At 40.2% G+C, this 72089-nt stretch overlaps 1 protein-coding gene across 1 annotated transcript; it reads left to right on the top strand.

Moving 5' to 3' along the window:
- The first annotated feature begins 34510 nt into the window (after positions 1-34510).
- On the top strand, positions 34511-62399 carry ccdc71 (coiled-coil domain containing 71). The gene is made up of 2 exons (XM_079242491.1): positions 34511-34556; positions 59308-62399. Exon 2 carries the CDS (start codon positions 59318-59320, stop codon positions 60386-60388), a length of 1071 nt encoding a protein of 356 aa, XP_079098617.1. The 5' UTR covers positions 34511-34556; positions 59308-59317; the 3' UTR covers positions 60389-62399.
- Positions 62400-72089: the final 9690 nt, after the last annotated feature.

Here is a 72089-nt window from a genome sequence, read left to right as displayed (position 1 = left end):
AGACAAGTTGAATGACCCAGAAGTTATCTCTGCTCTGTGAACAATGTGTTGATTACATACAGTGCTTAGTCATCAAATGGCTGCTGTTGCTATGGGAAAAAGGCAGTTACAAGATGGCTTCCATTACCATGTGACTAATGAACATGTGGTTCTTTGTCTGCGTGGCCACATGTTGAAGCATGTGTGAGCAACATGACTAAAACTGACCTTATTAATTCAGCGAGATCCACAATATAAACATATGGAAAAAAATCAGTGTAAATCACACTAAAAGCTAATGCTATTAAGTGACAGCAATGGTCAGATCATAAAAATGATCATAAACAATGTTGTTGCTATAAAGAAGATGGCTGGTCGCAAAATGTGCAAATCAAAGCAGCCGCTGGCAGGCCAACCTGGAGGTTTTGAAGAGTAAGCTGAAGTTGTTTTGATGTCAGAGAAGGCCAGGAGAACAGGAGAGCTGCTGTGCTTCTTTAGATGTAGGGGGGTGGGAGGGTCTACCTTCTCCAGGGTGAAGACGAGAGATGTGACCTCCCAGGTCTGGTCAGAAGGAGGGAGAGTGAGTGGGGCACATTCTTGAGGGGAGTGTCTACCTCAAAAGGAAGGTGGTTCCCTTTCACAGTAACCAATTGAAAAATCACTGTATTGGCTCCTGTGTGTTTCAGGATTGATTTTAAGGTTCTTTTAGTCATTTATAAATGTCTTAATGGTCTTGGGCCTTTTTATTTATCTGGCCTCCTTTTATCATATGAGCCCTCGCATGCTCTTGTACTGGCATTTGGTACAGGCCTTTTACTTCTTCCAACAGTGAGAACCAAAACTTGCAACCTCTTTACATCACTATGACCACCGTGTGTGGAACCGCCTGCCAGCAAACCTCTGAGATGCAAAGACTATTTATGTTTTTAAAAAGAGGCTCAAGACCCACCTTTTTAGTTTAACTTTTAGAAGATCTTATCTGGTTTTAGTTCCATTCTTAACACAAATTGTAAAAAAGGTAACATCACAATTTTATATTTTTACTTTGGTAAACGAAATGTTTTCCTTTCTTTTTATTTAAAAAAAATAAATAAATAAATAAATTTATCATAGAATGAAATTGGTTAAAAACCATTTTAATTAACCCAATCACAACTGAATGAGTAAAAGTACACATAATAATGCAATACTGAATAAATTTAAGTCCAAGTCAGGTGATTCTAAAAAAAATGCTTATCTCTAAATAACTTTATTGATAGTTCAGGAACTGGACTGTGTATTTATTCAGGTGTTCCTGCTGTTGACAGGCTGAAATAATTTCTGTTTATTGCGTTTCTTGTGACTGTTCCTGCTGTTTGCCTTGTACTCAGATGGGGGAGCCAGTTTCTCTAAATGTGGGTGGCTGCGTGTACAGCACATCTCTGTCCACACTGCAGCGCTACCCAGACTCCATGCTTGGGGCCATGTTCAGAGGAGACCTCCCCACTGTCAGGGATGTGCATGGAAACTACTTCATTGATCGTGACGGCCCACTGTTTCGGTGAGTCTTTTGAATATTTTATTAGTAAGTTCTGTAGGTGGCTGTTCAGACACATAATCTGATGCAGCATTTCTCTGAGGGTTTAATAACCATGCCACTCTCGTCTGTTGCCTCCACTATCTGTGAAAACTCAGACAGAAACCGCTGTTAAACTTTACTACTTCCAGACCAAACACTGTGTATAAAAGATGGACGGCACCTCTGTGACAACACCCATAGGTTTCTGAAGAGATGAAATAATGCTCATTGGGCGGTTCACACTTTTACTATCTTGTCAGCATCACATGTACGGTCTCTCCCGGACAATACAAAAAGGGGCAAATAGGAAGAGCTGAGAGGGGGGCAGTGAGCGCAAGGGTGGATGATTGACATCTATCAAACTCCCCCTGCCTGTAGCTAAGAGCTAACCTGGAGCTAACAGTAGCTAGCCTGCTAATTGAGATAGGTGGACTAAGGCTAAATAACGCTGTTAGCAGCTAAAAACCTTGGTTGTACTACACTCTGGGTTTTTGCAGTGGGATATCAAGTATCTGTCAATCAAAAGGACACTCCCCTAATCATGCCAAACTTTAAAGTACAGCCCCCCCCCCCCCCCCCCCCCCCCCCCCCCCCCCCCCTACTCATCGAAGTTGTCATGAAGGTGAACCTGACCTAATAAACCTAAAATGTTTTTTGTACCAGCTTGTAAACATGTTTATTTCTGTTGTGAAGTTGGTCTTTTTAACATGGGACTCTACGGGGATTTGCTCCGTTTTGGAGCTGCCAGCAGATGAGGGGTGAATTCCAATTCTTGGTACTTCAGCATAGACATCACTTTTGACCCCCTCTTTCTCTGCTCTCAAGCTAAACCTTAAAAGAGCCTTTTTAACACAGCTCTGCAACCAGAACCTTGTCTGTTTTTTCTGTTTTTTTGTTTTTTGTTTTAAATCAGTATAATTGATCAGATCAGGTGTTATTGGCTGTGGATCAGTTTTTGCCTGTGGGCTGCCACTACCATAGAGCATTATTTAAAAATGGTGGAACAGGAGAGTTTCATCATGGTTGTGTGATCCTAACATGTCAATTTGGAGCTAAATCTCTTTTTAGTCCTTGGGCTGTGGAATCCTTGTATCTAAAAATTGATCAAATTGTCCTTTACACACCCCTGTAGTGTGCAAGCATATGTAGCTGGGTTGCATTCAGTTGACTGATAAAAAGAAAAAAAAAGACTTATCTAATCCTTATCTTTGGCAATCCGGCAGAAAGTCATGCTTCTCCTCCTAAAGCAACCAAGCAATCAAAACATCCTTATTTAGAACATGAATATGCTGAAATAGTGTGCAAATTAAGTATTATTTCTCTGAATAATTGCGTTGTGCCACGGGTTACCTGCATTTACAGAGATTTTTCTTCCAATACTGTTCCAGCGTTGGTTAGAACCAGAGCTTAGAACTTAGTAAGAACCCAGAACCAATACATCCTGTTTACTGGTTTCTTGGCGTGAAGACTAGCATACTTAAATAGCAAGAGCTAGTACCATTATTTCTCTATATAAAGATGGTGAGAGTGGTGATTCCTCCATTTTTGGGTTGTCTAATGATTTGTTCATGCACCATAAAAAGCTGAATTCACAACCACATTTATGAACCTAGTTGGATGTTTTGCCGAGGAGAGCTGGCATTTTTTAATCTGCTCAAAATAGCTTGTATGAATCACCAGTTTTAATATAAGAAAAAATCTCAGCATTGTCTGATTTCAGGAGCTATCAGAATATCAGTTTTACTCTGCTATTATATGATTTTGAAAAATCAGATTAACACGTAGATTTCACTGTAGTAACTCAATGTTTTTGTGCATTCAGACCTTTATAAATCTGATTTTCTTTTACTTTTGCTTGCGTGCATGTGCAAAAAGTCTGTCCATTCTGTCTTTTTAATGGCTTCTGTTAAAAAAGCAGGATCAATGCAGTCACACAAGCAGAATGCAAAAGAAAAGCACAATGGTGCAGCAACTAGTTTATGGCATGTTAAGTCTAGGTATAAGCTAAGTAAAGTGTTTTTTTTTTTGCAGCTTATTAGCTTCCACTTTAGCAGCTAATGCTAACACCATGGGTGCAGGCAGCCATGTTCTATTAAGACTTGATGTTTTGAAAATAACAGAACGTGACTCCCCTACACAATTGCTACATTTACATGGGAGATCTAATTCCTGTTTAATTCCGAATAAAAGTTAATTCCGCTTTAAACTGATGAAAAATGACCATGTAAACACTAATTGATAATGCAAATTTCTATTTCTATTTGGAATTAAACTTAATTCTGATGTAAATGACTGGTTTATTCGCATTTTAATTCCGAACTATTTAATTCCTCTGTCATGTAAACCTTAATTCCGCTCCAAGTTAATTCCGGTCGTTCTGCGCATGCTCTTACCTAGTCCTGTCCCAATGATGCGCATTGTTTTGCCTCCCATGTTCGGTGGTCTATCCTTCTCCTTCTCAGTTGCCGCAAAAAGTGAAGTAGTATGCTCACGCTGAGCTGGTCCTTCAAATTTATAATAAAAGTAACGGCGAAACTGGTACTTATATTATGTAGTTTTTACAAGTTACGACTGAAAAGATGAGAAACAGGGAGCCAACTTTGTTTATTTCTGGCATACGTCATACATCACATGCACCTTTTGTCCAATTACAACCCTTCCCAACACGCCGCTCTAAAGAGAAATTAAGTAAAGACGTGTTTCATGTAAACCTCCATTCAGAATTATTATTTTCATGTTAACTCTTAAGAGAATACGTTAGTTACAAATTATTTAATTCTAAATAATTAATTCCGAATTAAAAAACATCATGTAACCGTAGCCAATGAAATAAGTCCAATGATGGATTGGAAAATAACAAATACTTGACCTAGATTCTCCTCATGTACACCTGTATATCTATAGGCCTGTCGCAATAAGTCAATTAATTGAAAAAAAAAAAAAAAAAAAAAAAACGGAACAAGAACCAGATATTTTAAAAATTACAGGACAACAGGACAAGTGTTACATCACTGCATATGTAAGTACTCCAAAAGAAACCTGATAATACACTGTGAAATGTCGATCAGTGTCCTTTATAGAGGTTCAGAACACACTGGAGAGTAAAATATGAAAGAAGAAATGTTTAAAATTACATTATGATGTGGCGCAGTGGTGATTCTCTGGCTGTGGAAAACAAAATCAGCTAAGCGGGGTGAAGAAAAAAATCTAAAGTTGGATTCTTCAGTCAATACCCTTGAGTTCAGTTTTCCTCTAAAAGCAGCTTTATTTTATTGTTCAGGTTGAAAATTAGCTCAAGTTACACCTTCAAACAGTTCTTTCAATGCGTCATTTTCAGGTAGTAACCATGTATTTGGTGTTTTGTACAACTTTTAAAAAATTTTCTCATCCCTTTCTGCCGGTAATCATGAGCTCAGCAGTCTCCACTGATCCGCCATCTTTCTGCTGTTTCAGCTACATCCTCAACTTCCTGCGTACGTCAGAGCTGACACTGCCATGTGACTTCAAGGAGATGGAGCTGCTGAGGAAGGAGGCGGACTTTTATCAGATTGAGCCCCTGATTCAGTGCCTGGGAGACCCCAAACCACTGCTGCCCTATCCCACCGACACATACGAGGAGGTGGTGGAGCTGTCCAGCACCAGAAAGCTGTCTAAGTACTCCAACCCTGTCGCAGTCATCATCACTCAGCTCACCATCACCACCAAGGTCAGTGTAGACAGACACGTCTTCTTGCTTTGTCTTTGCAGATCTCTAATGTCAACTTCTGTCCTGTGTCTCTGTAATTTTCATGATCTTTCTTTTGTTTTCTAAATAAAAAGAACAATTATTTCACAAAATGAAATTCTCCTTTTAGTGTGCTCTTCTTCTTGCACAGACATTTGTTGCATAGTTGTTTTGGTTGGAATCTTCCAAGTAGAATGAAGATATTTTATAAAATTAGATAAAAGTACAACTGTTTTAACCCTAGGATCTACAGTCATTGTTAACTTTTAAATCAGGCAAATAAAAACTTTTTGTTGTTAAATCATTTATTGTTTTGTTTTGTTTTTTGTTTTTTTAATTGGAAATCACATATATAAAACACACAATTACATTAAAAAGGTATCTGCAACAAAGTGATTTTTTTTCTAATACAGTATAATTTTTCCCATAGAATGTAGACGTAAACACAGAACCTGAGGTGCACTTTCATAATCCAAAAGGTATAGTGGGGTTCAAAGACCTAAATTAAGTAAAAACAAGGATATGTATACTATGAAGTAGCCAATTGGTAAATCAGGGTTAGATAAAGGAAGGTCGTCCTCCAGTGATATAAGATTTCCACAAGTGCCTGTTTTCTTCAAATCTTGTTTTCTGTAGCCTTTTGGAGAAGGTGATTCTTTCCATCTCAGATACATTATAAACGACATCATACCAGTCCTCAAGGGATGAGTTGTGTGGTTTGAGCCATTTTTTGGAGATGGCTTTCCTGGCTGCTACACTCAGTATTCCAAATAAATATTTAGACTTTGTGTTTAACAGTGCTGAGTGGGATATTCCGAAAAGGAGCTCATCCCAGTTGAAGTCAATGTTTGATCCAAATATAGCTCTCACATCTGTGCATATGTTTTGCCAGAATATGGCTCAAACTGGGCACTCCCATAACAGATGAAAGTGGTTGGCTTCCTCCGAGCTACATTTCCTCCAGCAATCAGGTGAGCCTGAGTGGTGGGGGTATGGACTGGTGTAATAAAGTATCTGCAAAGATTCTTCCAAGCAAAGGTCCTCCATTAATTTGAGTTTGATATCCTCCTCTGAAATTCACAGTATTTAAGGCAAGTTTGTTCAGGGATGCACTTGGTTGACTCTCTGTCCTACTTATGTTTTATGTACACGGTGCTCGTCGTTTTAGCCTCCTGAAGACTAAAGTAAAGCTTTGAAATTACTTTGAATCCAGAATCTCTAATATATAGATATCAATAAACACTTTCAATATTTTATTGTCAAACACCTCCTGAACATCAGGGATTAGATTTATTTATATAATGTTGCATCTGTAGAAATCCCTTTTGCTTAATTTGTCCTGTGCTTTCAAAGACTGGAAGTTGCTCAGGTTTCCCTGTGAAAAAAAGGTGCAGTAAGATGTGAGGCCTTGTTCGACCAATGTTTTAAAACTCACATCTAACTTGTTTGCAGTAAAATCTGGGTCATGTGAGCACCATCTTAAAATAATGTTCTTGAGTCAGACACCCTTAAAAGCTATATTTCACAATATTTTAAGAGATAGAGTAACCCATCTGTTACCAACTTTAATTCTTTTTGATTATATTTTGTCCCCCAAACATGCTTGAAGTAGAGTCTCATCCAGTATGTTATCTTCTATTTCTTTCCACCTAGCTCGATAGTCAGGTTTACATCAGGTTTTATCAGGGTTATTAGCTGGGCAGCTATGTAATAATCTTTTAAACAGGGCAAACCAAAACCTCCCTTGGTTTTTGCTAATTGAAGAGTCTGGTATTTGATTCTTGGCTTTTTTCCTTGCCACACCAATCTTAATATCAGTTTGTCCCAATCTTTAAATTGGGCATCAGGTACTTCAATTTGAAGGGTCTGAAACAAATATAATGACTTTGGTAGGATATTCATTTTTACTTACTCTATCCATGATTCAAGATATAAGAAAGATATCAAGTTACACCTATTTATGTCTTCCTTTAACTTTTTGTCAAAAATGGTAAAATGTATATTATATAATTTGGTTAGATACTAATTTGTTCTAGGTTCCAATTCAACTGAGATGTGGAACTTCTGTGACTTGGTCGGTAATTAAAACTCAAGATTTGACTTTTTGTCATATTTATAACCTGAGACAGCACTGAATGAATGTAGAACTGACCACAGTTCTGAGATTGAGAAATCTGGGTTTGACATATAAATGAAGATGTCATCAGCAAATAGTGAAATTTTGTGCTCTTGACACAGTATTCTGATACCTGTTATGTTGGCATTCTGGATAGTCCCCTGGCTTAATGCTTTCATGAATTTTGCTATTTATTGGTTTAATGTTGACTGAGTCTTCCATCTCCTCTATAAAGGCCCATTTTCAGGTCTTTATTAAGATGATAATTTAACAACAGACTAATTAGCATTTTTAGACTTTTATTTTGGAAATAAAACTTACAAGGTAATGTCTCACATTTTATACTGAAAATATATTGGCATTACAAACCTTTGTTCGATAAATGAAATAGGTAAAAGCAGTTAGTCAGGGGAATGATCAGGGTTTAAAAGTAGTGTTTCCACTTCTTTCTTTACTGCCCATTACATAATTTCCAGTTGGTGTAAATGCTTTTATGCCTTTGAAATACAACCCCAATTCCAAGTAATTGCGACACTCTAAAATACTTTGATCATAAACCTCACAAACACATATTTTATTCCCAATAGAAGATAAACAACATGTCCAATACTGAAACTGAAACTTTTCAACATTTCATAGAAAATATCAGCTCATGTTGACTGATGGCAGCAACAAATCTCTAAAAAGTTGGAACAGTGTGATGTTTGCCATTATGCAGCATCCTCTCTCCTTTTAATAACTGTAAACATCTTGGAAGTGCGAAGAACAGTTGCTGGAGGAGAGGAATGCTTTCCATTCTGGTCCGATGCCGGATTCTAGCTGCTCAATCGTTTTGGACCTTTGTTGCTGGATTTTCAGTGTTATGATACTCCAAATGTTTTCTGTTTGTGAAAGGTATGGACTGCAGGCAGGCCAGTTCAGCACCCACGTCCTTAATGCAACCCAATCCATTCTGTTGTGATGGAGGCAGTTTTTGGTTTAGCATTGTGTTGCTGAATTCTGAAAGACCTTCCTGAATTGGAGGAGATGTGAAAGTTGCTCACACCATGGACAGTAATGCAGCCCTGTACCAGTACAGTGTACTGGTACTGAACTGCCAACTGATAGCAAGTTGCATGGTCCCTCTCTTTCTGCTGACACAGTGTCCATTGCTTCAGAAAAAATGGATTTATCTGACAACAGAACAGTTTTCCACATAGCCTCAGACCGTTGCACCCTTAAATTGGCTTTGCACTAGAGAACACAGCGGATTTCAGGATAAAATGTCTTCTCAGACAGTGATTTCTGGAAGTGTTCTAAGCCCATGCAGTGATTTCCAGCAGAGAATCATGTCTGTTTTTCATGCAATGCTACATAAAGGGCCCAGGACCACTAGCATCTATTTAAAACCTTCAGCCTTATCCCTCCGTGCGTGTAGATTCACTTGACTCTCTGAATCTTTTGATATTATAAACAATGTAGATGGTGTGATCTTCAAAGTCTACAAAGTCTCAATTTTGCATTGAGGAACATTTTTATGAAATTGGTTTGGATACAGATGAGAGAACCTCTGTCCATCTTTATATCTGGAAGGCCTTCTTTCTGCCTTCCTAAAATGCTCCTTTTATACCTGTCATGACATGTTGCCAATTAACCTAAATAATCTATTTAAAAAGTAAATTAAGTGAAAAATCTGTTATTAATACTTTATTTATTCCATCAGGAAATTGCAATGTAGTTTTTTTTTTGGGATGAAAAACAATAATGATAAATAATTAGATAATAAATCCTTCTTCGGGAGGGACATGACTGCTGGAAGGCTGGGATATTTGGTACCTTTGTGTCCTTTCTGTTTTGCATTGGACTTATATGCCTTCACTGTGTGGGATGCTCCAGCTTGTACAGCATTTTTTTCAAGACAATGAGCTCCGGCCGATTCCAGAGTTATCCCCAGTTATCTGGCTCTGATGTTGTGTCCGCAACAGATGCTGCAAAACTGACTGCACTTTCAAAGCAGATACCGTATATAGAAGATTTGCAACATTTTGGTGCAGACATTGAATGATTGCTTGCATAAGAAGTAGAGTCTAGAACTGAACTTTGGGGTATTTGATATCCTCCACCTCCCAGCATGTAAACAATGTTTTGTTTACTCCTGTTCCTCCTGAAGTCAACAATCCTTGTATTTTTGTCTTCAAGATGAGGTAATTGTTTACACACGTTCTCACAAATGGACTAACTAGTTCTTTGCTCACATCGTCTTTTCCATCACTGATACATCCCACAACTCTCATCTGTTATATCTGCAGATGACAGGTCTCGGAATTGTACTGGAAGTCTGAGATGTGCAATGTGAATAGAAATATGTGAGCGTCCAGCCCCTCGTGGTTCTCCAGTGTTACTGACCACCATTTCAGACACACATCAGTCTCACAAATTGCGGTCTGTTTGTTAGGGAATCATGAAGCCAGGTGATTGTGCAGGTATCCACCTGGTTTTTATGGAGCTTCTCATATATTGGAGTAGTTCGGCTGGATGATATGGGAAAAAATATTATCACGATCAGCTCCAGCTCCAAGGTCCACGTCTCCGGTGTCGCTGCCAGCTCCATGGCCCACATTTCCAGTGTCGCTGCCTGTGTCCCTGCCCTGGTCCACGCTGCCTGCGTCCCAGCCCTGGTCCACGCCGCCTGAATCCCAGCCCTGGTCCCGTCCGGCACTGCAGGCTCCCACACCAGCGCGTCCCATGCCAGCCCCTTCCACGCCAACGCCCAGATCTCGTCCAGTGCTGTAGGCCCCCATGCCAGCGCCCAGATCCCGTCCGGCACTGCAGGCTCCCACGCCATGGACGATCCTCCTCTTACCGTTGTTCCAAAGGGGTTTGAGGAAATGGACGTTCCTCCTCTGACCGTTGTTCCACAGGGGTTGAGGAAATGGACGTTTTCCGTTTTCATTGGCACATCTGGGGAAAGCTGCCTCGTTGGCCCTTGTTCTCTCAGCCTCCCGGCCGTCCTCGTGAGCCAAGCCTGGTGTCCATGCGGCCTCCCGGCCGCTAGTACTAGTAGTAGTATCTAATACTGCCATGTAGTAGTAGGTACTACACTCCAAAATGAAGAACGCTGGGCAACAGTTGCTGGATTTACTGTGGGTGTTCCCCGTTCTTTCATGCTCTCAGTTTCTCGGCTCTCTGAGATGCCACTTTGTCAAATGATGAAAAACTTTTGTTGTCTCTCCAGTCCTGGTCGGCACAAGCCACCAACATATTTTGCGGGCTGGCTTTGTCTGCGCGTCATCGTTTTTCAAGTAGCCAAACCACTTCCTAATTATTCATGTCATGTTTTCTTTTTTCTCCCACAATTTCATCTGTTTATAAAGTGGCTCTATTATGCACATTTCAGTCTAATTTATTTTAATATGCAAGTCCAGAAGGGCAAGAAATAATCAAACATTTTTCACAAACCCTTTCTTTCATTTTGTGTTTATGCTCTCAGATCAGCTTCTGCCAGAAACAAGCAAACAGAGAAAGCTCTGCCCTATGTCCTGGCTGCAGGCTGCATCTAATTGGTCAACTGTTAGGAGTAGTTATACCTGGCGGTAATGACCAGTCACTTAGTCCCTCCCCCAGGATGTCACTAAAATTTTGAAGTGGAAAAAACTCTAAAAGAAATTGTTTCTGTCGCATGAACGTAAATGAAACCAAACATAGAGAGTGCTGGAAAACTCAAACATGCGTTTAGGTGATTAAAAAAAACAGTGCCACTCATAAGTCTGATGAGTATTTAACAATATTACAATGTAGAAAGCTTAGAAAACTAGCAATACCATAACAGAGCCCCTTCAATGTTAACTTGAGGTCTCCTTCATCACCGCTGCTTCTCACGTCGCTCATTTTTTTTTTCAGCACGCTCCTCTGCCCTCCTCACCACAACAAAGTCACCTCTGCACAAAGTAGGATAACCTTGCTGGGGAAAACAGGTGGGCATGGATATGCGTTTCACCCATAGACTATATAAAAGATAGATGGAACCTCTGTGAACTTAAATTCCATTCAGCTTTATTTGTACAGCACCACTTCACAACAATGTTGTCACCGAGCCCTTTACATACACATCATTTCAAGCCAATTCATACATAGCCAAAAATAGAAACCAACTGATTGCAATGAATTATGACTTCGATCCAGTCCCCCACCCTGAACATGCACAAGGTGGCAGTGGGAAGGAAAAAACTCCCCTTTAACGGGAAGAAAACTTTCTGCAGAACCCGGCTCAGGGAGGGCAACCATCTGCCTCGACTGGTTGGAGTGGAGACGACAGGAAAGACATAACAACATGTACAACTGCACTTATTCAGGAAGACCTGCGGAAAAAAGAAGAAATAAGTTAGGGACGGCAATATTGTCATATATTTATACATTAATACATTAGAGAAATAGAGTGAGGTACTTCTCAGTGCATCAGGTAACATCCCGATTGCTACATAAGTAAAGGTTGGCTAGATTACCCATAACTATAAGAGCAAAGAGCATAACCTGGATAGTTGGGTCCCGTATATGCAGGCTCCAACTCAGGAGATGCTCATATCCTAACTATAAGAATCATGAAAAAGGAAGGTTTTCGGCTCGATCTTAAAGGTGTGGAGGGGGTCTGCCTCCCGAACCTACAGTGGGAGCTGGTTCCATAAGAGAGGAGCCTGATAGCTAAAGGCCCTTCCTCCCATAGTACTCTTTGAGCCTCTAGGAACCACCAGTAAAGCTGCAGTCTGAGAGCAAAGTGCTCTGTTTGGAATACATGGAACTATAAGATCTTTTAATAAACAATGGAGCTTGGTCATGGAGAGCTTTATATGTGAGAAGAATTTTAAACTTTATCCTGCATTTAACAGGGAGCCAGTGTAGAGAGGCTAAAACTGGTGAAATATGATCTCTCCTGCTAGTCCTCATCAGAACTCTCGCTACAGCATTTTGGATCAGCTGTAGACTTTTCAGGGCATATTTGGGACAACCCATAAATAAGGAATTGCAGTAATCCAGTCTGGACGAAACAAAGGCATGGACTAATTTTTCTGCATCTTTTTGAGACAAGATGCTCCTAATTTTTGCAATATTACGCAGGTGGAAGAAGGCGGTTCTAGAAACCTGTTTTAAATGTGAGCTAAAAGACAAATCCTGGTCAATAATGACTCCAAGATTTCTCACAGTGGTACTGGAGGTCAGATTAATGCCATCCAGATTAATTACATAACTGGATAATTTTTGTCCTAAGTTTTTCAGGCCCGAAAAACGACCTCTGTCTTGTCTGAGTTTAAAAGTAGAAAAATCAGAGTCAGGTCTTCATATCTGTAAGACATCTTTGTAATCTAAGAAACTGATTGGTTTCATTTGGCTTCATGGAAAGGTAGATCTGAGTGTCATCTGCATAACAATGACAATTTATACCATGCTGCCTGATGATATTTCCTAAGGGAAGCATGTATAATGTAAAAAGTGTTGGTCCAAGTACAGACTCCTGAGGAACTCCATGACATACCCTGGTGTGTGAGGAAGACTCATCATTTACATTTACAAACTAAAATCTATCAGGTAAATATGACTGGGACCATAGTTCATTGGGTCGGTGCCCACCGTCTTGACAGCGTCCCTTGTAACATCTCAGATTGTATTCTCATAACACATAACGAAAATAAAAAAAATGTGCAAAGAGGTGGAACTTAGAGGAGGGCTGTGAGCGTGGGGGTGGATGATTGACATATAGCTCATTTGCTCTCTCCAGACTTCCATCAGTCCAGTCCCCCTTTAAGATGAAGCCCGGGATCTTTTTCATTTCCGACCACTCATCCCTCATGTTGTTCTGCATTTCACCACAACTGATGAAATGTTCCGCCAGTTAGTTGTGCCAGATTCTTTTTCAGTCTTTCAGTGTCCCTGCTCTTACCTTTTGCAGATTTGCTGCCGTGGTAAAATGTCTGAGTTTCAACAAGATATTTTTGTTCATATTCTATTAAAAAAGAAATATGTGGTTGTAAGCTTTCCAATTCAGTGCATTCTGCTTTTAGTCCTATTTTACAGTGTCCCAAAATTTTGGAATAAGGGTTTGCTCCTTTAATAAGGTATCTGTCTCTGAAAAATATATTTGTCAACTTTCTTACAAACAATGGGATGTATAATTTCAGAATTAAAGTGACATATTATATATTATTTGTTTTAAAATTCATTCTGCTTACTTAACCAAAAACTGACCTTTGTTTTTCTTAAGTATTTTATTTGTGGATTTCTTTTTCCCCAGAAGTTTTTTTGTGAATTGATAAATAACCCTGTGAAAATGTATCGCTACATTGGTGTATAACCCCTCCAAAGAACAAGCTGTCATAAATTTCTTTAAATATTCACAAAATATTTTACAGCAATTGGCATATCACCTTATAAAATCATAAAAGTTCAAGTTTAAGTCAAGACCTGAGGTGAAAATCAGTCTTGTTAAGATGTTCAGAAAATAATTATTTTACTGTAAGAAATAAGAATCTCAATGTAAAATTTTAATGAACACAGATTCATTTTAAGGGCTTTGATAAATGCCTGGAAAAAGACTTAATCATGGCTTGTCAGTTGCAGAGCCTGATGCATATGCAGCTCATCAAATCTTTTGGTAACTGAGCAAAAGCAAGCAACCAGTGAGCTGAAAGTGAAGTTAATTACTATGACAAAATAAAAGTCAGCTCTCTGCTGTTCTGAATGTCATTAAGCAATGTTGATTAAGAGGATTTGTGGAAATTAAGTTTAAATATTAAGGACCAAAAAAAATCTAAAAAATTGAACGTGATCAGATAGGAAGCAGGATAAAGGATGTGGTTCATGACTGTCACATTTTAAATGGATACTGTGTAACTTTTGACCCAGACATTAGCCTAGTCTGAATGAACCCCTCAGAGTGTCTGAGGGGTTCATAAAAAGAAAACTGGAAAAGGGAGTGCTATAGAGGAAAGACACAAGTCGACTTTGGCAAAGAATTTACTGGTTGGAATCTGATGAAAGAAGAGTGTGGATGAAAACCCACTCTTTTTACCTCAGTATTATGAGACTGCAAAGTTAACTCTTTGCCTGTTGTGCAAACATACCAAAATGTGATGTACTTTTTCACATCTTTCAGCCAGTGTTTATTCAAATCAGTGGAAGTAAGTGCTTGATGACCTGCAAAATGTTGCATCTATCTTAATTTAGCTGTTTAGTAGAAGCTAAATGCAGCTAGTTGAAGCTATTCAGCTACACACCAAAGTAAACGTAATATTTTGCGCACATTAGGCTGGTTTGCATGCAATAATTGCATTTCCCATAATTCATGTAAATATCAAAGAAGTAACAGAACACTTGGCCTGTTTTAGTTTTATGGTTTTCTTATGCTGTTCAATTGGAAGCAGTACTATGGTAATGTCACATAAGCTGCTGTTTTTTTTATAACAGTAACATATTGTCACGAGTTGAACCAAAGTTACTGCTTCATTTGATTCTTAAAACTATAATTTATAGTAATAATTTTGGGGCAGTTTTTGTTTTGTGTGTGAGTGTTGTACTGTTTAATTTTGCAAGAGTGTTATGGAACCTGTGGGAAGTTACAGGTTTAGGGCCTGTAGTAGCCAAACGTTACACAGTATCCCTTTAAGACAAAATATATTAGGTCTTAAACTGACCTGGAATTGGTCAGGAAACTTAAAAGGGGGAAAAAGGAGAAAATATTAGTTTAATTTTGATGTAAAAAACATTTAACCAGTATATACGCTATTGATAAATCTAGTGTTGTTTATTCACAAGTTTTTGCTCAATTCCAGTGGGGTTGGTGAGAGGTTTAAGAAAAAAAAAAGCCAATCCAAAAGAAATATCATGCAAGACTGTGGAACTTCCTGTGTCTGTGTGTCGTGGGGTTGGACAGGAAGAGTTATGATTCTGTTTATGTGATATGTTGAGTGTTGAGACAGAAATACTCACCAGTCCCCCTTTCTTTTGGCAGGATTAGCGAGTGTTTCCAATGCTAATATTTGTATCGCCCCATTGCTATTTTATTGTAACTGTAAAAATGTACTACCGAGTCCAAAATGACTCCTAAATTTCTAGCTTGATGCATTGTTTTCAACACTGCTGATTGAAGCTGGGCACTTGTCTTTTGACACTCTTTCTTGTTTGCAAACACAATATATTCAGTTTTATTTTTATTTAGCTGGAGAAAATTTGCACATACATGTATTGATTTGACCAAGGGTCACTTAAGTTTTGTATGGGACCAGGGTCCCCAGGTGAGACAGTAATGTAGAGCTGAGCGTAATCAGCATACTTATGATAACTTAGTATGTGTGAGATTTGATTAAAAATATATCTAATTAATATCAAACTTAATTAATTAATCACATGACAATATTTGCCCAAAACAGAACCATTTTTTTTTTATTTATATGAATTTTAGTGGATATATGAGTCAAATAATAGACTCAGTCAACTAGAAATGTAAATGTTGATGTGACAGGCTTAAAGCTTTTTAAAGCTCCAAGTAAACTCAGCACAAATGATTTTGTACATTACGCTGGAACAATTTGATCAACTTTTTTGCGTAAAAACAAACCCACCAGCCCCACAATATCTCTAAGCCTATATCTTCCTAGTCTCTTTCAGTCAGTTGCTTTGACAAACCGGCCTGTTTCCGTTTGCAGAGCTCAGGGCAACCCTCAGCTGTCTTTCAGGGCTAGGGCCAGGAAAGACAGCTGAGGGTGAGTCCCTGCTCCGCTGGACCACTACAGCAGTGGGTAGTGTCTCGCTAATGATGGATTCTGCTCTGTGAAATTCAAAACCTCCTCTCAATTTCTCCTTGCAAGACTCCTGAAAGCGTTGATCGAGTACAATAGCCGTCTTGACCCAATCATGGTTGAGTGTAGCTACATGCTAGGAGAAGTCCTTTATGAAGGCAGTCTTGAATTCTACCTTGTGGATTGAGTCTTCATCTTCAACCTTTGTGGTGTGAAGGTTGGGCAAGTAAAACCTCACAGCATGAGACATGTCTCATGGTGGAAGAAACCCAGCGAACAACCCACACATACACAGGGAGAACATGCTAACATGCTAACCACTATGCCACCGTGCAGCCCTAGAAAGTAATTATTAATCTAAAAATGGTAACCACAAATCCCGTTTACCTGCATGGCTAAAGGACAGTTGCCAGGTGTTTGAGTTTTATGGAGGTACACGACTAGCTTGTGCTTCTGTTTGTCTAAAGCAGCAAAAACAGCCTCTTGAATATTCTGTTGACAAACAAACTTATCTAGCACTGAAGTCCATCTTGTGGAAACATCCGTCTGTTTACTTCCCCTAGGGTTGTTTGTTCGTCATGTACTTCCTCTGTATTAGCTGGGCTGTGTTTAAAGTGATCAAATATCATGCAACATTTTGCTATTACATTGTTTATCCCGCTTTAGAAAAGCTAGGAGTTGTTTTTTTGCAAGATGAGAGCAGCACGAGGAATGTGTTGGACTGAGACATGTCTTGCTGCAACTGTCATGGTACGTGCATGGTCTGTTCAATTGTGGTGACCTTTTGTTGACTTCCCATTCCTCTGCCACAGAGACAAACTGCTCAGAGCAGTTTTCAGCATTGTGTCTGGTGTTTGTCTTCTGCACAATCAGGGCAACAGACTGTCATATCTGTGGCGTTAACAATGTGAACAGTAATAGTTAGAATTAGTTAGAATCACTAACAGAAGTTTAATGATCTCCAGTCAGAGGTGCAAATTGAGATGTCAGTCATTTTGGTCAAGTTTGGGCTGCCGACACTTCTTGTTCATACTCATAATGGGACTGCAAGTGCTAATAGGTCTGGTGGCTTCTGTGCTTGCTGAAACGTCATTGCATTTAGATGGGTTGAAATGCTTCGGTGGTATGCAAATTCTTTGCTCAATTTACTTAAAACCACTTTCTTATCAAGGCATCCATAAGGTCTTTTTTTTTTTTTAAGGAATTTGCCTTTCTTCAGTCCTAGCAATGCACTTTGATTGAATTCCTCTGTTGTTGTAGCTGCACTCCGACATGTGCATGCACGTAATTGGTGTGCCAGAAAATAATTCCTTGAAAATGTTCTGCATTGTTTAGAAAACACACTGCAATTAAATGCTTTAATTTTTTAACGCATTAATTGTAATTAGTGGCCCTGCGATGGACTGGTGAGCTGTCCAGGGTGTACCCTGCCTTTCGCCCTAAGACTACTGGGATAGGCTCCAGCTTCCCCGCGACCCTAAATTGGATTAAGCGGTTAGGAAAATGAATGAATGAATAATTGTAATTAATTAAGTGAGGTTAAACAACAAGGAGCCGTGCATTAGACGGTTATAATGCACAACGCGGACACGCAGCAGAGTTTCCGCAAAGTGTATTATAACTGTAATGCACGGATCCCAGGTGTTTAAATTGCTTATACATTGGTCCCACACAGTAAAGATTTTATAACAAATTTGTATTTTTTTTTACAACACTTGCGAAATATGATAAAGTCTAGGAACTATTTTATGTTGACCTCAATATACTTTTTATGCCAAACGACCGCTGTCAAGTTACAGTGCATTTCTCTCATTCACCTGTTAAAAGACAGCTGATCTGAACCAGCTGATTAATGCGTTGCTACGGTGACACCCCGCAACAGAGGGATATTACAGTGATAAAACTTGCCGAACTAAGTGTGTGTTTACACGAAAATAATGCAGCCAGTTGTCATTCGAATTCTCACTGACCATGCTATAATCATAAGTAATATTTGTAGATGCTGATCAATAGGGAGCCCAAGATGGAGTCTTGGAGGACTCTGCAGTTCATCTTCATTAAAGTGAATCTGTAGTTGTTAATTGATCTGAAGTGATCCCGGTTTTTAAAAATAGGATTCAAATCATAAACTTTAACTCAAAGGACCCTCCGTGACGTCACCGTAGATGTCTGAAGAGCTGATTTGAATATCATTGGGCAGTTCCCACCGTTGCCATCTTGGCAGCGTCATGTGTGCAGTCTTTCTCAGAAAATACAAAAATGGGCTAAGAGGTAGAGTTGAGAGGTGGGTTGTGAGCGTGGGGGTGGATGATTGACCTCTAGTGAACTCTAAACTGCCTGTAGCTAAGAGCTAACCAAGCTAAACCTGACCTAACCAGCTAACGGAGACAGCTGTTGAGCAAAACTCTGCCTCTTGCAGTGGGATGTCGGGTACCTGTCAGTCAAAAGGACACACCCCTGATTATGCCAAATTATGGCGGGGGGTAGGGGGAGGGCCGTTCGCCCTTAGGGGGCCCTCGGTGCCGTGTGTGGGGGCTGGCAGGACTTGTAGTTGGAAGCGTGTGGGTGTGTGAATGTGGAGAAGGCTGGGTCTGGGGCCTGCATTCTACTGGCCTGTTCAGTTGTGTTCCTGTTTCCTTTAACGAAACTTAGAATTCTTCTGCATGCTTATTTATTCATAATAAAATGGAATATTAGATCTGAATAAAGAATAAAATGGAAACTTAATAAAATAAATTACGAATAGAAGAACTATTGACAATAAACTCAGGCTGTTTGGACGGCGTGGCTCCGTCTCCACCTCATATGGCTATAGCTGTTAATGGCCAACATGAAGAAACTGTTTATTTCTAGTCAGGGACTACTTTTGACTCAAACATGTGATACAGCTGTACTCTGAGCTTTTATCCAGTCACAGCAGAATGCAGCAAATTTTCTTATACTCAGACATTGAAGCTCCCATATTATAAATTTGGTGCAGATACCAGGCATGGAGAACCAGAACCCTGCATGCTCAAAACCTAACCATATTCCTGGCAGAGAATCAGTGCACCAGCCCAGAAAAAACAAAACACCTTGAGTCAGTACTTACCTCAGTACTAAGGCTGGGTTCCCTAGAGACAAAGACATGTCCGCTGTGCCACAAAAAAAAGTCAGGCAATCACAGGGGGCCACAGTAGGGACCTCATGCAAGGCCCTCATCTGCCAAATGCTGTTTTGTTAAAACAAAATATTTCAGCAGAAACATCTTAAGGCAACTGTCAAACATGGAGGTGGAGTGCTGATGATCTGGTCTTGTTCTACAGCTGCAAGACCTAGAGACCTTGCAAGTCACTAAGCGGACCATGAACACCTCTGTATATCAAAGTATTCTAGAGTCAAATGTGACGTCGTCTTTCTGACTGCTATATCTTGGCTGAAGCAGGTTCATGCAACAGGACAAATATCCTAAACACAACAGATCTACAACAGCATGACTGAAAAATAAAATCAGAATGTTGCAGTCATCCAGTCAAAGTCCAGAACGTCAGATGAATGAATTGCCAAAAATCCCTCCACTAGTATGAGAGAGTCCAGAAAATCATTATTTCAACTTATTCCTGCTAAAGCTAGTTTACAGAGGGAATGATTTGTAGATTTCTTCACAGTGTTAAACAGTGTTTCTCTGTCTTTCTTTAGGTCCACGCAGTGTTGGAGTCCATCTCCAGCAGTTTCACAAAGTGGAACAAGCATATGATGGACACCAGAGATTACCAGGTGTCCTTCACCTTTGGACCATGTGACCATCAACAGGAAGTCAGCTTGCGGGTTCACCTGCTAGACTTCATCTCCAAAGCTGTATGTAAATTTTATCTCATCTTTATCATAGTGAGAAATCATTTTAAAAACATCAGATCATAGCCAAAGCAGGTTTCCTGTGGTGAATGAGTGCTTGTGCATTTAATCATGTTTCAGGGTTTCACGATACGCAACACACGAGTTCACCACATGAGTGAACGGGCCAATGAGAACACAGTGGAGCATCACTGGACGTTCTGTCGACGAGCACGAAAAGTGAACAACTGATGGATCAGCTGAGGAATGATGTGTCTGGAGACGAAGACGGACGTCATTGTGGTGTATTTGTTGTTGTGTTTCTTTTGTGTGATGTTGTTTTAAAATGTTTTGTTAAATCTATTCAGAGAAAAAGTAAAAGATGAGGTCACCAAGGCTGGATGTATTAGATGCTCAGAATACAGTATGAAGAAATATTCTCTTTATTATCGGAAGTTTTTGGCCTTCGGTTGGGGATGTTTTACACAAGTGGTTCCCAGCCATTTTTCTTTCCTTATTATTACCCTTTTCCATAGCAGTCAGTGACACTTTGCTAGCAGGTGTTCAAAACCTAGCAGACATGTTGAGCTTACATTCCTCTGTCCAGTTTGTGGCAAACCATTACTAGCCTCTGTTTTCATTCTTACAAGGTGAGGATGTCTTCATAGGTATGTAGAGCTGTATAATAAAATATCCTGTACCGACATGTTCAGCCAATGTAGATGCGGCAGCATGTTATTGTATTATTCAAAGCACTTTGTTGGCGTTTTTGGCACTCTTTTTGTTTTTTTGCTATTATTTATTTGATGTTTAATCAGTAGTGCATCATCATATCTGTGATATTCAACATTTTTTTATAGGCTGGAAATCTTTTGTGTAACTCATGATTTGTTTAGTAAGTAGCTTATGCATTGACATAACCAAAACCAGACACAAGTTTCATCCATAGCATGCTCACATGCTAAAAAAAGTGCACAAATCAGTGATGACTAGGTATGTATAGATGTACACTTTGTCAACAGACTGTTTCATTTGCTATGGAAATTGTTTTTGCGCAATTTCTTATCTCAGTACTTCACTTGTCCTTTTGCTCATACAATCTTTTAACAATTCAATTTGGTAAGCTACTGTACATCCACAATACTACGTAATACTACAACCTCTGTATATTGGAAAAGTCTTGAACCCCATGTGATATTTGGCACTCCAGGCTGCTGTTTTAGACCATAACATGTCTCCAACATTGTTCAGCAGCTGCTTACAACTACCAATCACTGTTTTTTCCAAGTTGCTGTACAAGACCTCAAAGTCTTGGCCTTAACTGCATTCACCACCTCCTAGCTCTGAGAGCTGAGTGTGACCAACATTGCTCTCATGTCAGCAGGACAATGAACATGTTGTTAATGTTATCTGTGAATTCATGTCCAAATAAATTATAAAGGATCTTTTTTTGTAACCCCTGAAATCTATAGGTGTAACTGGATTTGTTGACTCCAAAGGTCTTCTTGTATCTCTAAGACACACCTTTTTGATTTAAGAAAATTACTCCAAGAACTTAACTCCGCATAATCTGGATCCCAGATACTTCTGAAACTGTTTGGTATCGCCTCAAAGTCTGCAGCTTTATGAACTTGTATGTTTACCTTGTCTATCCTCCCTGTCTGGAAGCATCTGGGGATTGAGGAGACCATAACATCTACTTTAATCAGCCAAATACTTGACAGCACCTCTGTGCATTTAGCCATGTAGACATGGTCAAGACTCCCTGCTGAAATTCAAACTGAGCATCCGAATCAAATCAAATCAAAGATATTTTATTCATCCCCGAGGGGAAATTCAAGGTTCAAGCCAGCTCGTCCAAGGTTTGACATACAGACATGTAACATTTATGACAAATTTACAGAACCAAACTGAAGCTTAGGCCCCGCAGCCAGTTTTACCGGCGCCGCCTTATAACAGATAAGAACAGAGATACATCAGGATCATAGGGGGGTGGAAGAAAAAAAACATGTAACTCCGGACCGTGGCACTACATGACACAGTCTGGAGAGACAGGGAAAAAACCTCATACACTTAAGCACAAACTCAGATAAGACACACACACAGTCCAGGGAGGCGGTGACTCAGGTGGGAAGGGGCCGGGGGTGGTTGAGGAGGGGGACAGCAAACATTTCTTCTTCCGTTCTCGGTGGGGTTACACCGGCCCAAGGCCACTGGGAAGCCGAATTCAGATATGATTGTTGTTTGGGTTCCAGGCAAGGAAAACAATTTGCCCTCGGGCTTGAATCCATAGCAGGTCTCAGGCTGGCAGCTCCAAACAGCTGAATGGGGAGGGTCAATTTCCACCGATTCTAGCAGACATCCTCTCCATGTTAATTTCGATTCTGCATACTAGCTCTGGGACCGACGAAAGATGACCAGTCTGGGCTAAACTGACATCCTGCTTACGATTGAGTCTGGGCAGTGCAAGAGTCTGTGCACTGCTAGCTTGGCACATTCTGTTGCAGAATTCAGGAAACCTGCCAGTTGTTGCCAGAATCTCACGAATGAGGAGGAAAGAAGATTTAAGTGATTCTGAAGGTCTTTGAATGGTCTGAAAAAAAAAAAAAAATCCAATATATTATAGTTGTCTGGACAGTATTTTTTATGTCAGAAGTCTGAAGAGAATGTGTAGACTGGTTGGAGATGATGGAAAGGTAACAGCAAGTCGAAGCAAATACTGATTCCAACCAAGACAATACTTTCTTTTGACATGTGACACATCCAACCTAGCATATGGGCTACAACAGCAGAGGACCACAGAGGTGTCAATCCTGTCTGCTAAGAACAGGAAACAGACTACAGTTCACAGAGATTTGCTAAAACTGGACATAGAAGATAGAAAAATATTGTCTGATCTGATGAATCTCCATTTCAGCTCCACATTCAGATGCTAAGGTCAGAATTTGGAGGAAACAACATGAAAACATTGGGTCCCTGCTTTTTGCAGATGACGTGGTCCTGTTGGCTTCATCTGGTCGTGATCTCCAGCTCTCGCTTGAGCGATTCGCGGCTGAGTGTGAAGCGGCTGGGATGAGAATCAGCACCTCCAAATCTGAGACCATGGTCCTCAGCTGGAATAGGGTGGATTGCCCTCTCCGGGTCGGGAGTCAGGTCCTGCCTCAAGTGGAGGAGTTTAAATATCTCGGGGTCTTGTTCACCAGTGAGGGAAGGATGGAGCGCGAGATCGACAGACGGATCGGTGAGGTGTCTGCAGTAATGCGGGCTCTGCGCCGGTCTGTCGTGGTGAAGAAGGAGCTGAGCCAGAAGGCAAAGCTCTCGATTTATCAGTCGATCTACGTTCTTACCCTCACCTATGGTCATGAGCTGTGAGTCATGACCGAAAGAACGAGATCTCGTATACAGGCGGCTGAAATGGGTTTCCTCCGCAGGGTGGCCGGGCTCTCCCTTAGAGATAGGGTGAGGAGCTCGGTCATCCGGGAGGGGCTCAGAGTAGAGCCGCTGCTCCTTCGCATCGAGAGGAACCAGTTGAGGTGGCTCGGGCATCTGGTTAGGATGCCTCCTGGACGCCTCCCTGGTGAGGTGTTCCAGGCACGTCCCTCTGGGAGGAGACCCCGGGGAAGACCCAGGACACGCTGGAGGGATTATATCTCTCGGCTGGCTTGGGAACACCTCGGGATCCCCCTGCAGAGTTGGCAAATGTGGCTGGGGAGAGGGAAGTCTGGGCTTCCCTGCTTAGGCTGCTGCCCCCGCGACCCGACCCCGGATAAGTGGCAGAAGATGAAGATGAACATGAACATGAACATGAAAACATAAATTCATCAAGCTTTGTATTAACAGCTGCTGCTGTTGGTGTAATGATGTTGGAGAATTTTTTTTGCACACACACTTGACCTCTAAGTAGCAGCCTCCCTGAGTATTGTTGCTGACCATGTCCATCCCTTTATGACCAACAGTGCATCTTCTAATGGATACTTCTAGCAGGATAATGCGCCATGTCACAAAGCTCAAATCATCAGCTGTCTTCATGAACATGACAATCTCCTCATGGATGTTCAGCCAACAAATCTGAAGCAACTGTGTGATCCTGTCATGCCAATATCAAGCAAACATCTCCCCCCTAACTGGAAATAAAAATGGCCTGTGACTGCGTGTCTTGATTTAAATTCGAAGAATCACATTCAAAATCCTTCTGTGCATATTCAAGGGCATCCACAACCCCCTCCTTATCTGTCAGATTTCCTGCACATCGCCACCTCCTCCTGTTCCATCAGATCATCCTTCTCCATCGACTCACTGTGCCTTGCAGCCACCTCAGCATCATGGGGAGGAGAGCATTCAGCCTCTCTGGAATTCACTCACATCAGACATTCTCAACACTGACTCCCTCCCTCTGTTTCCATCCAGATTTAAAACCCACCAGCTCAAGATGGCGTATGCTCTGTTTATCTCGTCTTTTTTATACATGTATCATTTTTATGCTCTGCTGTTGTGTTTATTCACTGTTTATTTTTCTTTTACTGCACAGCATCCACGAGTGACCTGAGAGGTGCTCCTAAATAAAATGTGTGATTATTATTCAGTCATTCATTCATTCATTATCCAAACCACTTAGTTCAATGAAGGGTCACGGGAGAGTTGGAGCCTATCCCAGCAGTCTTTGGGCGAGAGGCAGGGTACACCCTGGACAGGTCGCCAGTCAATCGCAGGGTGTCTTATTATTATGAATAGCGTAATTAATGTTCTTTATTTTCCATATACGGGTCAAATTGACTGTGCAGTGTCTTAACACCCCACTCAGGATTATACCACATCAGGCATTGCTAGCTAAGTTAGGAGGTGAAGATCGGTCCTTGTTCGGCATCTCGTCTGGATTCAAACCAAGTTCATTCTCTAAACACCATCCCTGGTTTTCCCCCAAAAACTTGTCACAATAAATCTTCCCAATCTTTCTCACGTTTTCATCGATTTGTTCAAAGTGGATTTACCCAGGTTTTTCCTCTCGTCACCTGTTTACTTCTACTTTGTGACTGAGTTGTGAGGGAAAATAAATACTTTTTATCCCCAGTGGGAAATTCAACATTGTAGCAGATAATTAATTTGAGGAGGTCTTGTTCCGGAGGCTGATGGCTGCTGGCAGGAATGATCTTCTGTATCTTTCAGTCTTACAGCGGACCTGAAGAAGCCTCTCACTGAACACACTTTGTTGTTTCTTCACGGTGTTGTGGAGAGGGTGTGAAGAATCCTCCATCATCTTCATCAGCTTGTGCAACATTCTTCTTTGAACAATCAGCTCCAGCGGCTCCAGAGTTACTCCAAGCACAGAACCAGCTTTCTTGATCAGTTTGTTGATTCTCTTCAAGTCTCTGGTTCTGATGCTACTACCCCAGCAGATGCTGCAAAGCTGGCTGCACTCTCCACAACAGACTTATAGAAGATATGAAACATCTTGGTGCAGATGTTAAACGATCTCCGCTTCCTTAAGAAGTAGAGTCTGCTCTGCCATTTCTTATAGATGTATTCAGTGTTGCATTTCCAGTCCAGTTTGTTGTCCAGCTGAACTCCAAGATACTTGTATTCCTCCACCACCTCCACCTCCTCTCCCAGGATGGAAACAGTGCTTTGTTTATTCTTGTTCCTGCTGAACTTAACAATCGTCTCTTTTGTTTTGTTGGTATTTGAGATGAGATGATTGTCACCGCACCATATAACAAACTGACTGACCAATTCTCTGTACTCTGCTTCTTGTCCATCCCTGACACACCCCACAACAGCAGAGTCATCAGAGTATTTCTGCAGATGACAGGACTCAGAGTTGTACTGGAAGTCTGAGGTGTACAGAGTGAAGAGGAATGGCAAGAGTACAGTTCCTTGTGGCGCACCAGTGCTGCTGACCTCCATCTCAGACACACAACCTTTCAGTCTTACAAACTGGGGTCTGTTTATGAGGTAGTCATAGATCCAGGTGGTTCCATAAATCCACATAACAAAGCAGGCTGAAAGGTATCAAAAGCACTTGAGAAATCAAAGAACATGACCCTCAGAGTGCTGCCTGGATGGTCCAGATGAGAGTGTGCTCTCTGGAGCAGGTACATGATGGCATCTTCAACCCCAAGTCCATTACAATATGCAAACTGTAATGGGTCCTGAAAGGTGTTTACTTGCTTGTAGAGGTGAGTCAGTAAGAGTCTCTCCAGGACTTTCATGATGTGAGATGTCAGGACAACTGGTCTGTAGTCACATGGTTCAGCTGGTTGTGTTTTTTTAGGCACTGGAACAAGGCAGGAAGTTTTCCACAGCACTGGGATTCTATTTTGTGTCAGACTGGTGTTGAAAAGGTGCTGGAGAATCGGACATAGTTGTTTTGAGCAGTTCTTGAGAACTCTGGGATTGACCCCATCTGGACCTGCAGCCTTGTTCTGGTTCAGTTTCTCAAGTTGCTTCTTGACCTGATTGCAGGAGACAAACAAGGTGGAGGTCTCAGGATGTCTTGATGTGGAGGAAGATGAAGATGTGTTCTGCTCCATGACTGAGCTACAGGGTGACAGGTGTGACAGGAAAGCAGTGGGCATATGGGGAGTGTGTGGTCTGTTGGGCTGGAGGTAGGGGGTAAACTGAACCTGTTGAATAATATGTTCAGCTCATTAACTCTGTCCAGACCTGCTTCTTCATTCCAGACCACACATCCCTCACGTCATTCTGCTGGAGCTGACTTTCTAACTTCTTCCTGTAGTCCTCCTTGCACTTCTTAGTTTGTGTTTTAAGTTGTTTTTGTGTTGCCCTCAATAACTCCATGTCTCCATCCCTGAAGGCTTTCTTTTTGATGTTCAGCAGCTTTTTCAGGTCACTGGTGAGCCATGGCTTGTTATTGGGGAAGCACCTCACTGTTCTTGTTGACGATGCTGTCCACACACACACACACACACACACACACACACACACACACACACACACACACACACACATATATATATATATATATATATATATATATATATATATGCCATGCCATCCAGATTAATGACATAACTGGATAATTTTGTCCTAGGTTTTTCAGGCCCGAAGATAGCAACTTCTGTCTTGTCTGAGTTTAAAAGTAGAGAATTCAGAGTCATCCAGGTTTTGATGTCTGTAAGACATCTTTGTAATCTAACAACTGATTGGTTTCATCTGGCTTCATGGAAAGGTAGATCTGAGTGTCATCCGCATAGCAATGAAAATTTATACCATGCTGCCTGATGATATTTCCTAAGGGAAGCATGTATAATGTGAAAAGTATTGGTCGAAGTACAGACTCCTGAGGAACTCCATGACATACCCTGGTGTGTGAGGAAGACTCATCATTTACATTTACAAACTGAAATCTATCAGATAAATATGACTGGAACCAGCCTAATGCGGTCCCTTTAATCCCCATAACATGTTCAAACCTCTGTAGCAGAATGTTGTGATCAGTCGTGTTGAATGCACCACTGAGATCTAATAGAATGAGTATACAGAAGTCCTTTATCTGAGGCCATGAGAAGATTATTTGTGACTTTCACTAGTGCTGTCTCTGTAGAATGATGACCTCTAAATCCTGACTGAAACTCTTTAAACAGATTGTTTCTGCTCAGATAGGTGCATAGTTGGTTTGAAACAGTTTTCGCAAGATTTTTAGACAAGGAGAGATTACAAAGTCCAGCTTGTTGAGTTCCATTCAGCTGGACTTTGTTTTAGCCTTGACACATTGGAAGATGCTCTGGTGTCTCAGTTATGTGAATGATATTGTTATTAATGCAAAACTTCACTCTATTCACCAGTGTTAACTCTAAGTCCCATCTCTGCTCCACCAATGATCTCTCTTTGTCAGTTCATTTACTTCATTTACTTTGCCTTTGAATTCCTGAAACCCTTCTCATATCTCTAAACTAATCTGCAATTCCAAATCCTCTTCCTTGAAATGTGTGTACAACCGAGGTTTCAAAATGTCCAGGGTAAAACATTGTTCAGCTTAGACAAGAAAAGAAAACTGCACAGCTGACACTTGTAAAATACCAACAGAAAAAGTTGGTAGTAGTAGTGGGTCCTATAACAATGATGGGTCATTTTATGTGGATCTCATAGAGTGAAACCCCAAGTTGGGGCACTTGTGCTTTAAGAAAATGTCATGTGACCAATACACTCTCAAAAATAGAGGTACAAGATAAGGACATTTCTGTACCTATAGGTACATTTTAAAGAAATGTTCTCTCAAAAGTACAATACTGGTCTTTAAGAGACCAGAAGCACACCTTCAGAGTACGAAAAAGGGTTCAAAGTGACATAAAGTACAAATTTGTACCATTTTGACCATAAGGGTACCTGCAGCATTGAAAAATGTAATGTTAATGGCTGTAATGTTACAAACTAGAGCAGAGTTGAGTGATGACAGTAGTACTACTTAACAGTCATTTACTACACCAGACAATGAAGGTCAGATGCTGCAAACTAAGTGTATGGCTGGTCAGTATTTTGAGTTTTTGAAGATTATTTCTAGATTAAAGATAAGATAATATTGCTAAGTGGAATGGACCAAGCCTAATGCTGTGGAAAACATAAAAAACATAACTTGAAAAGGTGAGGTTGAACTTGATAAGGTACAAAAATAGACCAGAACTGAAGGGTACAGAAATGTCTCTCAAAAGAGTACACCCCCAGCGACAAGCATTTGTACCTTTTTAGGTACAAGCTGGTACCTCTATTTTTGAGTGTGTACAACTGGTGATTCGCCTGTCACAGATGCGCCAAACTGTGTTTAAAGGGAATCACAACTGTAAACAAGATGCCATCTGACTAAATAATCACAGGCCCGTTGATGCACAATTCTCTTGTTCATGTCATTATGATGTGAAGAAAGAAAGAATAAGAAAAAGAAAGGTTTCTGCCATATGGGACCATTTTGATCTTATATTGGAAAAGAAGGTATTTGTTTTTTTGTTCTTGTTTCCTGTTATACTCAGTTACTGCTTGATCTGTAAGAATTCAAATCACTTTCAAAGCGACTCCTAGTATAAATTATTAATTTTATTTTATGCAGGTTAAATGTCACAACACAGCTGTCAGACATAAAAAAGCACCTCCTCAGTGTTAAAGCATCACAGAGCAAGACATGAAAATGAGGTCACAAATTCACCTTAGACAAACACAGGTATGCAGACATTTTACAACATCTTCTTGGTTGCTTTATTAATCATAAATCTGTACATTTTTTTATTATTTCTTTTTTTTTACAATCAAACTTCAGAAAGCAGGCATTAGACCAAGCACTTGTAAATTTTATCTTCAAGGACTGGCAACCACTTAGGATTGTTGAGAGTGAGGAGTTCTGGGATATGCTTTGGGTCATTGAGCTGTCATATATTTTGCCACCTAGATAGGTTTGTATACAAAATGTCTAGAACAGTAGTTGACATATTCCTTTAATATTTTGGTTAAATATATGGATTTGCTTTTGGCTTAGCTCTATTTAATTTTTAGAATGTCAAACAAATGTTAGCCAAAAAATTAGAGGAGGAATGAGAACGAGTGAAAATGGAACCACAGCAATGTCAGTAAGTCAGTTGAGACAGTAGACTGCATATAAAAGATGAATGGAGCCTCAATGATGTTACCTGTAGGTTTCTGAAAAACTGAGTTGAATCTCATTGGGCGGAGTCCCACTGTTACAATCTTGGTTGCATCATGTGTGCTGTCGCTCCTGGAAAACAAAATGGGCAAAGAGGTAGAGCTTAGAAGAGGGCTGTGAGCTTGGGGGTTGATGATTGACATCTTTCAAACTCTATCCTGTCTCTGGCTAAAGGCTAACTGAGCTAACCTGAAGCTTATTAGAGCTAACCAGCAAACGGAGGTTGGTGGGTTAAAGCTAAGTCAGGCAATTAGTTGCCTAAAAACTGTGATTGTGCTACATTCTGCCTTCTTCCAGCCCAATGACTTATATAGATAATTAATGAAAAATAGTTCACTCCCCCTGCAGTTGCCATAAAGCTAAACCTAACATACAAAACCTAAAAAGGTATTTTGAACCAGGCTGTAAACATGTTTATTCCTGCTGTGAGGTTGGCCTTTTTAACATGCAACTTTATGGGGATTTGCTCTGCTTTTGGTGCCCCTAATCTATTTTAACATTTTGTTGTTGGTATTTTATTTTTACACTATTTTATAACAATTTTTATATAATCTTTCAAAAGATAATTTCCTATACTCTGTAGTACCTATTGATATGAAAGTTGTGACATTTAGTGCTTTTCATAGTTTAAATAAAAATGACTCAACAACTCCTCCTCCTGGCCAGGCAGAGAAGCTGCACAAGTAACTTGCTGTATTCTGGTCAAAGCCACACCCTCTATTGAACGCGCAGTACTGCTCTGCCTGTTCCTCTCATCATCGTAAAGATGGGTGTTTGCACATGTGCAGCCAATTACCCACAATAAAAAAATTTTTTTTTTCTTTGTTTTTTGTTACACTAGTATACCAATGGTATACGTACTTTCAAAAATAATCGGGGAACTGATGCCTTGCCTAAAGCTAGCTGATGGGCTCACTCTCAGGGTGACCCAGCTAGAAAAGGCTTAAACTATTTCCACATCTTTTTTCTGTTGAGGAAAAACATGAACTTATGCTATTGGTTGTCATGACCTAGGAGTCCGTAGACTACAACTAAATCATTTAGCAAGATTTGCAACTTTTTTAACGGTGTCTTATGAGCTTGATTTTGTTGGATTAAATAGGCACTTGGCACCTGCCTACACTTATAAGTGATCATTGGTGTGTCAGTCGCAATTTGCGACGATCTACCTACCTAACCCTAGAGCTCATGGCACATGCCTGGTGAATTGCAGTTTTTGGCACTTCCACATAGATTTCGCTTTTGTTCAACTGAGGTTGTGCTTAGTTGAGACTCAACAAGATTGCCTACAATGATGTTTAAGAACTAGAAGGTGTCAGTATTGAACAACACAGTACCGACACAGGGTCGGTACAGTTTTGGTAGCGTGCTATTGCGATTCACAAGGTGTCATCTATTCATCACTGGAGTTGTTGCTTGTAATTTTTTTGTTTAAATACAGTGTACCAGGAAATTGTGCACTGACAAGCGTTCTGCATTATGCGATTCAATTATTTTTTATTATTTTTTAAACCTTCCCCTTTCCAACATCATGACGGCAGAATGATGATCAGGCTGCTGTGTTGTGCTGAACACATTTACAAGAGGAACCTTTTGGATATTTAGCCCCACTTCATTCTTAATTATTCATTTATTTATTTGGGTGGAAAAAAAGAAAAACAGAAAAGAAGAGACAAAACCAAAAAGCAGCAAACAACCTGCAATACTTTCTCAACAGCAAAACTAAACATTTTCTACACCCATAGAGAAACAATGAGTATTATAGGATATTTGTACGAAATCACACCAGACATTATCAGGAGCACATGGGGAAGACAATCAGTAAAATCTATGAGCAACAACAGCAGTAACTAGTCCATGTGTGGGTCCATGTTTATGTGCAGTAGTGAAGGTGGTTTGTGTACATCTGTGTACAGATGCATGGGTGTGCGTATGTGCATGTGTGTATACTAAACATCAGAGGTCAGTTGTGTTGAGCAATCATGTAAATGCAACCGTGTCCTTTCTGGGGACTAGAAGTAGATCGAGAGGGCCCCGACTCCCGGACAGCCAGCAGCCAACAAAGAGCGTGGAGCCAAGACCACCACCGCAAGGACGGCCACTCATTGGCCCAGGAGGGGGCAGAGGAATGCTGAAGCCGGAAAGCCCCTGTCGATAGAGGGTGCAGGACTCTGGCACTGGCCTCCCAAGCAAGACCCCTGTGAGTCCAAGGGCATACCACCATCGCGAGCCAGAGCACACCGCAGCTTGTTCCCCTACCCCCCAGACCCCATCCAACCTTCTGCCCCCATACTTCCCCATCTATCCAACACCCATCCTTCTCCTAGCCAAACCCTCCCTCTCATCACGCCAGCCATACCACATTACACTCTCCACTCTCCTAAACACATTCAGCCTCCAATCTCAATCCCCACCAACCCAAGCCCAAATGAGTCAAAGGGCTGGAAGCCCCAGACAGCCACAGGAGACCTCCATGAACACCCCCACCTAATCTGCCTTGGTCATACTATATATTCACCCCTCTCCAGTGTTAAACAGTCATTCATACATAACCTTCACAATGGGTACAGTTGCATGATATTTTTTAATTCGGAATTAATCATTTGAAATTAAATCATTCTGAATTAACAGTATTCTCCCCCGAGTTTATATGTAAATATAATTCTGAATGGAAGTTGACAAGAAACACGTCCTTACCTAATTCCGCTTTAGATCGGCGGGTTGGGAAGAGTTCTGATTGGACAGAGGGCGGACATGATGTTTCCTGGAAATAAACAAAGCTTCCTGTTTCTCATCTTTTTGGTTGTAACATAGAAAACTTTTTCAGCAGCTGAGAAGGAGAAAGAAAACAATGTGTGGAAAATGGGCATCATCGGGATGGGACAATGAGCGTATGCAGAACGATCAGAATTAACTTAGAACGAAACTAAGGTATACATGTCAGATTAATTAATCAGTTTGGATTTAAAATGTGAATAAACCAGCCACTTATTTGGAAATTTGTTTAAATCCGAATTGACTTTTGCAGTAGGAATTAAGTGTTTACATGGTCATTTGGTGCAGCAATAGCCACACTGTGATGGGAGTGAGGCCACAAAAGCAGCTCCACCCCCATACACCACATGACACACCCCCAAGACATTCTATGTTTTCAGTGTTCTTTCAGTGTGTTTTCACAAGGAAGGCAATGCAGGATGAAGGATGGGGAGAGCCCAGACCTCAGTCTACCGTTAATGTACATTCATTTTTCTCCATCCATTCATCCATTTTTGGCCGCTTATCCGGGGTCAGGTCACGGGACAGCAGCCTAAACAGGGCCTAGATTTCCATCTCCCCAGCCACATTTACCAACTCTGTGAGGGGGAACCCAAGGCGTTCCCAAGCCAGCCGAGAAATATAGTCCCTCCAGTGCGTGCTGGGTCTTCCCTGGGGTCTCCTCCCGTAGGGACATGCCTGGACCTCCTCACTAGGGAGGCGTCCAGGAGGCATCCTGACCAGTCATCCATTTTATGTGATTTAATTGGAATTAAAAATGTTAAAGTCTCACCCCTATTATTAACAGTTCTTTTTAGTAAAGTTGTCAGATACCAATACAATTATAGTTTTTAAAGATAAATTTAGTTTTTTTGTGATTGATCTTTGATTTTTTTTTTTTACACATTGCATCTTTAAGGTTGTGGAAACTAGCTGGGTCTTTTCTACAAAGGTGGTCCATCTGCTTCAGGCGGATGATAATCCTGTCTCATATATTGCAAGAAAGAAAGACTTTGAAAAATGTCACAAGCTGGCTCAGATTATTTTAAAGGTGGGCTATACGTTTCGTGAACCATGTTTGGATTAAATAAATTGAATATATTACAAACGATTTCTGTAATATGACTGCTGGGATCAGCTCCAGCTTCCCCGGATTATTAGGATTAATTAGGATAGTGAATGAATGAATGAATGAATGAATGAATGAATGAATACTGTTTCAGACCTTAGACTGTATACAAAAAGATGGACGGAGCCTCTGTGACAATTGTTACGCACACAGACTGTATATAGAAATGGACGGAGCCTCCGTTACATCACCCATAGGTTTCTGAAGAGCTGAATTGAAGCTCGCAGGGCGAATCCTAGCCAGGAAAATACAACTATGAGCAAAGAGGTAGAGCTGAGAGAGGGGCTGTGAGCATCATGGTGAATGATTGACATCAAGTGAACTCCAAGCTGCATGTAGCTAAGAGCTAACCCAAAACTAACTGGAGCAAACCAGCTAATGGAGGTAAGCGGGCTAAAGCTAAGTCACTTTGTTAACCGTCTAAAAACCGTGCTTGTTCTTCTTACTTGAAGCGGGAGGTCAGTTACCTGTCAATCAAAAGGACATGTTCCTAAATATGACAAATTTCTAGATTAAATTACTTTTAAATGGACAAGTTAGAAACCAAGTTAGTTGTTATTAAGAAAAAAAGATGTTTTTTGTGGTAGGAGTGCGGAATACCTTGTTAATCTAGAAAAACATAGTTTATTTTTTTATGTATCGTTCATATTTATTTTTAACTTGAATGCAAGGAGTTTAAGCTAAACAAAAATATCTGTAAGCCCCGCCCCTTTTTGATGTCACCTAACACAAAAGTTTCTGGTTTGAAATTAGTCCCTGCACAAGGACTGCTGGATTATTTTAAAATGTAATTTTGTAATACTAATATCCTAATTATTCACTTATTTCCTAATTATTTTTCCTTTTACGTATTATTACATTATTGTCTGACTTGAAGATTTTCAGCCACTTGAGCCCGTTCCCCACCCCCACCCCTCGGCGGGGTTAACTAAGCCCGCCTCCCGTCTCTCTCCCCGCCAGCCTCCGCCTCTTCTCACTGGTCTGTCATCCACACCGCTGTTGTTGCAGCCATTTTACCGTGGAGCCTCGACACAGCGGCGACTGGAGGATGCCGAGACAGCACCGTTAAAAGGTAAACGTGCTTTCTTTTTTTCAGATGGTCTTTCATGTGTTTAGATGACCGGCACACTTCCAGCTCGGTAAACATATCTGGCGGTGTGTGGCGAGCAGAGGCCCGGCAGACTGGAGGGGCTGAGGCAGCCTCAAAAACTGCTCAGAGGAAAGATTGCTGGGAGTGTTTGGCGACCATAGCTCCTAGCTGGCTGTTAACTCGTCCATGTGAAAAATGGCGACGTCTTTCTCCAAATCCGGTAAAGTTGTAAATGAGCTGCCACGCGGAAGCTTCGTGAATGTGTGCTACATTTGGTTCCTGCCTAAGTGCGCAGAAAAGGGCTTCTTTAGCCTGGGTCACAGAGGCGCGTTCAAGGGGGCGCTCGAGGGCTGCAGGAGGCGGAACATTAGCGTACGCGACGTACTTTAACGCCATATTGGCTAGCCTGTACTATCTTAGCTGACTTTCATGTTGAAGATTAAGAAGTTTCTTTGTTACTTGAACAGAAACATATGTTTTGTCTGGTTTGTTAGTTTTAGTTTGTTGCGTGGTATTGCTGTTGTTCAGAAATGAGATGTTGATTTCCTAGCATTTCTTACAAAGTATTTACGTATCTTAAAGCACAGATGCAATTAAGGAATACATATCATCAAGGTAAAGCTAGCCAGAAGTACAGACTTATTAAATAAGCCTCAAGTCTAGAAGGCGGTAGCGGTGTATTGTATGATTTATGGGAAGAGATGCGTCTTCCATGAGTAAGGCCAAAAATATGGTTGCACTTTTTCAGATTAATGGGCGCTCGAGTCAAGTTATTTGTAAATCTGTTGACGAGCAGCTAAGAACAGAACAACCAAAGCTGGTGATTCCAACGTCTTCTTTGACCTTCTTAATTAGTCATATTGTCATGCAGGATTACAAGAGGAACTAGAAAGCTGCAAGCAGCTTTGCGCAACGCACCAACAACGCCACTCGGCCTATTGGCAACGCCTCCCCTGGCGACCTCCTCCAAAGCCTCTCTCGGCCTCACCCACAGCCAAACTCCACATCAGGTCATTTAGGCTTTAAAACAAAGGACTTTCTGTCGCCAGGGGGCGAGGCTATGGTAGTGATGTCATATGGACACGTGTTTGTGGTCAGCATTGAACTTGACCGACCCAATGTCAGTGTGGTGCAGATTGGGTTTTGTATATCTGAAATAAATAGCGACCTTGCTTTTAGAATGTGACACTTCCTATTTATAGGGGGCGGAGCTGATTTGAAATCCAATTATTGACATGTAGTTGTGTTAAGAATGGGAATGGCATCATATGTATCAATTTAAGTGCAAATATGTTGTTTTTTGTGGGAGTTATATCAATTTGTTGTTCATGGTAAGACATCAAACTTTGAGGCCCTGTCCTTTTTATACGCTTTGTTATATAAATGATCTGTATAACTTTTCATCACACATGCCTCCTGAGCATCCTGGCCAATTATGGTGTCAGTTGGATAAAAGCCCTAAGAAGAGTTTGTTAAAATACGTGGCAAGGAATATGGCCAAAATAACCCCAAAAATGGTACCTTTTTCAAAATGGCCGATTTCCTGTTTAAATTAGCCAGTTGGTTGGAGAGGTTTTTTTTCTTTTCTGGTAGGCTGTGACATGGAGCACTTGTGTACCGAACTTAATGCATGTCAGTTCATTAAGTGTGCAGGCTAATCAATTGATTTATCCATCCATATTGTCACTTTTTCAACAAGTTTCTATGTGACTGAGTTAACAGCATGACTGTCATCACCCTTGCAAAGTTTGGTGGAGATTAATGTTTTACTGGCTTAGTTACAGGTACTTCCTGTTTCATTGCGTCAGAGCATCATTCGCCATAGTTACGTTAAAGTCAAAGTTTACCGTGCAGCGTAGGGCGACCCCTACCTTTACCTTTACCAGAACTCTTTACCAACGTGCTTTCTGCTGCCTGACCCAATTTGAACTTAACGGTGTACACAAAGCCAGAGAAATGGGTGTCTGAGTAAAATAAAAACATTTCCGGCCGCCAGGGGGCGTATCTAATCGTTAATGCAATTATTGACATTTTGGTCTCTTCAGAATGAGACTAGTATAGTATGTAGCAAATTTGGTGCAGATATGTTGTTTTATGTACGAGTCATATCAGTTCAGTTTTTCATGGCAAGATGTCAAACTTTTAGGTCCTGCCCCTTCTACACGCTTTGTTACATAAACAATTAGCACAACTTTTAATCCTCCTGAGCATCTTGACCAATTGTGGTGTCAAAAACCTTATGAGGTGTTCGTACAAATGTGATGTGAGTAAAACGTCAAAATGGCGACTCTGACCTAAAATGGCCGCCTTCCTGTTGACTTTTCACCATAAGAGGAATTTTTTGTTTGCCTTGTCATGCACACTGTGTGTCAATTTTTAAAAAGATTGTGGACATTCAGTGGCAAGGCACCAAAAATACGTGGCGCTTTCACTCAATTAAGTCCGAATTGTCCCGAGCACTAAAATACAGTGCTCAGGACTTGGGGGGGGGGGTGTAGATAAAATTGGTGACTTTTTGAGCATGTTGAGGCCCTCAAAAATGCGATTTAGTGGAGAGAATAATCATAAGAAACGCTTGCTAGAGCTGCAACTATTGGGTACTTTTGGAATCGGGTACTCTGTCGATTATTTTTAAGAGTAATTGACTTCTCTAACGATTAAAATTTTTTTTATTATAATTTGTAAAACAAATATTAGAAACTCAACCAAAGTAAATTTATATTTGTGAAGCTGTTGCATGTGTTGTTACTGCCTAAAGCATGAGGACTTTTGTGCAGCCGTAGACTGCAAAGATAAAAGATAAAGCCGATGCGGAAGTACATAAATCTGCAGTTCCCCCTTCATCCGCTAGGGGCAGGCTGCAAAACAAAGCAAATCCCCATAGACTCCCATGTTAAAAAGACCAATTTCACAGCAGAAATAAACATGTTTACAGCCTGGTTAAAAAATTTTCGGGTTAAAGTTTACCTTCATGGCAATTTTGGGCGGGAGGTAATTTTTTTTTTCGGCCAACACGTACACCCATAATCTGACCACAAATTCCTGCCTTTTAAAAGATTTAAAGAAGAATTTACATCGAAGAACTGACTTGTAAACATGTCCAAAATGTTTAAAAACTAGCCTATGTCTTCGCGAATACTCCTGTTAAAAGTGTGTCTGTTTAATACAGAATAAAACTTTGCTGCAGGAACAGAGGCTACGCCTGCCGTCACACGCTGCCTAAAACATGCACTTTGACTCTGCGTGTGTGCAGGAGAGACAGATGAGGGATGGATTACAAGACTGTTCACGTGAGTGAGCGGTCTACACCTTGCCATGCCTCGTCACTGCTGACTAATATCACAGGTTTTAACACTGTATATTTTAACAGACGCTGGTGATATAAATCGGAAATCTGAATCTCCTCCTGGAGCAGTGAAGTTGGGTTGTTATCGTTTCAGGTGCTTTACAGCACACACTGCACTACGTTTTATGCCCCTTTGAGTGTGATATGGTTCCACACTTGCGACTTTTTATGTCTTTTCTTCATTCTCTGCCATTAGACCGGGTGAAATCATCAGTCCGGGTGAAACGGTCATAATGTACGGACATACCGTAGGCGAGAGATTCTGTTTTTATAAATTTTTTTTATAAATGATTAAATATTTTATACGGTTACTGAAACGATGATGTAGTCCCTCCGAACAGCGCAGTGGTCTGAGAATGCCGCGGTGATACATAAATTAAAATATATCACCACGTGATAATAATTAAACGGAGCCTCGAGGCAAATAATTTGCCTCAATCAATTTTTGTACTCTGGTTACTCGAGTTACCCGAGTAATTGTTCCAGTCCTAACCCTTGCATTTCAACAGGTCTGAGCACTGCCTTCAGTGCTTATGTCTTGATTCAATTGCAATTTTTTGTGTGCCGATTCGATTCAAATTGCAATTCTCACGATTGTTCGATATTGCTGATTTTTGTAGACTAAAAACAAAAGAAAAAAAAAGTACAAATCTATTTGGCTAGAAATCTTTCGAGAGTAGCTAGATTTTGAGACTTGAGGCTATTGTGCTAAACACTGTTCAGTGGAAACGCTAGCAAATCACAATTGTTTGTCAACTTACAAATATTGCTTTTTATTTTGCAAACAACTATGGAAACGCAGCTGGGAAACTTTTTTTTCTTGGCTCTTCTTTGCTAGCTGCCATGATGTTGTGTTTATGCGGTTCTGTGGGAAACCAGCACGAGTGCGCCGACATCACTGTAAGGTACGTGAGCCCAAAAGGTGCTGGCGGGGCAAAATAAAATCTCGATTTTCATAAAAATAAATCTCAATAAACAGCAAATTCAAATTAATTGATTTAAACTGATTAACTGCCCAGCCGTAATTTCAATTTGAAAAAAAACAACACAGTAGCCAGACCAGGATTCTGTTGCAAAAGAAGGAGACAAAACAAGAGTCATTGCAAGACCAGTCTTTGGCTGGCTGGCGATAGCTGATAGTTTAAGTCAGATACAAGATGGATGCTGCGTTAGCCATCAGTAGGGGGCCCATGACGGGGAAAATTTTCTTCAGTGTGTCTAAGTCCAGCTGTCTTTATTCAAGCTTTTAGGATTACAAGAGATACCACCGAAGCAAGGCCCGAAAAGTTAACACTTGCGAAGAGCTGTTGGCAATTCGGACATGAAGCTGGTTAGTTTCTCCTCGTCGCTGATCGACTACCAGTTGTCACCGTGGCGACCCCCATGCATCGTTCCAAAATCAATCCGAACTTGTGTGAAAAAAATTCTTCTAATGTATTTTATTCTTTAATTGTTGCTTATTTATTCAACAAATAAGGATTTTAAATGATCTATAGTTTTTTTTTTTTGTTGTTTTTTTTTTAAATTTTAAACTTGCTTTGATGTTATTGCCACTTGCACCACTTTGATCTCCTGCTGCAATGCATCACCATCATTGGTCATTACTTTTAAAGATGCATTGTGGGTAATTTGTAGTGCACTATTTTTTTTTTTTTCTCTCTGAACATTGACACCCCTAGAAAGTGGCATGCCCACTATACAGGACACTATGCATGGAACATAGACACAGTCAATAAAAAAGTCAAAACTAAGCCAAGAGACAGTGACAGATCTCCTAATGGTCCAGCTGTGTTTTCCAGAGATGCTGTTAGGAGCAGGAAGCCAGACTACATGGACTGTTTTTTTTTTTTTAGAATTTAGGAGGTTTCTGTGAATTTGATATTATAGAAATGACATGTGCTTGAAAGTATATGTTTGTAAAATAATAAAATATCTTGGCAAGTTATATGCGCTTGGCCGGTGGATTATTCCATCTACTGGCCAACCTGGCTGGTGAGCAGAAAGGGAATTTTGGACACTGAGCTGAACTGAAATTCAACCAGCTTTTAAAACTGTTCAGGTGTTTGAAAAAAAAAACTACATCAGCAATTGTTTGGATTGAGTAATGTATAAAGTTCCAATACCAGCCAGTAACAAAATAGTCCTTTCAGCGTCTCGTAATATTCCAGGGACACTTTTTCCAGTTAGACATCTCAGAGGCATCCTGGACATCCATCCCTTAAAAATGGGGGCATCCACTTTCTGTCGCTTTGTAGCTTTTCTCATTTATTACATCACTTCTTGCTGTTAATAAGCAAGCTACTTTTCATTTACTGGCAAATAATATCGGAAGTAGGTTGTAAAGACTGAAAGCAATGCATTACAGAACGTTTTTATATTTCTTGTGAAATGGAACATTGGTATATATTAAATTTTAATACATCATTTCATGTGACTGACTGAATCAAATATGTCAATTAAAAGTTGCTGCCCCAGCAAGGCATCTTTCAATATGGCAGTTTGGACATATTTGGAAAAGATTCCTTTTTTTTTTTTTGCTTTTTTTTTTTTGTTTTAGAAAAAAAGTTACCCAACTTAAATTATAGACCTCACTAAGGTTGTATATTAATGTACCACAATGTATACCACTGTGGTTGGTAATGTGCTCGGCAGGTCCATGGATGGGTTTTTATACTTTTGTGTTTCAACTACACAGGCTGAGAAACCGCACTATACAACTTTTCCATCCGGTATTTAACATGATGTTGTGGCAGAATTTTACCTCACGGTAAAACTGGTCGTTTTGAGCAAGCAACGTCCCTGATTCAGCAAAGAAATGCAACAAGATGAAAAGAGGTCAAATCCAGAGCCATTGTAAGACAGGTCAGGTAGAATGCAAGATGGATGCCGAATTAGCCATTAATCGGGAACATATGATGGGGGGGAAAATGGAAAAGGAAAAAAAAAACCAAATCCTATATTATGTAAATATAACAGTTCTATTGCTAATGGTTTATGGACTTATTACACATTGAAATATTATATTTGGCCTAAGCCTTATACCTGTGTGATATGGTGAGACCATGAAAGAGCCATCTGGGGATTGGTGAGGTGGGCTGGGGAAATCAGCTTAATATCAAATATGTTAATCACGTCAATATTAATCCCCAATACCGATACTAGATCAGATCAGTCACAACTCTTAAGTAGGAATAAGTAGCTCCTTTTATCATACATGACTGCGGTGTACATGTAGTTGATACGACTGCAGTATGGGCAAAAACATTACGGCGGTTTTACTTTCATTAACTCCTTCATAACAGCTCTGCAGGGAATTAGAGCTGTTTAGTAGAGCTGCACAATTAAAAAAAATCGCAATCTCAATTCATACTTGTATACGATCTCATTTTCAAATGACGACAAAAAAAAAAAAGACTGTACCGCATTTTGAACCGGGACATCCCCTGCGTAAAGACAAGCGCTCCCTCTTTCTCCCGCCGCAAATGACAGCGACGGATCCTTGTACTAGGGCTGGGCGATTAATCAGATTTTTTATCTCAATTATGATCCGAGCTTTCAACGATCATGAAAATAAAAGGGTGCGATTATTTTCTTTTCTTTGCAGTTTCCTCTCCTGCTGTCTTCAATTGCTAATCGAGCGTCTCTGGCATTGCAGCGCTGTGCTGTAAACTCCTCCCACAGTCGCTTTGGTTTCATTCAGACACTGTTGCTAACTTGGTGACTTTCTCACTAAAACTGGTGACTTTTATTGTTAAAAGCGACCAGCGACAAGTCTAGCAACTTTTACTGGAGTTATTAAAGACTTTTTCTGGTGTTTTGGCGACTAACTTGAAGGCACATATTGTTCTGCAGTTACTATAACGGACGAGCAGCAAGAGCCTCTCCCGTCCTAAAGCACTTCCAGACGGCCAGTCTTAAGCTTGTTACATACTCCACGAGAAGCAAGAACTGAGTTCTTGCTCTCAAGGCTGCAAGAACAGGAACAAAAGTCTTGTTCGTCAGGTCCATACATACTTCACGAGAAGCACGTCTGCAGCGGGGAGGGATCACTGTGGGGGGTGATGTCTGCTTTCATGTGCAATGAACCCGGTTTTTACCTCCGCCGAGGAGGTTGTGTTTTTCCCGGTGTCTTTTTGCTCAAGATAACTCAAAAGGTGACGGACAGATTTTTATAAATATTTCAAGAGTTGTTGCAAATGTAAAAATGAAAAACTAATTCAATTTTGGTGGTGATCTGGATCACCGTTTGGATCCAGGAATGTTTTAAAAGGGTTCAATATTGTGCTTGGCAGAGATTTCTGCTCTCTGCGTGCTTTTCTAGTTTCATATTTAATGAACAACTTCGTCTGCTGCTGGGCGGGTAGTGCACGGGTAGTTGTGCACGCGGCTGGGTCCAAGTGTATTAATGCTACTTGTAAAAATGTTCGTACTTTCTCACCAACTCGATCGGCTGTTTTATCAAAACAATCTGTTTTACCTGCAACAGTAAAAACGCGGAAGCAGTAGCTCCGCTTTATGCTTTGTCCTCGTTTATGATGCCCACCTCCAGTGTCCGACCAATCGCACAATACTTCTCGCAGCCCCGCAAGAAAAAAGTTCTGCCAGCCCGGTGTGTCAATAACTGTCTTCAAACACGTCCACGAGAACAAAATGACATCATTTTCTTCTTTGAGCCTTGATAACAAGAAAAAAGTTCTCGCTTCTCATGGAGCATGTAACAGGCTTCAGTCTGCTCCGGCTGCCGGTCAATGTAGAATAACTGCAGTAGGTTGTGGAAGTTCACTACAAGGTTATACCATTCTCAGTGACAACTGGCAATTTTCGTATAAACGCACACGTAATTCGGTGAGTTAAATTACTATATCCCTCTGTAACGGGGTGTCACCATAGCAACGCGTTAATCAGCTGGTTCAGATCGGCTGTCTTTTAACAAGTGAATGAGAGAAACGCGCTGTAGCCTGGCATAAAACGTACATCGAGGAAAACATGAAATAGTTCCTATACTTCAGCAAATGTTGTAGAAAAACAAATTTGTTAAAATATTTACTGTGTGGGACCATGTTAAAAGCGGATTAAACAACTCCTTACTGTGTGTTATTATTGTTTTAGCAGTTACTGTCACGAACAAGCAGTGGTGTGTAGTGTGAAAGCCACACGCCAAGAAGAAAGAACGCACAACTGGATGCCAACTATTCTCATCCTTTCGTTGTTTGTGTTGCATTATATTCAGTATATTTCAATAAAGGTGTTTACCACGTTTATGTTATAACATTGTCACCTACTTTATAAGGGGATGGTTGACTGTGGAAGCACAGCAGAGGGCAGAGTTTACTGCACGAAACTGTGTTGTCAAGATAGATCTCTTGATGGTGATAGTGTCCCGATCAAAGGGTGCATTAACACAGATAGTCCAGGGGACTCCATAAAAACAGGTGTTTTAAAGTCAGAAAAATTTGCACCTTCCTTTTGTTTGGTCTGCAAGGAGCACAATGTGACTCCTTTTGAGTATTTTTAAAACAAGCAGAAGCTTGCCATACTACCTACCAATAAGCCAGGAAACTAGTGAAGTTATATTGAATTTAGTACCTGTATAGTATGTAGATGACCAACTAATGCAGTCAGAAGGCATTCTCTATGGATGCGAGACTTTGCATAATTTGGGCAGCCCACCTGAATCATTAAGCCCATTTACATGTGCACCAAAAATCTAGTCATTTTCTGATTTTCTGAGTTATCAGATAATTCAAGTGTCATATAAACAGGAAAATTTGATATCTTGTATTATATATTTTCTGCTTGTGTGTGCTAAAAAACTTTCTTGTGTCCTGGAAGCATTGCCTTCGCACGAGCAGAACACAAAAGAAAAACACAATGGCATGCAGTAGCAGGAAGTCAAAGTTTTAAGGAAGTAATTTGTGCTCTATTATTTGCTTGCATAGTAGTAGCTAGTGTTGAGACCGCGGGCCTTGCCATGTTCGTACTTTCTGTGCATCTTTACTGGTCTTATGATTCAATTTTCTTACGATTATTTTGTTAACAGTTTGATACAACAACAACATTGGGAAATTGCATCATACACTGGTTAATGCAAGGGCTATGATGATATGGTTTTGTCCCGATTCAATTTGATTCCGATTTGTTTGGGTGCCGATTCTATTTAAATTGAAATTTTCACAATTCTTTGATATTGCTGATTTTTGTAGATTTAAAAAAAAAAAAAAAAAAGAAAAAGAAAACTTTTCTTGCTAGTCATTTTCCTTGATTTCTATTAGGAAAACACAACACAGTAGCCAGACCATCATTCTGATGCTATAATGCCCAAGAAGACCAGTAAAAAGGTCAATAAAAATGACAAATTTTACAATGGATTATTTGTATTTATTTGGAAAAAAGATTTTTAAACAAACAAAAAAAAAAAAAAATCAATTTTAAAATTGTGACGCAGAAAATCCAGATTTTGATTTTGCGATTCTCCCACCCCTAGTTAATGCACAATCTAGACGGCAACAGATGCATCTCACTGTGCGTGATGTATAGGGAGGGTAAAACTAACTGCATCTTTTGTGGGTGGGGGCGTTACTGTAGGTGGGGACAGGAATATCCCTGTAATGGGAGGGGAAACAATGTATTTGTATAAATTATTTTTGTATTTTTCATCTGTCTACCAACAATTATAAGATCATTTAAAATGTATTGGTATGAGTTGTAAATGTATCGTAGGACAGATTTCCCTCTGTTTTTTACCATTACAATCTCATTTCATATGCTTATTTGTATTTATTTATTGACTTGTAGAAAATATACAATTTTTGCTAAATCTTTGAAGGGTTTAAAAAAAAAAATTTTTTTCCCCTTGGTTTGGTTTTGGACAAGTAATGATCACTGCATAAGTTTAAATATCTGGCCAAGTCAAAGTGATACAAACTGTAGTGAAAAATGAATGACTTTTTATATACAAACCGTACTACAACATAACATATGATAGGGTAGTAGCATTCAAATCTCATGTCTGAATCTTTTTAGGTTGTTGAAGGAACAAGTGATCGAGCAATCGTCTTTCTATTCACCTGAACTCTACCAAATAGATTTTACTTGCTGTGTTTTGTTGTAGTCCCTTAATACAATTTGGTAGACCTTAACCAGCAGTGATCTGTCAGTGGTACTACCCATCATCCATTATCTTAATCATGTTTGGTCCCCTTGATCCTAGTTACCCTAGAACAAACAAAACATTATACAACACATAGTAGCAGGCCATGGGTATAGAGTTGGATAGGAATAAGGTCCAACAGTCCCAAGTTTTCATCAATTTCCAGCTCAAAAACAGTTGAAGAATCCTTGCACTTTATCAGTAATATTGCTGCTAATAGTTTCTTCTTATTTCAGCTGTTTTTTTTTTTTTTTGTTTGTTTGTTTTCTACATGATCAGCTGTCTATTTTTGCCTGCCTTATTTCTATTTAATTTGCAATTTGCTTTTAATGTTTCTGGAATGTCTTGTATAGGAAACGTGCTACACAAATAAGCCTACCTTGCCTTGCACTCGCTAGTACAAAAAAGCAGTGCCAATGGTGACAATCTTCAGTCAGAACTTAAGGATCAAAATAAAGAAAGATGTACATCAGGAGTTGCTTTAGGCTGAGGTGGTAAAGTTTAAATCAAATATATTTTTGCAACTACTAGTGTTATTAAATCCTTGATGATGATGACAAAGCCAAAAAAAACGCGAATATTGTTTCTTTGGAATACATCAATGTGTTATTTGTCAGATCGTTTTTGGTTGCTGAAGGGTGGAAAGAAGTTGAAATTCAAATGTCAACTGTGTATGGTGCCACATGTTTCAGCCAAAAAAATGTACACAAGTGGGCTAAGTTGTTTAAAGAAGGACGGAGCAGTGTTGAGGAGGAAGACACTCCTGGGAGGCCTGCAGAAATGAGGTCTCCTGAGGTGGTCAAAACAGTCAATGACCTCATTCAGTCTGACAGGAGCGTGACAGTGGATGACACTGCTATGACTTTGAGCTTATCTGTTGGGACAGCACACAAAGTTGTCCACGGTGACCTTGGCTACTCAAAGGTCAGCTACCTGTGGATGCCAAAAATGCTAACAGTAGAGCACAAACAGAGATGGGTCGAGTTGTCCCAGCAGTGTCTCTTGCGCTATGAGAAGGATGATGATGAGTTTCTAAAGAAGGTAGTCACATGCGACGAGACATGGGTTGGGCACTATGAGCTTGAGTCCAAACACCTGTCTATGGAATGGAAGCACGTAGCCTCTCCAGTGAAAAAGTAGTCTTAAGTCCCAGCGGCCCACGTGTAAGGTGTTGCTCATTTTTTGGTATATGCAAGGCCCAATCACCATTTTATTCCTTGAAAAAGTAAGCACTGTGAACAGTGATGACTACTGTGCACTGCTGAGTCAGGTCAAGAAAGACATAAGGAACAAACGCAAGGGTCATCAGTCAGAAGGAGTCATCTTGCATCATGACAATGCAAGGCGTCACAAAGCACCCCAAACGGTGAAGACCATCAACAAGCTGGGCTGAGAACTGCTCCCTCATTCCCCTTACAGCCCAGACCTTTCCCCTACAGACTTTTACCTGATTGATCCCTTGAAAGCATTCACAAGAGGCACAAAGTTTGAAGGTAACGACAAAGTCAAAAGTTTTGTGAGCGACTGGCTGAGTTATCAGTCCAAAGATTTTTATGCTGAGGGAATATGGAAGCTTGTGCACAGATGGGAACAGTGTGTGATAGTGCTGGGAGACTATGTTGAAAACATAGACTGTATATGAAAGATGGACGGAGCCATCGACTGTTAAAACCGAAGCCTGTGCAGAAGTGTATAAAACTGCAGTTCCCCTCTCAGCCACTAGGGGCTGCAAAAAGCAAATCCCCATAGACTCTGATGTTAAAAAGGCCAAATTCACAGCAGAAATAAACATGTTTACAGACTGGTTCAAAAATCCATTTTAGGTTTAATAGGTTTACCTTCAAGACAACTGTGGGGGGGATTTTTTTTCTAACTCGCCAGTTTACAAGTAATTTAATCTCAAAGTTCGGCATATTTAGGGACTCGCGTCCTTTTGATTGACAGGTACCGACCTCACGTTTCAAGTCAGAAAAACGTAAAACGACTGTGGTTTTTAGCCGGTTAACAACATGACTTAGCTTTAGCCCACTCACCTCCGTTTGCCGATTAGCTCCTGTTAGCTTGGTTAGCTCTTAGCTACAGAAAGCCTGGAGTTCGCTCAATGTCAATCATCCACCATGACGCTCGCAGCCCCCCTCTCAGCTCCACCTCTTTGCCCATATTTGTATTTTCCGAGCGAGACGACACGCATGCCTCTGCCAAGATGGTGATGGTAGGAACTGTCCACCAAGCTTCAATTCAGCTCTTCAGAAACCTACAGGTGATGCAACAGCGGCTTCGTCCATCTTTTTATATACAGTCTGTGTGTGTTACAATTGTTTTTATCAGGTAGTGGATTTCTTGTAGTGTTTGATTTAAAAAAAAAAAAGGGGGGTTTTGATTGAACTGTAGTAAATCACTTCTTCTGTCTCTCTCCTTACCCTGAAGCTCACATTACTCTGGAGGAGGGTAAATCTTGACTCATCAGACCACTTGACCTTCTTTCATCGTTCCAGAGTCCAATCTTTATGCTCCCTAGCAAATTGGAGCCTTTTTTCTGTCATTATCCTCATTGGATTAGTTTTTTTTTCCTTATGGCTGCGCAGTTGTTCAGTCCTATTCCCGAGTTCAGGATTTTGCTTTGACCACATGTCATCCTAGGAGACAATGGCTCCCCACCATCCCCACTGTTCTTATTAATGCACTGGACAGTTCTTAACTTAATGTAGGTATCTTGTACAGTTGCCTGAGATGCTTTCCCTATTTGATGCATGCCAATGATTTGACCCTTCTTAAACACTGTTTTCCACGACCACGTGTCCTTTCACATTTGTTTAATAAATGGGAAGCTACTAATTGCACAAGTTTGGATTAAATAACCTGTTGCCTGTTAATAAAATGACAATGAAAATAAGGATCTATTGTAATTGTAAAAAATGAAAATATACACCTACACTACTTAAGCTTTTAAGACATGTAGCGCCAATTAAATGATAAAATGATAAATGAACATGTCATAGATAGGGCTGCAACTAAATACTATTTTAATAGTTGACTAGTCACAGACTACTATAGATGATTATTTGCCGAAACGGATCATTTTTTGTTTTAATTTAGCATTTTAGGTTGCTTTCATAATAATGATTAACACAAAAAAAAAAAGATGGGTTTTCTTTTATAAAAAAATAAATAATAAAATCAAGTAAACATGTTTTTTTACTCTAAACCCAGGGCAGGCACATTAGCAGCAGTAAAACATTAAGCAACAATTAAACAAGTATCCAAACAAATTGAATGAAATGAGCGGCCTCATATCGCAGATCAGCATCTCGAGGACGGACTCTGTGAGGGTAGTAACCTGTTGCAGGGTGCACATATGCTTCCTCTGCATAAAGGGGTCCATGGGGGCTCTCTCCTTTAGACTTCATGCATTTAATTTGAAATACGTTAGTCAGGCACTCAGACAATACGTTTTATTTTCGACGTCTGTCTGCTCGTTAGCGTAGAAAATCTTACCGAGGCAAATCAGACTCCTTTTCATTTAAATGCCCGACATGCTTCCTCTTTAAATGCTCATGCATCAAGTGTTCCCAAACTTGAGACGTTTGATATGCATTGTTGTTGTGGATGACTTAATTTATGTACATTACCCCATCCAGCAGTGATGCTATTGCGCATGCATGTTTTTCCAAGTGATCATTGACTTTGTCACAACTAATTGTTTACTGCAATAAAATCAATTTCAAATTTGGTCTGACTCGTTAAAATAAAACGCCAACTACAATGCCCATCCTTAATATAGAAATGTTAGAAGTACTTTTTTTTTTTTTTTTTTTTGAGCTTTGTGATCTTGAGTTTGAATTACAGCTAGTGTTTTTTTTTTTTCATGACTTGCTACAATGAAAGCTATCAGTTAGGGGCCTGATGTATGCAACCTAGACATATTGAGCTGTCATGTAAGTGGTAAGCCTCATCTATAGCAGTGGGTCACTAAGGAAAAGATGGGCTGGCGTTTTATTAAGCCTGCAGACTGGCAGCAGTTTCTACTCTGACGGATTGTTGAAAAAGTATTTTCCTTATTCCAGAAGAAAAAGAAATGTACAGAAAGAAAAAGAACTGTTCATTCTGAATTTATAATTAAAATCATGCAGTTATATCACCTGAGAGCTGATATCCTGCAAGTATTCAATGTGTTCCTGCTCAGACACACCTGACTTGCCTTAATTGGATTCAACAACCTATGAAATTCTGCACAATTTAAGTCCGGTGTGTTGGAGCAGGGATACATGGAGAGTTTACACATGGAGAGTATAGCCCCTACTGCCCACTCTGACCTTATGTTGCCATAAAACCCATGGTGTAAAAGATTAATTCACTTAATTGAAAGATATTTGTCAGAAATTAACCAAATTGGACAAAATTATTTTAACAGCTTTACAGTGGCTTTGCAAAAAAGTAATAAAATTTAATTTATCTCAGGAATGCTTACGAAATCCCATTGTAATTTGAACTTTAAGAAATTACTACCTGCACAACTTTTAAATGAGCTAATTAAGATCTTTTTTTACATTTTTCATATTCTTGAGCAGTGGCATGTCAGTATGCAAATGCATATTTTTCTCCAGATTTTCTAGATATTTTCCAGTCTGGCTCCTTGTAAAATCTCTGAATCATCAGAAATGATGCAGCAGCAAATATTGCAAAGCTTTTACTGTTGATCCATGAATGAACAAGTGTGCGCTTGTGAGTTTGTCCTTCCTGTTAAGCTTTATGGGAGTTTACCCAACCAGTCTACATGTGCTTTGTGGACTTGGAGAAAGCCTTTGACTGTGCCCCCTGAGGACACCTGTGGGGTGTACTCCAGGAGTATGGTGTACTGGACCTTCTTGTACAGCTGTCTGGTCCCTGTAAAATGGGTTTCAGAGCTTGGTTCGCATTGCTGGAAGTAAGTCTGATTTGTTTTCAGTGAGGGTTGGGCTTGACCCTCACAGAGCTGCCAAATGTGGCTGTGCTTCCCTGCTTAGGCAGTTGCCCCTGTGACCCAAACCTGGATAAGCGGCAGAAAATTGATGGCTGTCTGCCTGCACTATATAGTGCCGCATACTGATAGGGCTGCTTGATTATGGCAAAAATTATAATCACGATTATTTTGACTGAAATTGAGATCTCGATTATTTAGCACGATTATCCTTTTATCTTTAATAACATGATTTTTTTTTTTTTTTTACATTAAACTGACTTTTAAAAATAATGTCCTTCAGAATTCCACATATTTTAGAAAACGAATAACAAGAAGCTTTGTCTTGACAAAGTGCAAATACTGACGTAAACTGAATAGATAAATATAAGTAAGGATTAAACAACGCTGCGCGTCGTGGTGTTTTCAACTCCGTGTCGGGCATTATAACCGTCGAACACACAGTTACGAGTTATTTAATCCGCTTATACCATGGTCCCACACAGTAAATATTTTATAACAAATTTGTATTCCTTTTCTACAACATTTGCTGAAGTATAGGAACTATTTCATGTTGACCTCAATGTACATTTCATGCCAAACAACCGCTGTCAGGCTACAGCGCATTTCTATAATTCACTTAAGACAGCTGATCTGAACCAGCTGATTGATGCGTTGCTATGGTAACACCCCGTAACGGAGGATTATTTCTGTGATTTAACTCGCCGAACTACGTGTGTGTTTACACGAAAATAATGCAGCCAGTTCTTACTGACAATGGTATAAACAATGTTGTTGTGAACTTTCATAACCTACTGCAGTTATTCTACACTGATCTGCAGCCCGAGCCGACGGAGACTCGCTGCCTGGGAGTGTTTTAGGATGGGAAGAGACTCTTGCTGCTCATTCATTACAGTAACTGCAGAACGATATGTGCCTTCAAGTCAGTCGCCAAAACACCAGTAAAGTCTAATAACTCCGGTAAAAGTTGCTAGATTTGTCGCTAGTCGCTTTTAACAAAAAAAGTCTCCAGATTTACAGAGAAAGTCGCCAAGTTGGCAACAGTGTCTGAATGAAACCAAAGAGGCTGTGGGAGGAGTTTACAGCACAGTGCCATTGACGCTCGTTTAGCAACTGAAGACAGCAGGAGAGGAAACTCCAAAGAGAAAAATAATCGCACCATTTTATTTTTATGATTGTTGGAAAAACCAGATCGTAATTGAGATAAAAATGTGATTAATCGCCCAGCCCTACATACTAATACTAAAAGTGATCTGTGTGTGTGAGATGCAGTCAGTGAGTTTGGCCTGTAACTTAAAGGATAACTAGTTACAATAAAATATAATTTTGTACCATCGAGTGGCGCAAACCTTACTTATTAGTGATGCACAATATGAAAAATTTCAACTGATACCGATAACCAATCATTTTCTGCATCTTGTGACCGTTACCAATAACCGATAAGTTAATTTTTTATGTTTAATATAATATACAGTTTGTACTGTTTGCAGCAATGAGAAAATTATATTTATGTGCTGCAACACAGCTGACTCACATCAGACTTAATTAGCAGTCTGCTGCAGAGCTTGACATCCAACTGCACAAGTCTGCTAATTACCCACTCATTTTCAGCAGCTGAGTTGCAGCAGGGAAACTCCCAACACGTGTAGGACTGCGGCCCTTGAGGACCGGAGTTGCCCACCCTTGCTGTAGCTTATCTATTACAGCAAACAAAATGTTTTGGCTCTTAAAATTTTTGATTTTTTTTCATGTCAGACAAAAATGTGGTAATTTGCTTTAACTAATGGCAACAAACAATTCCATTCAACCAACAAAATGTGACTTGAAAGTTGTGTAACAGATGTTTGGCTTATGTCCAAAGGTATATGTGTTTGTATATTAAATTAAATGTACTGACATACTGTGTCAGCCTCAATTACAATAAATGTAATCCAAAATGAAAATAAAGTGCTTCCTCCAAAATAACAATGTAGTCCATAGGTTGATCAAGCTGTGGATTTGCGTGGCAACTATATTGTAGAGGGCAGGGAGGGACACATGAGAGAAGAATTGTCAGTTCAGGATGGTGTAATGTGGCTCAAAATGTGCTATTAAGTTTTTAAAATAAATAAAAAATAAATCCCCAGGTTCTATACAAACGAAAAAAGCTGGTCGGTGAGTGCTACTAATTCCATCACTTGTCATTAATGGCTCTAGCCTTTTCATCATCTATTGAAAAGTTTTTACAGCATTCAAACGCCTGCTGAATGGATACATTGACCCTGTGTGTTTTGCTTTAGCGCTGATAGCTGCTACCACACAGCTTCGTATTCTTTCCATACTGCTTTGCTGCGATGGTGGTTTTTCAGGTGAGCGAGATTTGTTTGTGTTAAAACTTGAAGTCGTCTTCCCTCCTCTCCGAATTCTTGCTGAACAGATTTTGCAAACAGCAATGCTGTTGTCTTCCACTATGAGAAATACGACCATACTGGTGAAGACATGTTTGCTCATTATAAGTCAGCGAGTAATGGTGCCAAGTCTGGGTCCTGCCAGTGAGATGTGCATATACTGTGCGTCTCCACCATCTTGGCCTGCTTTAGGGCTACGTTGCCTGAATGAAATACCCCCAAATTTAATGAATTTTTCCGGCATTTTATTGGAAAAAATGTACTTATCAGACAGATTAAAAAAAAAAAATCTCCCAAATCAGCCGATATTTTATCGGTCTGATAAATATTGTGTATCTCCATTACTTATTATACATCATACATCCTCTCATACGTCCTCTGTTAGCCAAAAAGACTTTTATATTGTATGTATAACATGGCTGTAGTTGCGCTAATCTAGCATAGCGTTAACTGACATCTTAAAAGCATGTTACTGCATAAATAAGTATGCTATTATGTCCATTGACCTTGGTTAGGGTTGGGCGAAATGACTATATATCGTGTGAACGATAGAAAATGTCTATCATTTAATATGAGGCTCTATCCTTTACACTCCGATAAGGTGCTTTACTGGAGTATTTTCCGTCAAGATGCGCTTTATTGCATGCACGCTGCAATATAAAAACAAACGTTGAGAAAGACGGTAGCATGTTTCAGAGTAGAATAATTCACTAATAGATGACTACCCAACCAAAACTGATGAAATTGTTCATAAAAGAGGGGAAATTTCTGTCACATGGATGCAGTTTGGATATAAAAAGACCAACGTGGAACCAACAACAGACTAGCTCACAAGCCCAACAACTGACTCTGACACAACTACCGGCAACTTATTTTAGCACATGCGCAAGAATTTGGATAAAGAATAGTCAACAAGCAAAAGCCGCTAAAGCAGAATCAAGTGGTGGCAAAAGCGCTCATAAACTCCAGACGCAAACGCTTCAACAGGCACTTACCCGTGAAACGTCATATGGCCATAGTTCCCCTAGGTGGAAAAAGATCACTGCTGCCATTGCCAAACATCTGACAAATAACTGATGATGTGGAAGTTAGATTTGCTGCAAGGTCAACTTCTGCACTTGGTTAACAGTGTCTGTCTGTCATAGCAACTATCAACAACAAAGGCAACAGATGTCTAACTTTGGCTAGAGTATAATTAGCAACCTGTTAGATGAGACATAATATTCCATATAAGGAAATGCCACACTGCAGAGGCCTATATAACCAATGAGCTTCTACTGAGCTGAGCCTTCCTTTGTTCCCCACACTAAAGCTGTTAGTCTGTGTAATAAAGTCGTCTCTTCTGCTAATCAGCTGCCGTGTACTCTTTGTTGCATCAAGGTAGTATAAAATATTCCACAACAATGACTGACACAAAATTACACACAAAATTTTATATTGTTATGTATATCATTGTGGGAATACAAAATGAACTATATTGTGATATAAGATTTTGGTCATATCGCCCAGCCCTGACCATGGTTATTTCATATTTAACGCAAATAATTTGATCAGCTGTTTATTAAAATAATCCATTTCACAAAAACGCAGTGGAAACTGTCCCACTCGTGCATTTCCGTGTTAACCATACCCACCTCAAATGTGTGACCAATCATGGAATACTTCTTGGAGCCTCTCAAGAAGAAAGTTCTGCCATGTCCGAGAGAACAAAATTGACATAATTTTCTTCTTGGAGCCTTCAGAACAAAAAACAAATTTTTGCCTCTTGTGGAGTATGTAGCAGGCCTAATTCAGAATGAAAATGACTATTTCAAAATCAACTTAATTCCAAAGTGACTGTTTTATCCTCACTTTAAATCCTAATGGAATAACTCCTCTATCGTGATTACGTTAATTCTGCTATACGCTAATGCCGGTCTCTGCAAATGCTTGTTACCTTGTCTGGTCGCCATGATGCTCATATTCTGTAATACATAAACTTACTTTTTTCATCAAGTTCATACCTGGTAATAAATAGAAAGGATCCAGTGGCTTCTTTCAATGAGCTCAAACTAATTAGACAGCTGCTATGGCTGTGGTCGGCAGATGTGTAGTTTTGGGTTGTTGACATTTGCTGTTTGTCTTGGTCGGCCTGGTAAGGCAGGTGTCTTATTACACTACTGCTGATGGTAAGCTGACGACCTCCCCTCTCTCTTAAAACCTCACAAAAGAGCTCAGCTGCAGAAGCTTGTGAGGATGACGTTTTAATGAGGAGCAGGGGGTTATAAATCCCACATCCACATCTTTGGATGTAGGAGAGTACAGTGAGGATTCATTGTAAACACTGCATAAGAAATTTCTTAATCGCTCACTATCTCTAGTATGCTGATACATGCTAATTAAGTTGATTGAAAAATGCAGTATAATTTCTACCAACACAAAAATCGAAAACCACAGTTGGAACTGAGTTTGAAGGCTTCAATTGAAGTTACAAACCATTTAATCTGATGTGTACAAGTAATCACCTTGTCTACATGTGCGCATCTTTGTAACGGTTGCTGTCTGTGTTGGCCATGACATTGTTGTAAAATCTGTTTTATATCCTAAGTCTGTTTTTCCCTGGTTAGATGTTTGGGTCTTTCAATTAGTCCAATGACAGAGCCACTGAAACGCGTTTGTATATACCTTGGAGTTTCCATAACGAATGCAACTTAACTCCTAACAGCTAGTCCACAGAAAGAATAAAAGGCACAGTTTTCAGGTCCACAAGTTGTATGTTTGATGTGCAAATGCGCATTACAGAAACTTACTTTGGTATTCAATAAACTTTAGTGTCCTGGAGGTAAATGCTTAAAAGGTCAATTCGGTCTGTACTTCTTTCTTTTGCCCTTAGCAAGGAGAATTGTACTACATTCTTCTAAACTTGGCCAGAATATATGACGACCCAGATTATAAGACAATCCCCTTTTTTGAAAACTAATCTTTGGGAAAAGACTAATAAAAATATTTCGTTTGAAGAAGCTATTTTTATAGAAACTATGAGAAAAGCAGTGAAATAATAACTAAAGATTGTTTTCATTTTTGGCTGTTCCTGTAATCATCAATATCTATAATGCAAATGGAAAACATAAATGTAAGGTGTGTCCAAATTCAGGATCTGGTGGTTAAAACCGAAGACCCTAGCGGAAGTGCATAAAACTGCAGTTCCCCCCTCATCCGCTTGGGGCCGGCTCCAAAACGGAGCAAATCCCCATAGACTCCCATGTTATAAAGCCCAACTTCACAGCAGAAATAGACATGTTTACAGCCTGGTACAAAAACCAATTATTTGTTCAATAGGTCAGGTTTCCTTCATGACAACTGTGGGGGGAGTAAATTTTTTCTAACTCCCCCATTTAAAAGTACTTTAATCTTGAAATTCAGCATCTTTAGGGGTGTTTGATTGACAGGTAACCAATCTCCCACTTCAAATAAGAACATAGAACAATCGCGGGTTTTAGCCGGTTAACAATGTGACTTACCTTTAACTCGCTTACCTCCGTTAGCTGGTTAGCTCGGTTAGCTCTTAGCCACAGGCATTAGCTCTTAGCCACAGGCAGCTTGGAGTTCGCTCGTTGTCAATCATCCACCATGACGCTCACAGCCTCCCTCTCAGCTCCACCTCTTTGCCCATTTTTCTATTTTTCCGGGCAAAACAACATGCATGACCCTGCCAAGATAGCGATGATAGGAACCGCCTTAAATTCAGCTCTTCAGAAACCTATGGTTGACGTCAGAGGCTCCGTCCATCTTTTTATATACAGTCTATGGTCTGTACACTTTGATGTGACTACATAGGCTATGGAGTGTTCTACGTAGTCAGCACACTCAGAAGTGTGCTTACCTTGAAATAAGACATCCTACCAAGTGTACAAAAATTACCCATACTGCTCCAGTCCTTTGCTACCTAGCAATTACATATGCCATATTTATCTAATTAGAATTTCAAGTATTCGAAAATTAATGTTTAATATCCCACAACCATCGAATAGTATTTTTACCTGAAATGCACACCCCTAAAATATACCAGTCAGTAGTTGGACACACATTTCCCATTGACACAGGATAACCCCTTTTACAGCGTAGTCGAGACACTACAAAGCAGCCAATCGGAATGATCCAATCCGAGGCTTGTGATTGGTTGGAATTGTGGAACATTGCTAGCGCTTCACCATGTTGAGCAAGCGTGTTGACAATACTGAGCACAGATGCTACATTACGAGTGTGTGCGCATGTGTCAGCACAGACAAGAGCAAACACAAACTTGAGTGCTGTGTGCATGGAATTAACTTCTGTTTGCTCAGATTACATTTAGCTCACAGTAGGAAAATAATCTGCTCAAAGTTTAACTGATGTGCTTGATAAGTGTTTTTTTGCGCTCAGAATAGGTCTCTTTTTGTGCCTCAAGAATGAATAACGCCATATAAGCCTAGCTTGCCTCTTCCGTGCTGAACTTGGCCCATAATCTCCATGCTGTAGTGCTGACTTAGCTTGTTGCACCGTTTCTTTGGGGGTCCACTTTTGTCCTGTTGTTAATACTGGTGTAACAGCCACTACCACCAAAGTTAAATCACTACTTCCTTTTCACATTTTCAACAACTCCTGAATATTTCAGGAAAATCCATCCATGACTTTTTGAGTTATTCTGAACACAAACAAACCAATAAACGCTGGTAAAAACATAACCTCTTTGGCAGAGGGAACAACAGCACATCACTACTTGGTAATGCTAACTTAATCTGGAATGCTGGAAACCATGACCCCGGGGTGCTTTTGTTTCAGATGCTCATGCATGGCTGTCATGTAGCCGTGGTATGCCAACTCTGCGTGGCACACGACACATTTCACCTGTTTGACACTTTGTTTAGCGTAAAATATCCCCAAACTTTGGAAATAGGCTGAGCCGCCGTCAGTTTGTTCTTTGTTGTTCAAACAACGATGCTGCACAAAATGACAATACTGCCCCCAGCACTTCCTGTGGTGCTTTGCGTCATTTGCTTGGTGTTTAGAGTTCTAATATTGTCTGAAAAGCCATGGTTGGTATATGGTGTTAAGTTGTCTGGCACAGTGTTTTATTAGGAAAGCCTTTAAGGGCAGCGCATCAACAATGAAATTTTGCGTCGATGAATTTTCAGTCGACTTTGTTGACAAATTGTTGCAGCCTCACTGTAAAGGCTTATGCTGCTTAGGAACACCTAATCATTTCCTACCGTAGGCACTGATAGTTCTTTCCATCTTCTGGACAGCTGTGATGGGAATATCGATGAGTCATTGGCCACAGCAGTCGAGGAAGCAAGCAAAACTGGAGCGGTTTTAAGCTGTGGTGGGTAATGTTGGGAAGCTAGCAAGATTTCTCGCTTCTCATTTTTGGCCTGTTGAATCTGATGCCAGATCATTCTGGTATGTTTCAGGCACCTTGATGGTCCTAGCATCCCAGCTTTTTGCAAAGTGGTGTCCAATAACTTGTTTTTTCCAAATAGCTGGTCACTCTTTACTCAACAATGTTAAAAAAGATTTTGCCTTCAACATTGAGCAGACTGATAGGGCAGAACTGGCTGATGTTTGTGGATTCTTTCTCCTCCAGTACTACTCCTACTCTACACCATGCTTTAGGTATTGTTTGCATCACCCAACCCATTTTTATCTGCCTCCAAAGAAATTGAAGAACGTCTGGGGCCATCTTATAAACCTTTATATGAAACGCCATTTGGGCCCAGAGCTGATAATGCTCTTGCTTGTCTTACGTTGGCCTCAACCTCCTTCCATTTAGGGAGACTCACATCCATTGAGTGCCTTGGCTGCTCTATGGGTTGGCTGCTCAGGTGGTAACTCAAATGCTTCATGCCTTGATGGCTCAGAATGAATTTTTTCCAGGTGTTCTTCCACGGACTGCTTGGTTATCTTCAGGGTACCTGTTGCCTTCTTTTTGAAAAGGGATTTCACAAATAAAAATGACTGCTTTGTAGACCACAACATGCTTTTCTCTTACTGTTAGCATTTTTCAGACAGTCCCTTTGAACAATCTCTAACACAATATTTCTTGCCTGGCTGACAGTTGTTGGATAGCTCTGCCTGACTTGTCTGTTAACTTGTGGCACTTTTGAGCCACACTCCTCTGAATAATCACGAAGCCTCCATTTTTCATCTTTCGTCACTTGCCCTGCTGTTATTAATAGGTGACCACAACCACAAAGCCAGCGCCCTCTGCTGCTGCGATTGTGTATGAACCCCCCAGATTGCTATCAGCATGTCAAAAATTAGACCCTGGTTATAAGACAACCCCAATTTTTTCACATTTTCAACAAAACTTTTTTTTCATATTATATTTGGGTAAATATGGTACTTCACATGCATAAACACTTTTCTCTCTTAGTAAACTACATAAAATACATTTTCATGTCATTTGTCAACTTTTAGTATAAACTTGACACCAAAAAAAAAAGTAAAAGCATTCTGTGGATTATTACTTCATTGTAACCGTGTTTCTTGGCAATCAATAAACCAGTGTAAAGCCAATTTATTTTCTTTTTAAATGGTGCCACATTGTTAGGAATGGGCATTTGTGGGATGAGTTGAGCCACACAGTTGGATATGTTGGTTGTGCCTCTGAAAAACATGGCAATTATCTGCTAGTGTCATACAGCTTTTTCTGCTGATTTTTTTTGTGCCATTGGTGCTCAAGAACCGACACAAGTTAGGCAGAGTTTTTCATTACTTATCCCGACTTAGTTTTGATAAATCGAAATAAACAGATGACATAACACCTTTTTGTAAAATTAGAGTGATTGATATGTTTTTGTTTAGCTATTTTTGAGTCCTTACGTTTTTGTTTATTTTTTTATTTTTTATACTGAATATTTCCATTTTTCTTGCAGGTTTGTAAACATGGCTGGCACATCACAAGGTCCCATGGTCAGCCGGCCATTGGTATTTGACAATGAAGAGCGGAGAGCAGTTCACTCTTGGTCTCGGATCTCATCAGCAGGTCACAATGTCCTCCTGGATGCTCTGAAGATCCTCAGTCCGATGTCAAGGGACCTGTCAAGCACTGAGGAGCTTGTGACCTTCCTGCAGGAGCTGAGTGAAGAGGGTCACAAGCCTACTGTGCTGCGCAGCAAGGATGTCTATGCCTACCGCTCATGCACAAGCCAACCCCTTACTGAAGACATGTTAAAGATGGCAAACAAAAATGTTAGCAGACCCACCGCCAAGAAGAGGAAAAGGAAGCCACTGACAAAGAAGAGGGAGGTGCACCCATCTTGGAATACACCTGAGAAGAGCAACCCTAGGATTCAAGGGGTTAGGCCTCCAGAGATGTTGGTGGACCATCGCACCATCGTCTGCAGTAGGACACCCTTTCAGACAGTAGAGATGTCACAGATGGATGTCCAACCATACCTCAGACTGACCAACATTGAAGGTCTATCTGGCTTCCACACAGCCAGACTTCAGATCCACACCATCTGTGACTCATCTGACATGCCCTCTATTAACTTCTCACCACAGAAGCACCCTCCAACACTTTCAGGAATACCCTCTCAGCCTTCTCAAAACGGTGGTGGGGCGCCCACCAAAGCCGTGGCCTTGTTCAGCCAGAAGAGCCTGTCCTGCCCAATCAGACTGGATGGCGCTCTCATTGGAGATTCTGCGCCGGTCTTCTACGCCAATGGCCGGGTATTTCCACAGACTCATACAGAGCTAACCAGCAATGGCTGGAGGGGCAATGGCCTCCACCAAGATGTTCGGGTCTCCAAGGAACTGAGCAATTCTACACAGCAGAGAAATGGCTGGAAAGACAAAAAAAGTTTCAGACGGAAAGTGATAAAGGTGGATGACTCTCGTTCGGTGGCTGAGGCCTGCAGAAAAGCGCAGAAGATCCTACAGGTCAACCTTTCTCCAGTGATTCAGATACAACCTCTCAACCATGTGCTGAGAGACTTCAGATTTCAGAAGTGACACCCCCTCTCTTATCTCTCCTCAAAATTCAGTTTTCATTAGCAGACGTGGGTGTTTTTTTATATGTTAGCCTCCACCTGGGTGTGTGTCTGTGCTCATAGCAGATGTCTTGCGTGCATTTCTAAGATTGTTGCTGGGTCTTGAAGGTGGCACAGAAGCTTCTTTCTGAAACTTCTGGTTCCTAATGTTGAAGCCCCCAGTGACCAAAGGGCATTTGAAGTTAGGTGGTGCTTTTCCTAGCAGGCTGGGAAATGATTATCAGCCCAATACTGGTACATTTTCACTGTTAAATGTTTAGTTTATGCTATACAGTACTTTAACAAAACACCACTCTACTTTTAAGTTGTCCAGCTTTTCATTAGGATAAAGCATCCACTGTGTGCTGGAAGAAAAGTTCATTTTCTTTCTTTAAACAAGATTATATGTGTGGGTTTCTGTTGAGTATTTAAACTCATTCAAACTAAAGCGCCATGTGTTGGAAATGTCAGTATTTCTTATAGTGCTTAAACTGCTGCCTCATTGCGGCACCAAGGTATCTGCTGGAAAGAAGGAAAAAATGAAGCTACTGTAGGTTTGAGGCTGACCCATTTCCAGCAAAACAGTTGATATAAAGTAAAAGGAATAGGGAAAAAAGATGTCTTCCTTCTTTGCCGTTTTCTTGTTTTTTTTTCCTTTTTTTTTTTTTTTTTTGCACTGGAAATGTAGAGGCCCTTAGAGTGAGCACAGCAGGTAATCAAAGTCGTGGTACTCTAATACATTGCAAAGATTGGTTGGTTGGTTGGTAAACTGACACACATGAAGTGCATTACAGTCTGACTGCTGGTAATATTTGGTAAGTGACAGAACAATAGCAGGACATGGTAAGTATAAAAGATTCAAGCCTTGTTCAAACATTTTGAAGTCTGAAATTAATATTTCAATCTTAAAAGTGAAGAAAGGTAGTTTAATTTAAGCATCCCAGATTGAATTGAATTTTTTTCCCAGCCAAATGTGCTCTATTGAGCTGAATTGTCCAGCATCTGCAGAAAGTGCTAATATGATCATTGTTTTTTGCCCCTCAGATGTGATTTAACTAGGTCTTATTAACTAAAGAACTGCAATTTGACAGTACAACAGTGCTTTGTGGTCAGCTAACCCTGAATACAGGCAAAAAAAATTGTGGCATTTTGAAAATATCTGAATAAATCCTTAATTTGGTTTCTTTTTCCATTTTTATTTTTGCTAGCGAATGGTGCTAATTTTGCAATGTTGGTGCTGGCATAAGAATGTCATCCATTTCTCTAATTTGTAGTTTTAAATGAGTGCATTTAAGAGCAGTGGCTTCCTGCTAGGGATTGAGAGTACTGCTGCCCCTTCAGGTTGGGATGACCACACCAAACCACCTTCTGTGCTTTTCAAAGTGTTCATACTGTGATGAACCACCTCGATCTAGTTCCATGTCTTCATATGTGACAAACTTCTGTGTATTACCTGCAACAAAAGCACATTCCACGTGACAAATGCATCTAAGCGCCAACACTTGGAAGCAGTGACTGGGCCAAATGGTTAGACCCATAGTTGTCTCACTCTGGAACCTTGTGTTGAGTCCATTTAATGAAGATATAAATTATTAGACATGCCTATTTCAGTAAACAGAGATATTCTTCTAAAAGAAACCATGGAAAAAAGGCACACTTCTGAATGACACTGAGATTTAGACATCTATTAATTCTAAATGGTTTGGTTCTAGTACAGACATGTGGTAGGAAGACCCAATCAGACTTGATTTTGAAATGCAAGGTCTAGCCCAAACTGTGTCTACTGGGAAAAAAAAAATCTTTTCCCAGTTAAATTGAGATTGCATTGTGTGGTGAGGAGAGATTTCACATCTGTTCTGCTGAGCTTCATGTTGCTGAGGAGTCTCTGCCTGTATACCCCTCTCCAGTTGGTCTGTATGAAGTCATGTTCATACCCCTTTTTTTCTAGATCTTCTGTTAGTCTTGTTTGTGCAACACTTGTATTATAATGTATTTCCTACATGATCTTTGAAAACATTTTTGTTCAATAAAATCAGCTGAAAAGAAGGATTTAGCTGGTGGCATTTTTCAGATTGTGTGCACAAGAGTTAAACTCTATTAATACTCATGAATCCAAAAGTCAGGGTTTGAGTAAGGTGTATTTTAAAGTAGATGTGGGTATATTTGTTTCTTTTATTAAATCTTTGTCCATTATTACAGTTTCAAACCCAGATGATTTATCTCAAGGTTGTTGAGGCCCATCTCTTGAACATGCTTCACCAATATCATGCTCCACTAGTTGGCTCCCCAGATGTTTCTTAGTGTTATTCTTTGAGCAAGTCTTGCATATACCTTAAGCTTTGGCAACACTTCCCTAGTAAACCTTAAGTACAAGGGACCAATGGATCACCCTTGGCAGGTGCCTGAAGCAACTCAACTAGCTTTTGGCCTTGTTAAAGCACAAATTAGTTGATTTGAGTGAGAAACCTTGGAGTTATATTTGACTCTGATCTGTCCTTTGGCCCACATATTAAGCAGGTTACTAAAACAGCCTTCTTTCATTTACGTAATGTAGCCAAAATTAGGAACATTCTGAGAGTGATGCAGAAAAACTAATTCATGCTTTTGTTCAAGACTAGATTACTGTAACACTGTCCTAAATATGCCCTGAAAAGCCTTCAGCTGATCCAGAATTCTGCAGCCAGTCCTGACCAGAACCAGCAGGAGAGATCATATTTCTCCAGTTTTAGTCTCTCTTCATTGGCTGCCTGTTGAATCTAGAATAGAATTTAAAATCCTCCTCACATACGAAGCTCTCTACAAACAAGCACCACTATGTATGTCATGTTATGTCTCCTGTCTCAGCAGGTCTCCCTGGCTGAGAGTAGCAGTCTTTCTGTCCTTCGCCGCCCCCACCCCCCCACAGCAGAGACAGATGGCTGCTTGTCCTTGAACCTGGTTCTGCCGGAACCATACATTTTGTCATCATAAACAATAAGAAATATTGTTAGACCACTCACTTTACTATAAATCTGTGAAAAACTCTGACCAAATCCAAACGTTCGGACTGAAATGGAGTTTTTCATTTCATATGAAAACAAAAGCCTTGGATCTTGCAAGGAGCAAAACCAGAGGGGGAGGAGCCAAGACAGGGTGCCACTTTCAAATCTTGCTACCTCCCCAACATTACCTACCCTAGCTTTAACTTACTCCAGAAGTGAAAATTCAATTAAATTCAATTCAACTTTATATCGCGTCAAATCACGGCAATGCCATCTCAAGACGCTTTACAGAGGAAAAAAAAAAAAAACATATTGAAAGCCAATTTCTTAATAGCCTATATAAGGAAACCAACAGATTGAGTTGGAGGCTCCAACTCAATCTCCCATCCTGAGCAAGCACACTGGCGACAGTGGGAAGGAAAAATCTCCCTTTTAACGGGAAGGAAACCTCCGGCAGAACCCGGCTCAGGACAGGCAGCCATCTGCCTCTGCTGTGTGGGGGGGGGGAGAGGACAGAAAGACTGCTACTCCCGGCCAGGGAGACCTGCTGAGACAGGATACATACATGACATACATAGTGGTGCTTGGTTGTGGAGAGCTTCGTATGTGAGGAGGATTTTAAATTCTATTCTAGATTCAACAGGCAGCCAATGAAGAGAGACTAAAACTGGAGAAATATGATCTCTCCTGCTGGTTCTGGTCAGGACTGGCTGCAGAATTCTGGATCAGCTGAAGGCTTTTCAGGGCATATTTAGGACAGCCCAGTAATAGAGTTACAGTAATCTAGTCTCGAAGTAACAAAAGCGTGAACCAGTTTTTCTGCATCACTCTGACAGAATGTTCCTAATTTTGGCTATATTACGTAAATGAAAGAAGGTTGTTTTAGTAACCTGCTTAATATGTGGGCCAAAGGACAGGTCAGAGTCAAATATTACTCCAAGGTTTCTCACTGTAGCACTGGAAGCTAAAGTAATGCCATCCAGGTTCATTACAAAACTGGAAAATTTAGCTCTGAGTTTTTCAGATCCAAAGAGAATTACTTCAGTCTTATCTGAGTTTAAGTAGAGAAAATTTCTAGTCATCCAAGTTTTTATGTCTATGAGACAGTTTTGTAGCCTTTTGGACTGATTTGTTTAATCTAATTTAAAGGATAAGTATACCATAACGATGAAAGTTTATTCCACGTTGGCTAATAATTTTGCCTAAAGGGACCATATATAGTGTGAAGAGGATTGGTCCAAGTACAGAACCTTGAGGAACTCCATGATTTACTGTAGTTTGTGAGGAGGACCTGTCATTTACATGAACAAATGACAGGTCCTTTGTTATTAATGTCTCTTTCAGTGTTGTCCTTTTTTAAAATTTCTTATAAGAATGAAATAGGTCTGCTTTTTATGAGATTTACAAAATGTTGCATTCTGATTTTTTTTCATCTTATTAAAAAAAAAGTATTTCAGCTTTCTTTGAATTAGGGAGAGTCACCTATAATATCCACAACATATTGGTGAGTCAGATTATTCATTTCATTTTCATACATTTTATCAACAGCTAAAATAAAACTAGAACCAGCTATTATTGAAATAAAAGGTGAATGCCCATTTATTGAACTATGCTGAATGATTCAAGTGAAATTGGATAAGTATAAGAAATTGAAAAGAAAGCAAAACTAACATTTTTTCTAATTGCCCCACATCGGGATTGAACCCATGACCTTTTGTAATGAAGCACACTGACTTGTAATTAGCGGGATTGCAAAAACATGTGCAAGGTTCAACTAAAAATCCAGTAAAGATGTGAAAGACTTTGTTCAATGTGAAAACTGTCTTTTGATGTGTTTAAGATTGATCAAAGTGTTGAAATGTTGCAGGGAGCATTGGTGGAACAAATCTTTCATATTTAACGGAGACATTTGCAAATAAATTCCTTTGCTCCTTGGAGTGTGCAGCTGAGACCAACAATCAGCAGCCTGCAGAACTGCATGCCATCACAGAAGCAACAGACGACAAACAACAACAGAGCTATATGTTAAATGCTGGATTTGAACCAGTGCCTTGTATGGGTACCTGTGTCCCGGTGCACAAAATGGACCAATCGCTGAGCTGAATTCCGTTTCGTCCAATCACAGGAACAGATTTCAATACATTGACAAAAACTTGAATAACTTAAAAAGTTTAAATGTTACAAAGACCAAAAGTCGTAGAAAATATCTCCTGAATGGGCTGAAGAGTTTGATACTTGAATGGTTGAAGTGAGACAAACGGTGTCGGAGGAGTAGCGTTTCAAATATTTTGCAGGAAAGACATTGGGGACGGGAAATTGATGAACCGGACACTGCAAACTGGTGCAGAACTCTGAAACCCTGTTGACCAATCGCTGTGCTGAATTTTTGCAAGGTCCAATCCGCATTTGGTTGGAAGGACTTTCATCCAATCACAAGGCTGAATTTATATTTACAAAATGCTAAATATCTAAAAAAAACTACAAAGATTTCAAATAAAAAAAATCGTAGCACACTTGTTCTGAAGGAGCTGCACAGTTTAAGATCTGAATGATTGAAGTGACTTGAACGGCGCAGGACTAGTAGCACGGCAAAAATTGGCGGAATAATAATAAAAGTGGCCAAACAGGATCTCAATAATGTACATTAATAAACAGGGCTTTATTATTCTGAGGAAAATTGCAGTGTTGTAGTAATTTTTTTTTATAGCTGCAGGAAGTAATATCCTGTATCTTTCTGTCTTGCAGGGAACTTGAACTGTCACACTAAAACACTTGTATTTTTTACTGTGTTGTGTCGAGGATGTGGAAGAATCAAGGTTTATTTTCAGCACCTTATGCACCATTCTTCTCTGGACAATCAGCTGGTTAGAGCACAGTCCCTTGTGGTGCTTCTGTGTTGCTGACCACCATCTCAGAAGCACAACACACAGCCATCTCACAAACTGGTCTGTTCGTTAAATCCAGCTGGTTTTGGAGGTATCCACCTGGAATTTATGGAGTTTTTCACAAAATATGGCAGGATGAATTGTATTACAATTACTTCAGAAATTAAAGAATGCTATCTTCAAAGTGCTGCCTGATTGGTGCAAATGACAATGGGCTCCCTGAAGCAAGTAGACGATGGCATCTTCAAACTGAAGCCCAAATACAATAAGCAAACTGTAATAGATCCTGAAAGGTGTTCACTTGCTTATTTAGGTAAACCAAAAACAGTCTCAAAGGCTTTCATAATGTGAAATGTTTAGGCAAACTGGTCTGCAGTCTTTTGGTTGAGATGCTTGGTGTTTCTAGGTACTGGGACAAGGTATGGTGTCTTCCACAGTACAGAAACTCTTCTGATTCTGTCTTGTGTTGAAAAGGTGCAGAAGAATCCAAAATTGTTCTGAGCAGGTTTTCAGGATCCTGGGGCTGACATCACCTGGACCTGCACCCTTGTTTCAATTCAGTTCCTCGTCTTGTTTCTTCACCAGAGCGCTGGAGACAGACAGGCTAGAGATTGAGGCATAGGAGATTGAAATATGTTCTGATATGGAGGGAGATGAAGGTTGTGCTAGGGTGCATTCACATCTTGATAGTCCGCTAGACTGTTTGACTGGAGACTCAGCTTAGTTGTAGGGGGGTGTATCCATGTGGTCCAAGGTCGTGTTCATGTTGCACTTTGGTCAAATGCGCCAAACCATGAGAATAATATATCTCCACTCCCACCAAAGGTGGCGCTACACTAATATTTAGCATCAGAGAGGACAAGACTCACGTGAAGAAGATAACTCAGTTTCCTCTTCTTGCGAGCTAAACATGGGTTGTGTCTCAGTTCAAGGTATGCAAACTTCAAATTGCAGATTTGTCCGCTGCATACATCATAGTGGCGTGCCAAGTGCTGTCCCAATTCAAAGGCTCCTTTAAATCCTCCCTTCAAGTCCGCACTTCGTTTGGCTCTAAATTAGCTTAATATGAAGGCTACAAGCCATGCACCCTTTCTAAGAACCTACACTGGCGCTCCTGATAGAAAAAAATGAGCAGCAGAGCACCAGTGTAGGTTCCACACCAGCCAGACTGTTTATTTATTTTTATATATATATATATATATATATATATATATATATATATATATATATATATATACACACACACACACACACACACACACACACACACACACACACACATATTTGTCCCAGCAGACAAGCTGGGAGGACAGTGGCATTGTTTTCAATAACCAAAAACGACTGTCATTTGTCATCCTCGCAGATGTCTTTGTCGCCTTTCATTAAAGAAAAGGCTGAATTTATTACAGTCACTCAGATAACTGGAGACTGAAAAAGGAACAGTAACTAAAATGTGTTAAATTACAATTTAGTGATATAAGACACTGTTTTGTCATTTAACTGAGTTACAAAAAAACAAATAAGTCAGTCGTGGACAAATTAGAGCATTTTTCTGATGAACAATGAGACAAAATATTGGTCAACAGGTGCAGCAGTCCTACTGAGTGGAACAGAAAACACCTGACTGTAGTGGAAACATCAAATGATTGTTCAACAAAATATTAGTTTGAGTGATGTAACAGATCATTATTTTGCCATAATTGTTTCCTTTTAAAAAAAAATCTTTCAATTGAACCAGAATTAGAAAATAATGTAATGATTTTCATTAAATTGGCCATTTATTATTACTTTAAAAAATTTCAGCCTATTTCCCAGGCAGTTGTTTTTCTCCTTTAATGGGAGGGTATGAATACATATGGGGGCGACTGTATTTTTCACTGAAGTTAACGTCGGCTTGCCAGGATGAGCTGTCAGCCAGAAGAGAGCTCGCCTGGTCTGTCTCGCCTCATATTGTCATTTAATTACTTAGAAAAATGAAAATAAAATTAAAATTACTGGCACCATTTTTTTTTATTATCTATTAATTTTATTCATTAGATCAAAACATATTTTAAAATCTGAACATATTTTCAAGTTTAAATTTGAATGAAATAAGGAGCCACAGAAGTCTTATATTATCTGCCTCTTTTCACCGAAACAACAGTGCAGTGAATAAACAGACCTAAAGCAAAAAATTTATACAAAAATTAAAATAAATCTACAGAACTTTATCAGGTACAAGACATCCCATCAACTAAATCGTTTTTTATTTTCCCCCGATAATTCCTTGTGACTTCCAGTTATAGAACTCATTTTTTAGCCTTCTGGCTCTTGGGGTCCTGGGGCCGCCCCTGGGTGGCCGGCGCCCGGCGGAGCTGAGCTTTGCCGGTCCGGGCCTGCTGGGGCCTGTTCCCCCTGACCGTGGGGGGCTCTGCTGGGTACCCCCCCTCTGACACCTGCTGGGTGGATGCATGGCTGACTCTGGAGCAGGGTGGTTGGGATCTGTGCTTGGGGACGGCTGCCAGCTGCTTGAGCCTTGGGGTTCTCCAGGCCTTCCTCTTACCTGCGTGTGGGTAGGGCCACATTGGCATGATCACTCTTCTCTGAACACGTTCCACTCTGGATGTTCTGCATGTGACACAGTCACTGAGTCGCCTGCAGGTTCATTTACTAACAATGGCTGGTTTTCTTCCTGTGTGTCTCATTTAGCTTGTGAGCTCTGGGTTTTCCTGATAGTTGATGGCTTTGTCCTCCCGCAGGGGGAACATGACTCTGGTGTGTAGAAGTGTATGGATGTGTGTGTATATATAAGTGGGTGTGTATGTGTGCTTATATACACGCAAATGTATGTAGGTTGTTCTCTTTTTCAATCTTTTTTTTTTCTTTTTCTCTTTTTTTCTTTACAAGGTGTTTTCTGTTTTCTCTTCTTTTCGATTCTCTTTCTGTCCCTCTTCTGTCCTCTCCGGTCCGGTCCAGCAGTACAAACTTTGTAATACAAACAATTATGCAAAATAAATAGAAAAACTAAAATTAAAATCCAGAATATCAAGGGGAGCATTAGATCTATTATGCTTCCCTTGGCAAAGTAAATTTGCCCAGCAGAATACAGCATCCAGAAAATCCATTTTGCCTGCTTAAATGCTGGACAAGACAAGAGAAAAAAAAATGTTTTCATGTTTTTTGTGGAACAATGGGATCAGTAATTAAATAAACTTTGCAAATGTAGTTGCTAGGCAATGGAGGACTGGGGCATTATGGGTAATTCTCATACAATAGATTTTTGAAAAAAAAAAACATAGGCAGTCTCATTCTACTGGTAAGTAAGTGTACTTTGATGTGTACAGACGACATAGAACACTTCGTAGCTTACGCAGCCTTCACACTTTAAGGTGTGCAGATCCTAAATTCAGACACAGCCATGGAGCAAGAAACTATCGCTGTGTTAGGTTTTTTATTTTGTCTTACGCAAGTGCACTGCAGAAATACACTACAACAGGGGTGCCCAAGTCCAGTCCTCGAGATCTACCATCTTGCAACCTTTAGATGCAACCCCTGTCCGTCACAGCTGAGTCAAATAGCTTAATTCCTATTCTGCATGTCTTTCAGCTCTGCAGAGGCATGCTAACAAGCCACTTATTTGATTCAGGTGTGTTGGAGAAGGGTTGCACCTAAAATCAGCAGGATGGTAGATCTCGAGGACCGGACTTGGGCACTCCTGCACTACAACAATGACCGCAGTATAAACAACAGATGAGGCAGAAGACTCTTAACATGATTGCTATGTATTTACCAACAATGGAACACAACGTCAAATGCAGGAAATGACTTTTTTTTTTGTTGTCCACTTCCTGTATTTGGTCTGCTTGAAACAGACAGAGACCTGCATTTGTAGGTGGACAGAGTTCTCTTCTTTGGTCCGAATCAGAATTCGTTTGGCGCATTCACATTTCCCCAAATGAAGCTGACTTTTTGAGCAAACATGCTTGGATTCGAAACAAAAAGGCTGATGTGAATGTGCCATGTCCATGACTGAGCTGCAAGGTGACAGAGTGGAAGGTTGACATGAAAGCTGTGGGCTTATGGAGGATATGTGATCTGTTGGGCTGGGGGCAGAAATCTGGAAATGTAATTACAAAATGACCAATTGCAAGGGAGTATGTATGCATAATTGCACTGAAATCAGGGATATATGTTCAGTCTGGAATAGCGTATCTGGTATCTGCGGACCTATGCAGGGCATATGGCGGTGAAACCATAATCAGCCTTATACAGAGGCTGCATGCGTATAAATCTAGCTATAGGTATTGCAATTAAAATAATTCTCATGATTTTGAAGCCAAGAAACAATCTAAGCAATTATCATTGAATAAAACTCTTTTCATACCACAGGGATTTGAATGATGCTGGTTAATATTTCTATAACTGGTTTGTGAAATGTAGAGTGGCGGATTGCAAACAAATTTAATAGATTTGTGGCTAATGTGGTTATTGGGAAACCAGAGGACCAAAAGAATCATTTGTAGATTAATACTTAATCTTTTACTATGAAAGGAAGCTGACTTCCTTTCCAGATAGTCACTCCATAATAACAGGATATTCATATCCTTCACTCTACCTCTTTTTGGCCAGACCTCCGATGGGGTCACACCTCTCTCTACTTTGATCTTGGAGGAAAAATATTGTGTTGTTCCTCATACATGCTAACAAATGCGGCTACACAGACAAAGAACCACATAATTACCGAATATATGGTAATGATAGACATCTTGTGACTCCACCATCTCCATGGCAACAGCCATCTGACTGACCCAAGGTTAAAGACCTTTGTAAATGAACAGCCTATAAATAGAGTATTTGCAAGTATTTGCAACAGCCATGCAAGAACCAGCATGGCCTAAAAATCTTTCATGCCAGAATAACATGTTCGTAGCAACACACAGATACTGACCCTATTAAGATGCAGGAGGTGATTGGCCAACAGATACACCACAGTGGTCAGTCCCTCAATGCACTAGACTCTTTCAGTCTCGGCAGTTCCACAGAATTGGATCCAAAAAGCTCCAAGCAATAGATTGAAGCAGTGGCTACAGTCTTAGGAAGATATATTCAGCAGTTATCCAAGCCACAGCAAAATGTGATGCTGAGAGCAGACTCCAAACAACGACCACCATCGTTGTTGGCCGGTAATGCCTCAGAAAGATTCTACAACAGGAAAACGACCCCCTGTACCATGAACTATTGAGCCAGTAAGATACACCAACTGCACCAGGAACTTGAAGCATTTCCTTCAACATCACAGTCCTTCAACATATTAAAAAAAGCAGGATGAGGAGGAGAAGCAACCAGGACATGAACTCGCAATATCTTACCAAAACAAGCCAACAACCCTCTGCAAAGCAAAGTGACAGGAAATGGGGAGAAAAAACAGGAATGGCGGGGTGGGGGGAGTTGCTCCATTTTCCCATCTGCATTTTGCTTTATTGAATCGCTGGTCAACTAATAAGAAAAAGTAAAGTTGCCAAAGTCATAAATTTGGTAAGGCGTGAAAGGAGGATATTAGTGTATGCCAATAATATTTCCTGGAGGAGCCTGAGAACTTATTTATAGGAATAATGACGTTAGGAAGATTTTAGAAAATTGTCTGGTTAGATGCTCAGCATCTCAAGAACTCGGGTTATTACCTACAGTAAATTTGTATTTCCCAATAAGTTTACATTATTAGGAAAATCACATTTTAGAAAAATTCTTTGAAAACTATCACAAACAAACCATGGAATATTATCAACAATGAACTTGGAAATGCATTGGAATCCCTTTCTTAAATTTTGTGTTCAAGGAT

Source organism: Telmatherina bonti (genome assembly GCF_933228915.1).
Source record: "Telmatherina bonti genome assembly, chromosome: 6".
In the NCBI taxonomy this organism is placed as follows: domain Eukaryota; kingdom Metazoa; phylum Chordata; class Actinopteri; order Atheriniformes; family Telmatherinidae; genus Telmatherina; species Telmatherina bonti.
The sequence above is the reverse complement of the archived record's forward strand: the minus strand, read 5'-3'. Positions and strand labels throughout refer to the sequence as shown.

Bases quoted from the DNA above. Each gene is read 5' to 3' on its own strand.
- ccdc71 (XM_079242491.1), top strand. From the start codon at position 59,318: ATGGCTGGCACATCACAAGGTCCCATGGTCAGCCGGCCATTGGTATTT.